The sequence below is a fragment of the Aulostomus chinensis genome, chromosome 17, assembly GCF_037954235.1.
Source record: "Aulostomus chinensis isolate RoL2024-O1b breed Wild chromosome 17, RoL_Achi_v1.0, whole genome shotgun sequence".
NCBI classification, from domain to species: domain Eukaryota; kingdom Metazoa; phylum Chordata; class Actinopteri; order Syngnathiformes; family Aulostomidae; genus Aulostomus; species Aulostomus chinensis.
The window spans coordinates 27,076,213-27,145,526 of NC_141336.1; the positions used below are offsets into that span (position 1 = coordinate 27,076,213).

At 46.0% G+C, this 69,314-nt stretch overlaps 5 protein-coding genes, 1 non-coding gene and 1 pseudogene across 13 annotated transcripts in view; 2 read left to right on the top strand and 5 right to left on the bottom strand.

Annotated features, from left to right (window-relative positions):
- tecpr2 (tectonin beta-propeller repeat containing 2) overlaps positions 1 to 18,747 on the bottom strand; it is a 21,628-nt gene extending 2,881 nt beyond the window's left edge. Inside the window, exons 1-24 of one of the 7 annotated variants that reach the window (XM_086182647.1) lie at positions 18,371 to 18,744; positions 13,851 to 14,007; positions 13,673 to 13,763; positions 13,279 to 13,419; positions 13,031 to 13,159; positions 12,715 to 12,846; positions 12,431 to 12,588; positions 12,188 to 12,341; positions 10,315 to 10,467; positions 9,853 to 9,985; positions 9,212 to 9,435; positions 8,796 to 9,018; positions 8,437 to 8,683; positions 8,120 to 8,363; positions 6,747 to 6,977; positions 6,607 to 6,674; positions 5,847 to 5,962; positions 5,605 to 5,778; positions 4,764 to 4,944; positions 4,422 to 4,563; positions 3,456 to 3,681; positions 3,279 to 3,368; positions 3,102 to 3,199; positions 2,880 to 3,015 (exon numbers count right to left, since the gene is read on the bottom strand). In XM_086182647.1, the coding sequence (XP_086038773.1) occupies positions 2,880 to 3,015; positions 3,102 to 3,199; positions 3,279 to 3,368; positions 3,456 to 3,681; positions 4,422 to 4,563; positions 4,764 to 4,944; positions 5,605 to 5,778; positions 5,847 to 5,962; positions 6,607 to 6,674; positions 6,747 to 6,977; positions 8,120 to 8,363; positions 8,437 to 8,683; positions 8,796 to 9,018; positions 9,212 to 9,435; positions 9,853 to 9,985; positions 10,315 to 10,467; positions 12,188 to 12,341; positions 12,431 to 12,588; positions 12,715 to 12,846; positions 13,031 to 13,159; positions 13,279 to 13,419; positions 13,673 to 13,753 (3,481 nt within the window). In that variant the 5' untranslated portion in view covers positions 13,754 to 13,763; positions 13,851 to 14,007; positions 18,371 to 18,744. The other 6 variants (XR_015109765.1, XR_015109766.1, XM_086182649.1 and 3 more) reach the window with 6 other exon arrangements.
- A 534-nt stretch (positions 18,748 to 19,281) lies between these two features.
- On the top strand, positions 19,282 to 31,062 carry znf839 (zinc finger protein 839). The gene is made up of 10 exons (XM_086182939.1): positions 19,282 to 20,260; positions 20,531 to 21,637; positions 22,956 to 23,084; positions 24,033 to 24,146; positions 24,224 to 24,316; positions 24,425 to 24,571; positions 25,466 to 25,570; positions 27,198 to 27,285; positions 28,285 to 28,456; positions 29,742 to 31,062. The coding sequence occupies exons 1-10, from the start codon at positions 19,529 to 19,531 to the stop codon at positions 30,256 to 30,258; spliced, it is 3,204 nt and encodes a 1,067-aa protein (XP_086039065.1). The 5' UTR covers positions 19,282 to 19,528; the 3' UTR covers positions 30,259 to 31,062.
- Positions 31,063 to 33,513: 2,451 nt separating this feature from the next.
- cinp (cyclin dependent kinase 2 interacting protein) lies at positions 33,514 to 42,933 on the bottom strand. The gene is made up of 5 exons (XM_086182351.1): positions 42,811 to 42,933; positions 41,922 to 42,088; positions 41,237 to 41,369; positions 36,830 to 36,959; positions 33,514 to 33,837 (listed from the first exon to the last, which is right to left on the bottom strand). The coding sequence occupies exons 1-5, from the start codon at positions 42,814 to 42,816 to the stop codon at positions 33,635 to 33,637; spliced, it is 639 nt and encodes a 212-aa protein (XP_086038477.1). The 5' UTR covers positions 42,817 to 42,933; the 3' UTR covers positions 33,514 to 33,634.
- Positions 42,934 to 44,184: 1,251 nt separating this feature from the next.
- LOC147247013 (protein FAM200A-like) lies at positions 44,185 to 45,322 on the bottom strand (annotated as a pseudogene).
- Positions 45,323 to 45,658: 336 nt separating this feature from the next.
- On the top strand, positions 45,659 to 50,613 carry LOC147247014 (uncharacterized). Of its 2 annotated transcripts, none has more exons than XM_086182877.1 (3): positions 45,659 to 47,883; positions 49,172 to 49,301; positions 49,371 to 50,613. In XM_086182877.1, exons 1-3 carry the CDS (start codon positions 47,028 to 47,030, stop codon positions 49,612 to 49,614), a joined length of 1,230 nt encoding a protein of 409 aa, XP_086039003.1. In that variant the 5' UTR covers positions 45,659 to 47,027; the 3' UTR covers positions 49,615 to 50,613. The 2 variants fall into 2 exon arrangements, with proteins under 2 accessions (XP_086039003.1, XP_086039002.1); XM_086182876.1 differs by having other exon boundaries at positions 45,663 to 47,883; positions 49,091 to 49,301.
- Positions 50,322 to 59,119, bottom strand: dkc1 (dyskeratosis congenita 1, dyskerin). Its single transcript, XM_086182875.1, has 15 exons — positions 59,011 to 59,119; positions 58,242 to 58,291; positions 58,079 to 58,165; positions 57,641 to 57,732; positions 56,732 to 56,916; positions 56,582 to 56,646; positions 56,243 to 56,369; positions 55,502 to 55,632; positions 55,010 to 55,153; positions 54,813 to 54,933; positions 54,508 to 54,626; positions 54,328 to 54,431; positions 53,735 to 53,774; positions 53,380 to 53,529; positions 50,322 to 50,564 (listed from the first exon to the last, which is right to left on the bottom strand). Exons 1-15 carry the CDS (start codon positions 59,024 to 59,026, stop codon positions 50,502 to 50,504), a joined length of 1,494 nt encoding a protein of 497 aa, XP_086039001.1. The 5' UTR covers positions 59,027 to 59,119; the 3' UTR covers positions 50,322 to 50,501.
- LOC147247016 (small nucleolar RNA SNORD83) lies at positions 54,693 to 54,769 on the bottom strand. The gene has a single exon (XR_015109924.1). It is a non-coding gene; the product is annotated as a small nucleolar RNA SNORD83 (small nucleolar RNA).
- Positions 59,120 to 69,314: the final 10,195 nt, after the last annotated feature.

Sequence of the window (69,314 nt, forward strand, 5' to 3'; positions counted from 1 at the left end):
CAACCGGCACATTCAGCCTGACACTCCTGAATAAGTTCTGAAAATGTTGCAGCGGATTTCCAAATAAATATTATTTTGATAAACATACTACATTTAAGTGGTTCCATTCTCACCTGGATATCTTTGCTGCAGTGCTTTGAATTATAGGAATATCAAGGAGGTGGACAGATGCAGACAGGGGTGGGAATCTTGGGATGAGGCTACGATTCAGAGGGCCCCAACTGATGATAAAACAAATGCTTTTTCTGTGTTTGACCCTCAGGAAGACAAGCTGGTGTCCTCAATCAATCAGTCTTGATATATATCTCACCAAATCACAACAGAAGCCTTATCTCAAGGCCCTTTACTCAAAGAGCAGGTCTAGAACCTCCCTCTTTGACTCAGATGGAAGAGACCCAACGTTCCCACTAGAACATCACTCGGTGAAGCTGGCGAGAAAAAACTCCCTTTAACAGGAAGAAACCTCAGGCAGAACCGGGCTCAGAGTGGGCGGCCATCTGCCTCAACTGGTTGGGATTGAGAGGGAGAGGTGAGAGATGGGGGTGGGAATGGAGAGGAGAGTGAGGGGTGGGGGGGTGCAGGGGGATAAGAGGCATGGCGTCAACGAATGGGAATCTCAATAAAAAATAAAGAATGACTCACAGTCCCTCCCTGTATATCAATCACATCTGAGGACCCACCCTTCTCGCCACTCTGCTGTAATGGTTGTCTGTTGTCCATCAGTCTGACTAATGCTGCCCGTTTTTGGTGTAGATCGTGAAGTATCTTTGGGTTAGTATAATTAATATTATCATTGTACAACACACACGCAGCCTTCAGAGAACGTTTTCATGACTGCAGCCTCCCCTGAGTGCATTTTAATGTCACTCACTGCGTTCAAGCACTCTGCTCTCATTTTTCTGGCTATTCCCAGTTGTTTACACAACTTTAAAACCTGCTAACTACTTTAGCTTAGTGCTGATATCTTGTTTGCCCCTCTGCCCTGTTCTCTCTCTCAGTGTCTCTTAGCGCTCTTAGCTATCCCAGCTCCCTAGGCTTTCCCTCGTCAAAGCCTGCTGGAATTTTGTAGCTCACACTTCAGAGAGCACAGAAGGAGACTAAGGTGGGCAAGAGGTGGTAGAGTAACGGGGTCAAAACACCAACACTAATCACATAAACCAGTCAAGACTGTTAGTTGCTGGGTGTGGGAGGAGGATCTGGTGACTTCTGGTGAACGCCACGTCCCTGTCTGTCTGTCAGTCTCTCCTCCTTTCTCTCCCTCTTTATCTCTGTCCCTCTCTTTCCTTCTGTCTCTCTGTCCTCCTCCATTCTCTGTCTTTGTCTCTGTCCTGCTCTCCTGCTCTCTCTCCGTCCCCACTGATCCTGGATCTGCTCCACCTTCCTGCTGGTAAAGGAAGGTTCTGGTGGCTGGTGTTGCAGGATGTGCTGCTGATGGAGAATTGTTGGGAAACACAGAAGTGTAGAATATGGTGTCACCACAGACACAGAGAATGCCATCACGTGCTGTCAGTAATCATCTTGCACCTCCATGAAGCAATGTCATTACACTAAAAAGTAAGGACAAGCATTTAAAGCATATATCCCCTGCAGACATTTAAACTATCGGTCCAAGTCCAACCCCAGGATTCTGGAGCAAACAAGAAGATGTGAGGTCATTTATGCGAGGCACATAATCCACTACAACTGACAATGTGATTGGTGGAACCAGCAGTGTGATTGTGTTTGTGTTTGTGTGTGCGCGCAATGCAGAGTCCTATGTCACATGACACACACACAGCTGTGTGACTTAATCACTTTGACAGGTGTACGTTGCGTAACAGGTTTGTAATTCAGGTCCAGGGTTTCAGAGGTCAACATGGAGACAGTGTGTGTGCGTCAAACTGTAACCCGATTGGACAGTCAGTTCTGTTTTTAGTTCCTCGGCACTTCTCGTTATCAGAGAGCACCTGACTATGCGTTTGTGTCCTGGTTTACAAGCTGATGATGATATTTACATCTACAAGAAGGAAATCTGAAACCATGCCCATCTAAAAGCTTAAACATTGGTTAAACTTCCAGGCTCAAGGAAAATACAAAACCATCCACCCGTCTTCTCCCTCTCCTCCTGTTGAGGGTGGTGGGGGTGGAGCCTATCCCAGCAGCCTTCCCCCTGGACAGGTCACCAGTCCGTGGCAGGGCCAACACATAGAGACAGACAACCATTGGCTCTCCCAGCCACGCCTACGGTCAATTTAGAGTCTGGATTAACCTGGTCCCTCTTGATGTCTTTGGACTGTGGAGGAAGCTGGAGTACCAGAGAGAACCCAGCAGGAACAGGGAGAACATGGAGACTCACCCAGAAAGACCCCGTGCTGCAGCCGGGGCTCCACCCACAACCTTCTTGATGGGGGGCCACAGGGAGGACCACTGCTCCACCGGGCCGCCCTGTATTAAACCAACCCTGGGAATAACTGAACATAAGCTCATGTAGGCTGATGCCATCAGTGAAACCATTTCTCGTCCTTGGACATGACATTGCCATAAATCCTGTTTGACGATGTCTGACGGTTTAGTCCTGGTTGTAACGATAATGACCGAGCTCACCTCTACAAATTCATCAGCAGACGGATCAAGATGCTTTATATTTTTCTTCCAGCTGTTTTCTTTTCTCTTTAGTTCTTCAAGTTAATATCAAGACATTTATTTTTTACAAAAACAGCAGAAGACGTGAAAAATTATCCATGGAAGTTATTTGTGACTTAACCAAACAGATTTCACAACAGGTAACAAATGCTGAGTCCATGACATTCCAGGTCTTCCAACACGGTTTAAGCAATGAATTTAGCATAACTTCTATCTGGTTGTTTTATGTGATGAACAGAACCCTGCTGGACACCTACCAAGCTGACTGAGGTCCAGTGGTGTCCAATGCATACCAGTGGGACAGGATGGAGACAGAGTACGAATACTAACTCGGCCATGTGCGTCCAAACCCCACAGAGCATCCTGACATGCCGACAAGTGAATCAGCTCCACCTGAGCAGGTAAAAAAAAATTTAACGTTATCAGAACACATGGAGAGACCAGTCCAGTCACAACAAGACAGGAGCCTGATGTGTTACCTCTGGAGGCAGAGACACTGAGGAGGGGCGGAGCTCGCCATCCTGATCCCAGATACAGAACAGATCCTTCCTGCTCTGGGCCAACCACAGGAATGTACCTGGGACACAGGTGAGACAAGGGCAACACTTATCACTTGAAGCTGCTGATGTCCAAGTGAGTGAGTCCAGGTGTGTTACCTTCTCTGTGAGGGACAGGTGAACAAGTGATGAAGGTCCACCTGGTGGCAGAGACTGTCCCTCTTGGAACAACATTCTGCCAGAAAGTCCCTGAAGACCAAATCACAAAAAAGCACTCAGAGCCTCAAACTTGATGCTGGAAGCTGGTCTGAACATGTTCTGGTCTGAACTACTGACCCACGAGGCTGCCGCGGGCCAGGTGCAACTGATTACGTCCCGAGGCCACCCAGACACCGCTGGCGTTGGCGCTGACCAGGCTTGGTTGGCACTGTGAGTACTGTGACAGAAAGGCAACCACCCGCTCCACTGGAGCCTTGGTCACCGTGGCAACGCTGTGTGTAGCCTGCAGCAGGGTCTGGAACAAGCTGCCCTGGTCAAAGACTACATAGTCCGAGATACTGATCTGAAAGAGAGAATTAAGAGTCACTCTCCATGCTCGGGCTCACGGCTTCCAGTCAAGTGGTCAGAACCCTACTGCACTTTCAACTAGTTGTTTTAACTTTCGCCAGCATAGAAAAACTCTGACGCTGTTGTGTGTTAGAGAGCATTATTGTGCACCTCGTGATGGAATTCTGCATGTTTAGGTCCACAAACCTTTTTAATATTACACAATCAAATTAAACACATGAGAGTGAGAAAAAACACAAAACGAATGAAATATCAACTCAGTTATATGCTTGAAAATCACTTATTTTATAACAAGGTGTTTTTCTCCATTTTCTTTTCTGGAAATGAGTTTTTGGTAAAAATCCAAAAGCGTCAATAAAATGAATAGAATCATAAGGGATTTATGAAAACGACAATAAAGACATTGCTCTCTTATGGTTACAGTGGTCTAATGTTCCGGTGCAAAACTCAGTTCTGATGCTTGCTGACCTGTGGTGCTGGTTCAACTAGAATTCTTGCCTGGCGGTCGTCTTCCTCAAAATGACCTGATGTCATGCAAGTTAACCTTTGACCCTCTGGATAAAATACGAGATGTTGGACAACCGTGTAGAATTGGTGTTAATTCTAAAGTTGCAGTGAACTTTGACCACAAAGATCTTCAGAGTCCATGTGAATGTTCGTGTATGGCTTTACACACACACACACACACACACACACACACACACACACACACACACACTCTGTCCCCCCCTGTACCTGCCACCAATGGTCATCATGTCCCTGCGGTCTGGAGGAACTGATGCCAGTTCTGAACCAGAGGCTGCCACTGGAATCCAGCGCCCAGGCAGTACCACCGTCACCCAGTGCAACACACATCAAGTCCAGACCCTGAGCCTCACTGTGACATGCGCATGCACGTACGCGCGCGTGCACACACACACACACACACACACACACACACACACACACACACACACACACACACACACACACACACACACACACAGAGTTAGCAGCCTCAGGGGGCATAATGTTCTGGACAAACACAACATTGTTGTTAGGCCAAGAGTGTCAGTGTGTGTGTTTGTGCGTGCGTACCTGACTGTGTCGTACTTCCAGCCGTCTCCCTCGCTGCAGTAGCTGCTCAACCCTTCTCGGTAGAATAAAGCCTTGTGTTCACTCAGAGCCCAGACCACGCCTCCTCTCACACACACCTGGCTGAACACACATGGCGTGTCCACCTTCACTGAGCGCGCACAGGGCCGCTCCACACTCAGACCTGGAGGACACATATACTTGTTACCATGGCAACCACAAATAGCAGAGCAGGTGAGGTCAGAGGTGAAATAAGCACTGATTGCTGCAGTAAAAACAGGGAGATGGCAAGTTTGGAATGTAGCCAAGTGAGAGGTGAACCCTAACATCAGATAGAGCTGCAGCACCAGGGTGCCCCCTGCTGGTCCAACCGGGACCCATCCATCCCTCCATGTTCTCCCTCTTCTTCGTTTAAGGGTGGTGGGGGTGGAGCCTATCCCAGCAGCCTTCCCCCTGGACAGGTCACCAGTCCATGGCAGGGCCAACACATAGAGACAGACAACCATTGGCTCTCCCAGCCACGCCTACGGTCAATTTAGAGTCTGGATTAACCTGGTCCCTCTTGATGTCTTTGGACTGTGGAGGAAGCTGGAGTACCAGAGAGAACCCAGCAGGAACAGGGAGAACATGGAGACTCACCCAGAAAGACCCCGTGCTGCAGCCGGGGCTCCACCCACAACCTTCTTGCTGGGGGGCCACAGTGCTAACCACTGCACCACCCTGCCAATTGGGACCCCGATGTCACAAAACAGGAAATTATGCACTGTCAAGCCTTCATTCTTTTGCTGAACCAACATTTTAATGTTTGAGAAAGATTGTGCTTCCTCCGTCAGACAGTCGTTACCTGTCTGCAGGCACAGGTCTCCATTTGTCCTGATGATCCAGGCCGAATCGTCACTCAGAGCTATGAAGGCCGTCTGGTCCAAGGCTTTGTACCAGTGGCGTTTTCCTTTCACCGTGACTTTGGCACAAGCAAAAGCTGTCATGGTCTTCTGTTCCACCTTCCACAGCAGATGACCTGAAGGAGTTATCAATAGTTGGCATCTAGCTAACACAGTCCCACAAGGAGTGATGTTGGCTGCTAACCTGAAGGTGATAACGCCATCTGGTGGACACTGTCTTCAAAGCGTTGCCACTGGAGGCCAGTTTCAGGCAGAATACTGCAGAATAATCCTCCTTTAAAGTCCAGACACCACACGTACCTGCAACACACGTCACCTGATGGGCTTCATTTATTGCAGAGTCAAATTAAATATTAAAGCAAATATGATTTCCATCGGATCTGTAAAGGATTAGCTCATGCTGCCACTGCATGTAGGGCTTTACCCACTGTACCCATTACAATTGTGTATCTGGATCATTGTAACATTATTCAGTGATAATGCTGCTAACAGCACTGCAACAGAAATAGGTACAACACAGACTCTTTAAAAGTGTTAGCCACCTTTTAGTGTTTACGCTGGTCCGTCAGTCAGCATGGGAAGGACACACTGTCCAATGTTTCTGCACAACTTTCCAAAGTCAAACCAAGGGGCGATTCCCAACGTGTGTGTGTGTGTGTGTGTGTGTGTGTGTGTGTGTGTGTGTGTGTGTGTATTATCTCGGTTTAAATTTCAATCTGTGGTTGTTCATGGATTCTCTTCATCAGGGAAACAAGATCAGCAGCATAAAGACCAGGATTACTAACAAACCTTCAAGTACAGATTGATGAAGACATCACATGAACCACACACCTGTCAGTCACATGACCACTCTCTCTCTCTCTCTCTCTCTTACACACACACACACACACACACACACACACACACACACACACACACACACACACACACACACACACACACACCTGTCAGTCACTTGCAGGCTTAGTATTCCACAGCCTGGTCCAGAGTAGCCCATCCAGCTTTCTGCCAACTGGAATGACAAAAGATAAACGTCAATTAAATCATGCTTTGTCTCACCTGGGAAGATCTGCATTTGTCTCACCTGGACAGGTTTGTTTCTGTCTCTGCCCTGAAGCTCTCGGTCTGTCTCTGTGTCCGTCATCTTCTCCGTCTGACTGCAGCTGTGCACCTCTGCTCTGCAACCAGCAGGGGGCACAGTGTGGCAGTAGATGTCTCCCTCTTCATCACTGGACAGGCTGGGTTTCCTGTCCAGATTGGACACGGTGGAGTAAAACATCTGGTCATCACGGCCAGCAGGGGGCAAATCACCTTCCTGCACACAAACGTTAAACATTTTAATTTATCTTTTCACAGAGCGCCGTTCAATAGTCTGGGTGCATCAGAATCGTAAATTTTGTTTCAGAAGGATCCAGCTGAGTCATGTGTTCTGGAAGTATTTCTGTGGCAGCCAATGAATTGAACTGTTAGCTCCTCTAGCATAGATGCACCGGAGCATCTTCCTGCCAGAAGAGGAGACGATATCGTCCCACAATGCCTTGCTGCATAGACTGGCCCAGAAATGAAGTCAGAACCAGAACCACCATGGTTTCCTCTCCAGCAGCTCCAAGTGGAGCAGAGTTTCCACCGGAGAGTTTACAACTCCAGTTTTAGTTCTGGTGCTCGTGTCCAACAACATCTACTGCTGCTCGCATGGACGTGTGAAGAAGGACTTCAGCAGCCTCTCTGGTCCTGACATAGCATCATCACATCAACAGCCACTGGTAAGCAATCAGTTGTTAGGAGGACGGCAACTGGGTGGCGGCATGTCAGAAGTTTTGATCATCCATAACACCTCCTGTGTAAACGTTCATGCAGACTGATCATCACAGCTGTGCCGTCTCTGTCATGACATCATCACATCTCCAAGGACTGCGTCTGGATGACAGCTGCCTCCAAGAAGATTTAGCTGATGGTTGGGAGCCAACAGCCATCTTCACGAAGCCCTGTAACATTGTAATCTACCAGCCTTTTTTCTTTGAGCAACTGTGTCCCATTGGAGTTGCTGGAGGTTTTGTTCTGCCTTTGATTTGAGGGAGCTGCAGCAGCTGGTTGTTGCCTGGACATTACGTCTCTGTGTCCTGATTACTATTCTCTCATTCACCCTGCTTGGTTAGGCGAACCCAAGATGTTCGGTTACATTGGCAGCTGTTTGTTTTGAACAAGTTGCCATTCGTGTGCATCTGTCAATCAAGTGGCTATTGCTATTAGTTTAGCTTCTTCTTTATAGCTGGTGAAAAACAGTGGGGACTGCCGTGGCAATGCCATCAACTGTAGGATGTTTGACAGCCCCTCTGCTGAAGACCTCACATATCTGACCGACACCACCTGTGAAAGATACGACCACCAAGCCAGACAGCACAGCACAGTGGGGTCAGCTGCAAGAACACACAGGTCCAGGATTACACATTTACGTACCTCCTCTTCCTCATCTGGTCCAATCAGAGGGCTCAGAAACTCATCCTCCTGCTCTTCCATTGGCTGCTGCTCCTGTTCATCATCCTGGTCTGTTTTGTGCATGTAGGAGAATGTGCATTCCAGCAGCAGATCCACATCCGGGGTCTGAGGGACCTCTGCCTCTGGCCCTAGAACAGATGTTTTTCCTGGGACAACATGTGTCTCCAGGCCCTGGAGACACATTGAGCCTGGGAGGAGGCTGAACCTTGGACATGAACACAAGTAAATAAGCGTGGGAAAGTGGTACTATTCCAGTCCACTGATCTTCACCTACTAACCCTGTCTGGATGGAAGACAACACCACCCCCTCGCCATCAATTCCATCTCTGTCTGAAGCTCTGCCACTGGCCTCCTGCTGGCCCCGGTCCTGTTCTAGAAAGTCCTGGTTTAGGAAATCAAGACCCAGTAGGGAGGCTCTGTCGCTCAGAGGAGTTCCACTTCCTCCGTCACTATAGCTGCCATCCTGGACTACAAACATGGAGTCTGAGCAGCTACTCTCAGAGAGACGGCTCCCACTGCTGTAGTCTGGCGAGAAACAGGAGAACAGAAAACATTAGTGACCATCCGCGTGTCCACCTGTATGTCTGTCGCACAGCCCCGCCCTCTCCCTGGAATGCCCTCCATCAGTCCTTCTTGCCTTGATGTCGTCTTTTCTTCTTCTTTACGCGGATAGCTTTCACCACCAGCTCCTGCTGCATCTCGTCTTGTCCCAGGGGCGAGCTGTAGCGCCTCGAGCTTGGCTCATGGGGTGCAGTCACTGGGGCGTTTCCATGGAGACTGTCCCAAGAAGTGACAGAGCTGCTGCGGCTGTGAGAGCAGCTGCTGGAGATGGCAGGTGGCTGAGAGAGTGGCTCTGTTGTCTGGACATTTAAACATGAAACCAGACTCGATTACAGACACATATTCATTCCACTGATGGAGCAGAAAACAGTTTAAACTTCTAAAAGGTGTCTACAAATTTTCAAGTCTGCGTGGTTCCAAACTTTCAACTTGATAGGTCTACAAGTGGTCCACTCAAAGCGTCAGAGAATAAACACGCCAGCTGTCAGTCACCTCTTCCTGCTCCTCGGCCTCCTCCACTTCCTCGATTCCTGCTTTCTGCTCTTCTTCATTTCCCTCCTCACCATGTTTCTCCCTTCCTCCTCCCCCCTCCTTCCCTACACCTTCAATAATGATGGCAATGGTTCTTATTGGCTGAGCCATCTCTACTGATCCAGTAGGTGGGAGGATAGTTGGTGTGGTCAGTGGTGAGGACAGACGGACAGAGAGTTCCGACGCTGAAGGACAGAAAGAAAAAGAACATTTGAAATGAAAGCACAAGTGGTAGTTGTGTAGTACTGTAGTTGCGCAGAAGTAAAAGCAGCTAGAGTTGTTTGCCAGTCCCTCTATCAGCAATTGTATTATGAGCAGGGGGTCATTGTTTGGGTAACAGGGAATGATAGTAGTACTTATATTATTCATTACTAACAGAAAAGGATTATTATTAGTGTCAGTGCCAACAGAAGTAGTATAAAAACTCATAGCAGTGCAAATATAGTTTTCATTTGGTCCAGAATCTGTCCAAAATACATATTTTGGATTCACACAACAGTAGCTGCTGTATTAGTAGTAGTACCAGCACCAGTTGTGGTAGTACTACTTGTAGCATTAGTCTTATTCTTAGTATTAGTAGTAGGAGTAGAAGTAGTACTTACAGTTGGAGGCCTGTCCTTCTGGACTATTGGAGAGACGGATGATGTCTCTATCTCCTTTCAGGACAAAGATCTCATTGTCACAACAGGACAAGGACACAATATCTCCGCTGCTCTCCAACGCTCCGATCAGAACCTGAACACAACCAACATCATACCCTCATCATGTCTAGGCTCATTTGCTGTAAGTGAGAAAACAAGAAACGAAGGGCAAGATGGAGGGCAAGTGGTGAAGACATGGTTGTGTCGTCATTTATGAATGGGTTTGGTTTATATCGTAAGCACATGAGATGAGTCTCACACTAATGGTCAAGAAACGGGAACCCCAGTGAAAGCATAGAAGAAGAGCACTCCTACCAAGTAATTATGGAGTAAAAGACTGATAATTTTTGTAATAAATCTACTCTGAAAATGTTGTCTGAGGAAGTAAATGTATGTAGCACATCAGATGAATGTGTTTTGTACCTCGTTAAGACAGTCCAGGACGTAGACGCTGTACTCGTTCCAGCTGACTATCCAGCCCTCTCTGAGGAAGCAGCTGAGCAGGCCCAGTTGTCTGTCTGGTGGACGGTATGCCCCGACTGGTCCGGGACGAGGAAATACCTCAAACTGAGGGATCTGACAGTGAGACAGGTAGATCAGGAAGACGATTCCTTCAGGCAGATCTGTACTAGGGGTGTGAATCTCAGCACTGAGGACGATTCGATACACATCTCGATGCACTGCCAGCGATACGATACTTTTAACGATTGTAATTTTCTGCCGATACGATTTACCCTCTTCACAATGCGATACGATGCGATAATCATTTAGTTCAAATCAATGCGATACGATATGATGCAATTTGTTGCGATTCAACATGATGCAAATAAGCAAAGAAAAAAAAAGAAATTAAATGAAGTACCCTCTGGCTCAGGCCCTAAAAAAAAATGGAATTCAGTTTGGTACGACAAAAAGGATTTGGCTTTATTCCTTATGGGCACTGGCAGTAAATTCAACAAAAGTGCTGTTTGTCTTTTTTACTATGCACCACTTCATGCAAATTCTTTTTGCCATCTTAAAACAGCAACAACTTTCCTCACACTTTCACATCGTCTATGCAATCACAATAGCAGTGGTTCTCTAACTTTTAAATTTCAAGGACCATCATAATTCTGAGTCTACAAATAGAACCAAATGAACCCATGAGTGTCCTTTGGGTTCCGTTTTGTAGTTACACGGATTAGACAGACCTGCAACTGTGAAGGAATCTGAATCAATAAAATCCTAAAGGATTCCAATCCCAAACCTACATCACACAAGTGCTCTGTCCTAGTCGGGTCATATTACAGTGCACATTATTGAACAACTAATGCACGGCCTAACATGGTGCAAATAAACCATTCAATGGCCATGACACCGTCTGCCAAACTGCTAGAGTTGACTTTCTAACTGGCTACTGAGAATCAGTGATTTGAGTGAGTTCTGCAACAATAAAAGAGAAAAACAATTAAACAATAATTACTGCTGTAAAAGTACAGTACACAGCAACAACAAAACACTCAATGAGCAACCTAAAGTGACTTTTTCAACAGTGCAATCAATGTTTCTCCGGTGTCCGGCGAGGAACTAGACGGGGAAGCGGGGAGGTGGCGGTAGACTTGTCGGTGATGTGGTGTACTCTTTTTAAGTGGGTCTGCATGTTTGTCGTGCTGCCGTTGTACGGCTTCCTAACGCGGCATTCTTTGCGAATGACGGACGTTTTGTCGAGCTTTCCGTCTTTCTTTGCGAATCCGTAGTGTTTCCAAACATACGATTTAAACGTTGCGGGTGCATTAAATATAGAAGCTTCCTCGCTGCTGTTCGCGCGAACGTCCATGCTGTTTTACTAGTAGTGTATTGTTTGTGCCTCACGGCTTCCGTCCATATTCAATACAATACGCGAAATAATGATGGTGCATTCATTGCGCCTGGGGAACAGCAGATGGGGTGAAGTTTAACATGAAGAAAACGGCGCTTGCATCGGTTTTTACCGATACCCGCCAACGCATCGAGATTAATCTAGATTTCACCCATCAATTGCATCATACCCAGTGAATGAGTCGATGCACTTGCATCGCGCACATGCACATCGATGCATCGATTAATATCGATTATTTTCCACACCTTTAATCTGTACCTGACTGATGTTTACATTCTATGGATAAATGAGGCCCAGTGTGACGTCTGTTCTTGAAAGGTGATATTAACATAGAACATACTCACTGATACTGCAAACTCCCAGCAGGAGCAGTACTGCCAGTAGAGGCAGCCATTTCAGTATTGGTATGGCTTGGCAGAGAACAGTTTTACAATGTACCTGAGTAGTGAAGAGTGCTTTCAGCAGTCTGGTGTCCTCCACCTGTCCTCTGATGTCGGACTTCCAGAGGCGAAGTCCAGGTCGAGCAGCGAACACCTGCAGGTCACTTTGTTTACAGAGAGCCGGCAGGAAGCATGCTCCGAATCTGCCACTGCTGCAACCAAACCAAAGTAGCATCATGACAGACGCTGGGGACATTCGGATCGCAGATATACGTGTATGCAGTGAGTTCTGTGTGGTCACCTCTTCCTGGGCTTGGTGCCCAGCTGCTGGACCTCCTGTTTCTGGGTGCAGTAAAGTACAGATCTCTGCAGCGTTGAGACCAGCAGTACCTGATGACTGTACTCCAACTGAACCACACCTGTAGGCTCCTCCAACAGCAGCACAGGTTTACACACACCCTAAACACACACACACACACACACACACACACACACACACACACACACACACACACACACACACACACACACACAGTCAGAAGGACAGTGCTTGCATTTTGTGTGTGCTTCCTGCTGTGCTGTCACCTGATCCAGGTCCAGAGCTGAGAACACCACTCGTCCCTTATCGTCTCCTGAAAACAACTTCATGCCGTTGGTGCTCCAAGCCAGCGAAGTTACCGTCCCTTTATGGAGGCCGACCACATCAAAACGCCTCAACTATCAAAGACAGACAAACAAGCAGAGCTCAGGGCTGACAAACAGCCACAAACCCACATTTGCACACATGTAGAAATACCCTTGGGAGTTCCCCAAAACCACTTTGAGAACCCCAGGGTTAAAAAATTATATTGAATTTAAAACCCCTCTGCCACTTAAGCAACACACCTGTAGATCTTCTCACCTGTTTGTTGCGACCAGGAAGTGGAGACACCAGCTGGAAGATGGCCACACGACCTGATGCTGTTCCCACAGCAACCAAGTCATCAAAACAGCTCAGCAGCTTTACAGCCGTGATCGCATCACACTTTCCCTGAACATACATAGATTCACTTGAACACACCACTGACCACATCACAAAGATTTGATAGAAACTGAGGACAATGGGACAGATACATGCTGATAAAGCACCACAGAAGAAGACCTTCTGACCTCCAGGCTGTACTTATTCATGTGTGCCAGGCGGCGGCAGTACAGGTACAACATGCCAATGCTGCTGCCCACTGCCAGGAAGTCACTGCTGCTGTCCAAAGCCGTCAGGTAGACCACTACAGAGCGGAAACCTCGCTGTACCTACCGGAGACACCACAGCCTTCATCATCATAATCAGCATTCATGTGGGGCTCAGGTACGACAGCAACAGATTAAAAGCAGCCAACTGTAATAACAGAGCTGGCAGCGTCTCTACTTTCTGCCCCTCCCTTTTTTTTTTTCTTATCCTCTCAGCTGGCGTTCCACCTTCAACTGAACCTTTAGCAGACCGAGTTGGAGGGTTCTGTTGTATCAGGTATGTTTTTGACTTGGAAGGAAGTCAATAGCTTTGTACCTTGGCTGGGATGGCATTCAACAGATAGTAGAGCGGGCAGAACTCCCTCAGTACAGACAGCGGGGCTGCCTGGGCTGCCATGTTTCAGAGCCTTCATTGGAAAAATAACCAGAGAAAATAGAGTGTGAGAAATTAAAACGTCACAGTGCTGAGCAGCAGCCAAATAAGAGCGTCTTACAGGACATCAAGAGGGGACCAGGTTAATCCAGACTCTAAATTGACCGTAGGCGTGGCTGGGAGAGCCAATGGTTGTCTGTCTCTATGTGTTGGCCCTGCCATGGACTGGTGACCTGTCCAGGGGGAACGCTGCTGGGATAGGCTCCACCCTCACCACCCTCAAACGAAGAAGAGGGAGAAGATGGAGGGATGGATGTACAAAGACAATAATTTTGTAGCTAAAGGTGATGTTATTTTTTTGGCCACCAGCATGGCCATCTTTGTCTTGACATGTTCAACAGCACCATTTCTTCCTTTGCTGAGCAGGTCCACAAAGCCTGACTGGCCCCAGTGTCCTGCTGGGGCTCTGTCATCACCTAGGTATGTTTATCAGCCCCTGGTGGGCAGAGACACCAAACTGATCCCTGAATACAACAGCATGATGCTTCTGTATAATTGTTGAGAGAAATGTGAGAGAATTCTGAACCCAGGAGAACACTTGGAGCTGGAAATGAACATCTGGACTCCCCTGAAAAGGAGGGTTGGAGGTTTAGGTTCAGGAGGTTTGTCAAGTAAAATATATCTATTTATTCAGAAACAGCCACATCACATTCACACCTGGAAGCTGCTCTGTATAACTCATGTCTGAACCCTCCTCTAACTTTCAGGCCAGTGGGATCAAGGGTGATCAGGCCACTGTGGCAGAGTAATTAATTACCAATACAACCCTACAATCAGGAGGATGTTACTCTCTGAATGCACTCATCACCACAAGCTCCTCAACAACGTGGGACACCAGTGTGTTTGCGTTGCATCGCAGTGGCATAATCCATCTATCCATCCATCTATCCATCCACCCACCCATCCATCCATCCACCCATCCATCTATCCATCCATCTATCTATCCATCCACCCACCCATCCATCCATCCACCCATCCATCTATCCATGCATCTATCCATCCACCCACCCATCCATCTATCCATCCATCCACCCACCCATCCATCCACCCATCCATCCATCCATCCACCCACCCATCTATCCATCCACCCATCCATCTATCCATCCACCCACCCACCCATCCATCCATCCATCCATCCATCCACCCATCCATCTATCCATCCATCCATCCACCCACCCATCCATCCATCCATCCATCCATCCACCCACCCATCTATCCATCCACCCACCCATCCATCCACCAACCCATCCATCCATCTATCCAGGCACCCACCCATCCATCCATCCACCCATCCATCCATCTATCCATCCACCCACCCATCTATCCATCCATCCATCCATCCACCCATCCATCCATCTATCCACCCATCCATCTATCCATCCACCCACCCATCCATTCATCCATCCATCCACCCATCCATCTATCCATGCACCCACCCATCCATTCATCCATCCATCCATCTATCCATCCATCCATCCACCCACCCATCCATCTATCCATGCACCCACCCATCCATCCATCCATCCATCCACCCACCCATCTATCCATCCACCCACCCACCCATCCATCCATCCACCCACCATCTATCCATCCATCCACCCATCTATCCATCCACCCACCCATCCATCCACCAACCCATCCATCCATCTATCCAGGCACCCACCCATCCATCCATCCATCCACCCATCCATCCATCCATCTATCCATCCACCCACCCATCTATCCATCCACCCACCCACCCATCCATCCATCCACCCACCATCTATCCATCCACCCACCCATCCATCCATCCACCAACCCATCCATCCATCTATCCATGCACCCATCCATCCATCCACCCACCATCTATCCATCCACCCACCCATCCATCCATCCACCAACCCATCCATCCATCTATCCATGCACCCACCCATCCATCCATCCACCCACCCATCCATCCATCTATCCACCCATCCATCTATCCATCCACCCACCCATCCATTCATCCATCCATCCACCCATCCATCTATCCATGCACCCACCCATCCATTCATCCATCCATCCATCTATCCATCCATCCATCCACCCACCCATCCATCTATCCATGCACCCACCCATCCATCCATCCATCCATCCACCCACCCATCTATCCATCCACCCACCCACCCATCCATCCATCCACCCACCATCTATCCATCCATCCACCCATCTATCCATCCACCCACCCATCCATCCACCAACCCATCCATCCATCTATCCAGGCACCCACCCATCCATCCATCCATCCACCCATCCATCCATCCATCTATCCATCCACCCACCCATCCATCCATCCACCCATCCATCCATCTATCCATCCACCCACCCATCTATCCATCCATCCATCCATCCACCCATCCATCCATCTATCCATCCATCTATCCACCCATCCATCTATCCATCCACCCACCCATCCATTCATCCATCCATCCATCCACCCATCCATCTATCCATGCACCCACCCATCCATTCATCCATCCATCCATCTATCCACCCATCCATCCATCTATCCATGCACCCACCCATCCATCTATCCATCCACCCACCCATCTATCCATCCACCCACCAATCTATCCATCCACCCACCCACCCATCCATCCATCCACCCACCATCTATCCATCCACCCACCCATCCATCCATCCACCAACCCATCCATCCATCTATCCATGCACCCACCCATCCATCCATCCACCCACCCATCCATCCATCTATCCATCCACCCAACCATCTATCCATCCATCTATCCATCCACCCATCTATCCATCCACCCATCCATCCATCTATCCACCCATCCATCTATCCATCCACCCACCCATCCATTCATCCATCCATCCACCCATCCATCCACCCATCCATCCACCCACCCATCCATCTATCCATGCACCCACCCATCCATCCATCCATCCACCCACCCATCTATCCATCCACCCACCCATCCATCCATCTATCCATGCACCCACCCATCCATCCACCCACCCATCCATCCATCTATCCATCCACCCACCCATCTATCCATCCACCCACCCATCCATCCATCTATCCATCATCCATCCACCCATCCATCTATCCATCCACCCACCCATCCATCAATCATCCATCCACCCATCATCCACCCATCCCTCCATCCATCCCTCCATATTCCCCCTCTCCTCCTGTTCAGGGTGGTGTGGGTGGAGCCTATCCCAGCAGCCTTCCCCCTGGACGGGTCACCAGTCCATGGCAGGGCCAGCACATAGAGACAGCTGGACAACAAAGCATGCTACATGCAGCTAATCCTTCAGCTCCTGCTGAATCCTGCTGCATCAGAGCTGCTTCTAATGAAATACAATGGAACTGGATGGAAAAGACTGACAGCATTTGCTTCCCATTGTCTTTATAATATTGCCTCTGGAACATTCATCGACAGTTTTCATGAGCCTGTTAATCCCAAAATCACGTCACTTCATTATGGAACTATAACCATCAAACGCTTCTTTACATTCAAAGTCAAATTATTCATGTGAGCTAAACCTACGTTAATATCTCTATTTTACAAGACAAACACAACATCAACCCACAATCATAATTTTTAAGTAGATAATATTCAAAGATTGAAAACTGTGGGTTTAACATTACAGGTTTCAAAAGTTCCATCCAAGTGCGAAAGTTTTCCAGCTTCTGCTGCTGATGAATGTCAGCAGACAAAGCAGCTTCCCATCTCCAACGATTCAGAAGGTGACAGACACGTCCCCCTGCTTAACGAGTACCAGGAAGCGAGTGAGCAATGATGTGTTTTTATGTCATTCATCCTGAAAGTTTACAACAATGAGACTTGATGTGCGGTTCGTTAAATGACCATGTTAGTCAGCATAAATTCTGACCCCCTAAACTGATGCATGAAACCGGGGTGGGGGGCAGGTTATAGCAACAGCCCCTCTGAGTGCCTGAGGGTTTACCTCCTGAGATAGGAGCAGCAAGCTTGTGACTGGAGGTTGACCAGTTCAATCCAGGATTGGTGAATATATCTGAGAGCAAAACCTGATTACCACCCAGGTGCCCTTGAGCAAGACTCATAACCATGACAGCTCCAGTGGACCTGCTCTGCAGCCCGGATCCACCGAAAAGAAGCACATTTTTCACCATGAATTTACCAAGTTTGCTGACAAATAAAACAATTTATAACTTATTTTCTGTTTTTAAATTATGTTATAATGCAATGTGAGCAAATTTTGATTAAACTGTAGCGTGAAAAATAAAATATGTACAGTGCCCACCACGTCAGACCTTATCATTCTGCTTTGACTTGTAATATGTTTGATATTTCGGCCTCCACGAGCAGTGGTACCGTAATACCAGGAAGAAATGCGCCTCAGAGATTGAGGCGTGAGCTCACCTGAATGATGACGAACCTCCTAAAACAACACGATGTTGTCATGCAAAACAGCAACACTCAAAAACCACAGGAAAACGTTCTCTTGACGACTTTGCGTTACTGCGTCGTGCTAAGGCTAACAGCTAGCTAGCAAACTCTGACAGGGCAGGCTAACGCCAGACGCAGCACCGGGACAACAGCTGTCACCTACTGCGGCTCGTGCGAAGAGGGCGGATCAGGTCTCGGTCCAGATGTTGGCCCAGGTCTCGGTCCAATGGGTTGTTATGGAAGGGAGAGGAGACATCGCCCTGTCTGGCTGCCTCCTCCGTGACGCTGACCTGCGGTCAACAAACTGCGCCGCCTGCCGGCGGCAGCTCGACATTCACTCCTTCCTTTATTTTTCTTTGTCAGGAATTCCCGTTGCTTCAAATCCAGAGTTAAAACTTACACATGAAGTGCACCACCAATCAATCAATCGGTCTTTCAATCAATGAATCAATCAATACCGCCACTATAAATTGAACTGATTCATGACAGCCAAGACGGCTTCTATTCGTCTGTGGGAAAACCCGGAAGATGGATTCCGGTGTTGACAGTAGATCTGACGTCACGAACTTGTTTTATCCTTCCCAAATTTTGAAAAAAAAAAAAACTCGTTAAGGAAAAAACCTTATTCCTTAACTATGATAATGATCTGTTTGATAGATAATGCTGCCTCCTTTTTATTTATTTTTTATTATTTTCTTATTTATTTTACTTTCTCACCTTCTATCTTCCTGTGAATTGAAATGTGTCATATTTTGTCTTTGCATGACCTCTTGACCTCCTGTCTGCTCACTTGTATACCTTTCATAATATTCTATAATAAAAAAATGACACCGGTATTGAGTGATTATTAAAAATTATAATGTGTCAGTGAGCCCTGTGTATCTTAAGACACACAGATGTTAAACCTCATTACCTTTGCCTTGTAAAACTAAAAATTTTAAATGGCCGAACTGAGAGTATTTATCACAAATGGTTGAGGCTGACATTTTGGCACTTGAGGGCTCGCAACTTCTTCTGTTGCCATATCGGTCCGGTCCGATCCGCTAGGTGATCCGGTCCACTAATCCACACATCCACTCGTGCTACGTGAGGGCTAAGCTAGGCTAGTTCAAAACAGCCCCGCTGAACGTCACCTGGTCCTCTGTCACCGCCTCTGTTCATGTTGTCCTTCCCCTTAGCGGTGCGTTTTATTCACCAACACACAGATTTTATAAAGAAATTATTTATTCAGGGATATCGATCGACGATTAGGTTGACTGGACCCATCGAGTGGCCCCTTATTAGCAGCTAAGCTAATAGTTCCTGCCGCCTCCTAGCCAAAATGGCGGACAACGAGGAGGACAGCGGTTCGATCAGAACAATAACAGCACAGGAGCCGCCCGGCGTCGTTGGCTGCCCCCAGCCCAGAGACAGTTTGCCGTCGGTGTCCCCAGCTCTGTGCACGCAGCCTGTGGAGAATGTACCAGGAGCGACCGCCGAGCAGATTTGCCAGCCTGGGGAGAGTCCACAGGCAGTGTCCAGTGTTCAAAGCGGCCAGTCTGCTGAGACTTCTACCGCAGGGCCCGGAGCTCAGCTGGCGGATCTCCTACAGAACTGCCCAGAGGAACAGAGCATCCTAGTGAGCCCTGAGCTCACAGGACTGGGCCCAGACTTGGTCAATACCACCATCATCTACGTGCAGCCGGACGGCAGCCTGGTGGAGGGCTCCGGGCTGACGGCCGAGGAGCAGCAGGCTCTCCTGGAGCAGCTCACCAAGCAACAGATCGTCCAAGTGTCAGACACGGAGGCCGCCCAGCTGCTTCAGCACAATCAGGTGGTCAAATCTATCCCGGTCCACAATACAACGCTGGACCCAAGCCAGCTGCAGCAAGTCATTAACCAGGTGACCAAGTCCCAGGCCCAAGTCCCTCAACAGGTCCACATCCAGATCCCTCAACAGAACCCAAAGCAGCAGGTCCAGGTTCCTCAGAAAAACGCCTCCCAGCAGTTGAAGACTGTTGCCCAGCAGGTTGCCCTGCAGACCAGCAGCTCAGTCCAAGTGTTCCAAAAAAAGGTGAGACAGAAATTTATTCAGGTTTAAGATCAGTTGCAGCCTCTGCTGGTCCACATTTAGTGCCCCCTGACTCAGGGCGGGGGGAAGTGGTTGAGTTCTCTCTGGCAAAGGACCTACTCCCCACCTACAACATGCTAACATTATTGTGTAGCGATGTGGTAAATTTACTCATTAGTAGTGTTTTAAGAAGTATATAAAGTCACATTGTTGTGTGATTTATTGAGGTTCAGTCTTTGACCTCCCATGTGGTGTCTGGTTTTCTGTCCACAGTCAGAACCAGTCAGGATCCAGCTGCAAGTTCCTCCTAAACAGGAAGTGAAGTCTGGTGCCCCCACTCAGCAGAAGAGCCTAGGTGTCAATCAGCCACAGGTGAAGGTATCGGCCAACGGCAGCATGAGCAGCCCTCAGATCATCCACATTCAGCCTGTGGTCGGTCAGCAGGGTCAGCAGTTCTTACTGCAGCAGAGTCCTGGGGACCCGCCCATCCAGCTGCTCCTTCAGAGCCCTACCCCCATGCTCGGATCGCTGCTCCCACTGGTTCATAAACTAACAGGCCAGACATCATTAGGCACCACCTCTAGTGTGGGTCAAAAACCAGTGTCCTCCCCCATCAGAGTCCAGGCTCTTCCTACAGTCAAGACTCCGCCCACTTTGACTGTTAAGACCCCGCCCACCTCAGCTGTTAAGACTCCATCCTCCCTCACCACTAAAACTAATAGTATGCCGGCAATTAAAACACCTACAAATGGCACGCTTGTGGCCTCCAATAAATGTCCAGTTAAACCAGCTGCTGCCATCTCAGTGGTTCCAACCCAGACCAGCACAACTGGTGCTGCGCGGCCCCACATAGTGGTCCCGGCTCCGCTGGCACTTCCCTCTGCCATTAAGGACAGAGAGAAAGAAAAAGAGAGGGGAAAGAAACTGAAGAAGAGAGAGAAGAAAGGGGTGAAAGTCCAGACCAGATCTGGTCGGGTCTCGAGACCACCCAAGCACAAAGCCAAAGACTACAAGTTCATCAAGACGGAGGACCTGGCTGACAGCCATCAGTCAGACTCTGATGACTACTCTGACATGAGCGTGGAAGAGGAGGAGAGCGAGGCCAGGAAGAAGGATGACACCACCCCTGGAACCTCTCCCTCTCTCACCTACAGCCATAAGTCTCGATCCCACCATTGCCAGACCTGCGACAAGGCCTACATTGGCCCAGGAGGTCTGAACCGGCACTATAAACTGAACCCTACCCATGGAGAGCCAGACCCATCCGGTAACACTCCACACACCCCCGTAGATGACAACCGATCACAGGAGCCAATATCTGCAACTTTTAAAGAGGAGAAGGAGAAGGACGAGGAAAAACTTCCTACCATTACAGACAGAGTAAGAGGCCAAGCAGATTCGAGATCAGCAATGTGGTATTTATTGTTTCTGCCTTTGGTAGGCGGAGGTTATGAAAACCTCCAGCTAACTGGAATATCAGTGACATCGGAGCAGTTGTCTGTAAGCATACAGATGATTCTGATATGTTCGGCATATGTGCAAACACGCCACGGAACCTCATATGTGTCCTGGCGAGGTTGCCAGCAAATACCATATGACTTTCTCAACATTAAAATTTCATCTGTAGTTTCAATCAAGGTGCTGTCCCAGTAACATTTGTTGTCAGGTGTTATTTAGGACTCGGTTGAATGTTTACCTTCAATGCCATTTTTACAAAGTGGTGGCTTGAAGGTTTGATAAGCAGTCTTGTGACCGGAGAGACATGGTTTAGTCCTCAGGGCCAGCAGGATAACCCTGGATGGAGAAATTAGAGAAGCATCACCTTCCCCATCTTCATGACAACCACTGAGGCACCTTTAAACCCTGCTGCTCCAGCTGGACTGAGCAGGTTCTTAATTAAAAGAAAAAGAGAAAACTACTTTTGTGTGAAACAGCTTGTCTTGCCAGTGGTTTGCCAGATTTTTCCTCAAGGTGTTGTCGAGATATGGAGTCAGTTAAGCTGCATTCTCACTCGGCAAAAAACCTGGCACCTGTGTTCTCCCAGGTTTTTGCGCAAGGGGAACAGCTTTAACCGGCATTCAGTTCTGGGTCACGTGACCGTGCAGGAGATGGGTGTGTATCAGTTCTGATTTGCATTGATGGGAAAACGAGACCCAATCAAATATGGTCATTTTTAGTGGTCTCCCAGCACTTCTGGTCTGGCATACATGACAATTGGGCAGAGCTCCACTCGCAACAATACACATGGAGGATTGACAGCTCGTCCCCTCTGTTTTGTAACTTCCACTATTTTTATCATCTCAGACAGGAACAGTCTGTCATGGTTCAGTCAGTACTGAGTGAGAAAACTGACTGAAGGTAGATTCCAACAGACACTTCATCTCTGTCCTCCATGTTGCTGCTGCAACAGCCACCAAAGATTGTCTACCAGCCCAAGATGCTGCACTCGGATGGTGCTTTCACATCTTTCACTTCTGTTCCATGCCATTATGGCATTTGTGATATCAAATATGATGCATGAAAAAAACAACAAAGGCAAGTATTGCTCAGCTTTTATTAGATTTGCCTGGGTCTGAAACCCATGTGTACAGGGTATGAAATTGTGTTATAAGGGCAGACAAACAACAAAATCAACAGAATGATGATCCTGAAAGGATCTGCTGGCTGTCTGACTGATTAGTTTCTCTCTTACCATCAGGAGGGGGGCCCAGCAGCAGCTGTAGGACTCAGGGGCGTCCAACACCGAGGCCCCGGCCGGCCCAGAGGAAGAGGACGAGGCAGGGGACGGGGTCGAGGACGGGGTCGAGCACTCGGACCTCCTCCTAAGGTTAGTTCCTTGTAAACTGAAACCAAAGAATAAAGTTCATGTTAGGTTTCATTGCGACCATCTTTGCTGCCAAGATTCCTGATGAGTGTACACTTATCGACCAAAACATGACCAGCATTATTGTCACATTCATTTTTAACGGTCTTAAAATGAATGTAAAGATTCCCAAATCAAAACCTTTTCTGCAGTTATTCCCCTCGCTTGATAAAAATCCGTCACGTAAGTAAATTAATCCAAAGTGTTTCAAGTGTCCTGAGGCTTCAACAAGCCACATTGTATTGTGGCTTTCTTAGCTAGCGAAGTTTCGCCTTAAACATGACGTGACGAGGGTTTTCTAAACAACTTGTGGAGTCTTCAGGACACTTGAATTACTTCAGACAAGCACTATGGTTGCATTTTATAGTTTAATTATGTATTTTATTTTTTTACATTAGAAACATGGTCACCAATTCAGTTATTTTATTTTTTGAGAGATCACTGCAGCACATCTTCCTGAAACTCCTGCAGTGATTTTTGGACTGGAAAAAAAAAGGATTGGTATAAGAGAGAATAAACAATGACTGAATTGTCATTTATGAATGAACTTCTCCTTTTAATGATGAATTCAAACGGAACTGAAACTTGAAAATGTTTAATTACATCTCTGGTGGGCGATGTGGTCCATGTGGGAGCCACTCTGGTCTAAATGTAGCTTTAGCTTATGTTCTGACAGAGAGGGAGAAATGCAAAGGTAGCTATCAAGTCGCAGCCAGCTGGTGACGTGTAGTCAGTAAGCAAGAGTGTAAGATGGCGGCTTCCGTTTTCTTCCTCAGCACTCGGGGCACTTCCTATTCCTTCATCCCAGAGGCACCCTGGCACAGTTCTTCATCTGTCCTCAGCACATTTTCTAACGCCACTAGAAACTAGTGTTCTGTCATGACCACATCTCTTATTGTTATTCTCACTCAGGTGTCCGTTGGCCTCATCAGTAGGAGAGGACGCCGAGGCAGACCACCAAAGCTTGGTGTTTCCATGGTAACAGCAGAGCAGCCAGCGGAAAGGAGAAGAGAGCGACTGCAGGAGGTTAGACCCTAAAAGCAACTTAATAACATCTAAAAACTCAGATATGGGAATGTTACTTTGGCAACTGTGTTCTACAGCTGGTAGATCAGTGTGACGATGAGGAGCTGATGGATGCCGTTCTTCCTCGGCTAACCAAAATCTTGAGTCTCTGGGAGTTGCTGCTTGCCAAGGTGCATGCACACACACACACACACACACACACACACACACACACACACACTCACACTCACACACACTCAAACCAAAACAACACTTATTGAATCCAAAATATGCTTTAGGTGGATCGTGGTGGTCCAGCCCGCAGTCGCTTTCCAGACATTTACTGTGAGTTCGAGTCCCTGCAGAGTCAGGTGAGACAGGCGGCTCAGGATTACATCATCAGTCCACAGGGTGGGGCCCCGCCCCTGGAGGTCAGGAACATTGAGGTGAGAGCTCACTCTCTTTCTTCTACCCTGCTGGCTTTAACTGTCATTTACTGTGATGGTTGACATGATAACAGTTTGCCCTCTACTCAGCTAACAGGACCAGGTGAACCTGGTACCTGGCTGGACGCTGGTCAGAGAGACACAGATGAGTGTGTAGTTGTGTTGGAGTGTTCATGGATGTTCTATGTTCTCCGTAGTGGTTCAGTAGTATTAGTCTCTGAAGAGATCTGAGGCACTACTAATACTACCTACAGGAGACAACAGGTGTCTCCACCTCAAACAGGAAACAGCTCCCCCACCTTCCTGTCTTCACCGCCGGCATCAGTAAAAGTCTGGAATGGCACCGACCCCCAAGATGACACACCTCAGGGCCCTGGAATGGTCTTCCAGAGTCTGATTCATTAGCTCAGTCCAGCAGATGTTAACAAGTCCCCTTGCACTTTGGTGTGAGAGAATGGATGCCAGTTAGAGTTATGAAAAATTATTTATCCCAATTGCAATTGAATTATTAAATTCTTAAATCAACAAAATAACCCTCCACCCCCCACAGCTAAACATGTTTTGCCCATTTTAAGTACACAACTGCTGAGGAAATGAAAAAAACTTAATTTTAATTTAACTCAAATTCAGGCGCTCTCTCTGTTGTCCTGTTCTTTAGTGGTGGTGTCTTGTTTGTAAGACAACGGTGAAACCAAAGACAATTTTCCACATTGCTGACACAGAGCCCTCCTACTTTACTGGCACTTCTACTCTGCTGTTGGGTTACCCAACTGGCAGCCACTCACTGTACTGAGAGCAACTCTACTGTTGGCTACTCTGCTCTCAGTTGCTCTACCAAACCAGGTCATATACTAACTTCTGCCACTCTTTTCTGTAATTTGATTGGTGTTCCAGGTCGCCAGGTCTCTTGGGATCCTAGACGAGGTAAACAGGATGAAGGTGGTGCCTGGAATGTCCCCCAGTTCCCATCTAACCAATAAGAACATCCGATATATGGAGGTACACTTTCATCCACTTTTAAACTCAGGTTCTGCAGGCAGGAACAAGGTTTTTGTTGTAGGATGACGAGGAAGTCAGAAAATGGTAAATTGCTCTTCCCATCATCAAGCCCTTAAAGTAACAATAATACACAAATAGCTCTGGAATAACGCTTTTAGTAATTAATTGAGCTGATCAGCAGAAAATCCAATGATTTATCCTGATTGATCAAAAGATTAAAATTGTGTGTGTCTGTGCTCAGTTGGCATTGCCTTTTGTTGTGTTTGATCATCTTTGCTGTGGGGAGGTGAACTCTCGCACCACCTGGAGCAGTGAGAGGCAAAACTTTCAGCTTTGCTATGTTTGAAATATCTGACTACTTATTTTCGTGCCACCACTCAGTGCCCTGTAAAGACACTGTGTTGTCGCTGTGGGAACACAATGCTTTCCTTGTTTTTGGATCCCAAGAACAAAGAGGAGGAAGCGAGCGTGTGTGTCATGTGTATATATATTTGTGTGTTTTTTCCCTAGGCTGCTGGCTAGCCTGCTGCTAGCCGGGTTTATTCACATGAACCCAGACATTTAGAATCTATTAAGATATTCTTCTGTCATATCCGATCAGACCTAAAGGAATACTTGTCTTTTTTTTATTGTTGGCATCACTCTGGAGAGGGTTGGTGCTGCCCAATAGAATACTCTCCTCCTGTTAATTTAGTTGCTTCAGGTTCACATGTGGTTGTGTCTGCGGAGTAAATGAAGAGTCGGTGGACACGTTACACGCACAGTTAATGTGTTGCCATAGTAACAGCTCTTAATCTATATTGTTTAGCTGTAGGTCATTTAGGTCAATCATTAATTGTTTGGAGTATATTTGCTCCTGGAACACTATGTTGATAAGCCTCCTGTAAGCTGGGGCCACCCAGACTTTCCTCCAGTTCACATTTTTCATCACATATCAGAACAAGTCATCCAGGAGCCTCCCTGTCCAATGCTGGACTTCAATTCAAAACAAATAAAAACAACCCCTGAAACTGTTGTTTCCCTGCAACACCGCCGCCACGATTTTTCCTCCTGAACAGTTGACCTTTTGACTTCTGGGTTACACGCCGCTGTGGATCCGACTGAGCATGCGCATATTGCCAGGCCGGTTTGGAGGTGATTGAAGCATCTACATGTTGGAGGAAATGGGTCACCAGTCCAATCTTTGAAAAGTATGATTGCCGTCAGACCAGTGTGTTTACAGGTATTTTAACATCTATGTTTTTTCACACTATCTGAAATCTGGCAAAGTGATTGATTCATATGGCAACATGTCCGCCATGTCTGGCTGTGGGGACAAGTGCAGAATGATTGAGCTGAATACAACAAAACCTTGTGCACACACAGATTTATCTTTCTGTCTCTGAGTAAGTTTAATACATCTGGCATTTCTGGTGGTACCCTCTCCGCCAACAGGGCACCTTGAGACGAATATTAGATTGGTTCTGAACCTGATACCTTGGTTACCAGCCGGACCCAAATAAAGTTGTCTGAGTCCCTGGCAGGCTGCTGAATAGAACAGCTCAGGAACCTAGTTCCTGTTGGTTAACGGGTTAACAGAACAGAACTCCCTGTAGTGTGATCCAGTCAACACTACTTTTTTTTTCAGAATTCCAAGATGCTGCCACCTTCTAAAAGATTCAAGATGGAGAACAGTATTCCTGTTCACCAGAACGGCATCGAGCTGCCAAGAACAGGTAACAGCTGAACCTCCTGTCTAACAGATCAGATCTCAGAGAGAGACGGTGCGGAGTTCTGTCCAATTGAAGAGTCATCACGATGCAGGTGTAAAACGGTGTACTTAACCATCCAGCTAAGAGAGGGAAGAGAATCACATGGTTCATGGCAGGTGATCCGATAAGTCCAGTATTGTTCCTAACATAAATCCAACCCTGCTTTTCATATTATTCGAAAAAGCCTTTTCAAAGACCAAATCTTCTTTTTACAAAGAAATTGCTTTTATTTAAGTATAAAATAATATCACCTTAAATTACAAAAGGCAGGCAGTTGTTTTTAACAAGACTTGTTCTGCACCAGTGGAGGCTGCTGGCTGTGTTCAGGTCTCTGGTGATCTCCAGGGCCTTCAGCTGGGTGACGGGTCTGGTTCTGGCAGACCCTCATTTCTTTTTTCAACCATGTACTGACACACTTGCTTGTTAGCCCTCTGGGAGCAGACACTTTCAGGACAGGGATAAGTTTCCTCTGACTGTTAGCATTTGGAGGACGCTCTTACACTCTGTCACATCCATGTGATGTAACAAGTTGATTCAGTAGCAGTTCTCTGACCGATGACTGAGGCTCTTCAGTTCAAACTGACAGAACAAGTTGAAGCAGTTTCTAAGTAAAAATAATTAGGGTTTAAGGGTTTGAATTGAGGATGTGACACAATCAGTAAAGATTCACACCCCTACTCCGCTGTACAAACAACCACCACATTTCATTCCACAAATCATTGTTTGGGCAAGGACAATGACAAAAGCATTGACCTGTAACAACAACTTGGTGGTCCATCGCCGTCCTCAAGAAACCTGCTCTCTGTGTTGGTGGCAGTAAAGAGCTGTTGGACCGTCGGCTCTCTTGGTCAGATCACTAACAAAGACGTGATGGAAGTCATCTGTACTACATCTGTACTATTTAGTTCTGAGGGAAATGTAACCCAACATTCATACTTTCTGTCCTCACACATCTTTTTCAAGTTGGGGTCACCGTGACCACTGCGACCTCCATGAACTCTGTTACCCCCTCAGCCTCCTTGACCCCTACGACCTCTGTGAACTCCACTCTGAAGTCCTGTTCCGTCTCAGTGTCCCCTTTGGTGATTCCAGCTGGATCCAAACTGTTGTCCACCACTGTTGACTCTGCCTCCAGGTAAGCAGACTCTTTCCGCAAACAGGGCGCCTCTGAATAGTTCATTTTAGGAAAAATCCATCTAAGTCATGTGACCTGTAGGCGTCTGTGCGGTGGCCATGATGAGAGCTGCTGGAATGCTCCAGAACTCTTCAGCATATTCCAGCAGCTCCAAGTGCAGCAGAGTTTCCTCTGGAGAGTTTACAACTACAGTTTTAGTTCTGCTGCTCGCATGGATGCATGTGGAAGGACTTCTCTGCTCCTGACATGACATCACATCACATCAACAGCAACCAGGAGTCAATCAGCTGTCAGGAGGACGGCTGCTGGGCGGCAGCGTGTTGGAGGTGTCAATCATCATGAAGTCGAGGCTGCCTGGGGGCGCTGGAGCCTCCTGCGGCTGTACATGTTTACTCCATACATGAAGATTATAGACGTGTTGATGTCACTTCATCATGCTGTCAGATTCTCTTAGCTCATCGCCATCTTCCCCTGTCAATTTGTCGTCGCCCCCGTGACCTTTTCCGTCAGGGTCAAGGATGAATTGACAGGAGGAGGAAAGACCCTGGTTGTCTTGTTTTGGCCTTAACAGACACAATATTGTGGCTTGACACTTGTTAAACTTCTAAATGACAAGGCGAAACATTTCTATGAACCAGACACTTCAGAGGGGAAAAAGGTGCTCATGTGGTTCATAACCATGACAGAAAATCTTGGCTGCTCACAAAACCTAACGTTCAGTTTCTATGAAAACAGGAAACCTCCCTAGTCTTCTGTTTGGAGAGATGAATGTCCACAAAGGCCAAGAGCATGTAGGCCCTGAATTGTTCTCTACATTTAGAAGTCATCATCTAATATCCAGTCTTCTTTTAACTCAGTTTTTCATCTGTTAACTCTTTTAAAAAAAAAAATACTAACTCACATGTTGCCATGAATTTTTAAGTCATAAATTATTCTTCTCTCCTCTCATAATACTCCAGACCCTAAATATAAGATGAGCCCTCTCTCTCCAGATGTATTTCCTAGAATTGACACTGTCTAACATCTGGATCAATATCGTAAGTGTGCTCAAGGGATCAAAATGACTCTGGTGGGAGAAGATGGTGAGACATCTTTCAGACAACTCAAAATGAAAAAAAGGACAAACTACTGGTTAAGGCCACACCCACTTCCAGTTCAACAGACAAACGGATTTATCTCTTCACCTGTCAGATGTAGTTTAACAATGTGACACCTGGACCAGGTGCTCATTGCTGATTGGTCAGCAGTTTTTTTTTTTTTAAGTCTGTCCCTCTGGTCCCCACAGATCTTCTCAGCCCTCTTCTGTTAAGATGCAACCCACCAGGGCTCTTTCACCTGTCACGCCCATGGTGGTGACCACAGGCGAGGACCAGGAGGAACCGCCTCTTCAGGATGAGCCTCGGGCAGCACGGCAGGACCAAGTCCTGAGTACCAGTGATATTGCAGCCCAAATGAAGGAACTGGAGAAGGCTCTGGGTCCATGTCCAGAGTCCACCCAGACTCCTGAGTCTGGGGGCCAGATATTGTCATCTGCACACAACCAGCAAAGGGGCCCTGCCCCACCAGGCCCTGGCACCACACACCCCTGCGAGACCAAGGAACTACAGGAGGGCCAGGAGATCTACATCCAGACGGAGGGGCTGACGGTACAGCTGGCTGAACCTGGATCAGAAGGGATTGTCATTGTTAATGGGCCAGATGGGACCACGATGCACATCCAGGCCCCAGAGGGGGTTCCCCTGGAGGCTGTCCAGGCCTTGCTGGGCATTGAGGCATCAGATGGAGCCAAAGCGCCTCAGTGAATCCTGAAGAGAACTCCAGAGCAAGACTAAAACCCAGCCTTACTCACATGACAATGGCAGCGAGAGTGTGACATTAATTTATGAGGTGAAGTGGTCAGTCTGCCTCTTGGACCTGGTCTGTCAAAGAGAGCTGGTCCCTGGTGTCCTGATCCACAGAGGACTGACTCGAGACGAACTCTATTTATGGTCAATTTCATGAAGACAGTAGCCTTTAAGGCCTGGTATGAGACCTTAAAAGTCCTGGTTTGTGGTTCAACATGTTCCTCTCGTCAGACTGAACATCCTGGTTCACGACACATTGAAGAACCTTCCACAAACAGCTGCCATTGATATTTGACTTTATTATCCAGTTTTCTTGATTGACTCTTATTTCAGTCTCATTTTATTTTACGTAGCTCATATTTATTTCTTAGATGGTTACCTTGAGATCATCATGGTGACGTGTCACCTGCAGGTCACACGTCCAGATGCTGGTTGTCCATGAACCTGATCTCATACACTCGAGCTGCGGTAGCAAGCACAGCACTCACCTGTGATGTCATCCTGATTGCAAGTTTTGATTGTAAATGTATAAAACTTTTTCCATATTTGGTTATGTTGTTCATCTAAAACTAGAAACTGAGCAGTTGGCTGTTTATATGTAGATAAAAACAAAGTATAAGAAAGTTGCACTATTTTATTACTTTTTATAAAACTTCATAGTGAAACTGCAACATTTGTCATGTTGATGGTTTGAGTGTTCAGACATTTCATGATCATGACATCACAATAAATGTTGGCTATCAAACAGCTTGATGAGTCCAGCTGAGTAACTGAAGCATCCGTGAAGAAGAGCACTGCTGTTACTGGACTGCGGAAGTGAATCATGGGAAGGAGGCATGGCTGTCCACCGTAGTCGATCCATAACTGATGCAAAGCTGAGTGAAGCTGCTGCAGCAGGAAGCTCCACTGTACAACATCTCATTTTACAAAGTGAAACTGTAGAATTTTATTTGAAGGATTTTAAATAATGTACTTTAAAATGTGTAAGAAGCCTGTTAAACACTCAACTGCGGTGATTGATTTTGAACTGAGGGAAGCCCTTCTTTAACCAGTGGGTCTGAACCAGTACTTGTCTACTTCCAGGTACATGAAGGAGCACAGACTCAATAGAATAAGTGTCCGGAACCGATCTGCAACCGTCATAGTGCTCATTTAACAACATATTCCTAGTTTCACATAAATTGATTGCATTTTTTGTTCAAGTTGCAGCTGTATGTGTGTTCCGTGTCACATTCCATGTCACATTCATACCCCTAGGAAAAGCTAATAAATGAGCCTCTTAAAACATAATAAATCCCACTTGTAGGGAAGGGACAGGTGCTGCTGAACCTGTCAAATAGCATAATCAACACCTTCAAGCAACCATAGAGGGTCAGCTGTCCATTAGTTGTAAATTGGCTCAATAGCAAAGGAAATGAGGACACCATTTTATATACACTGATGTTGAGGCCCAGCTGTGAGAAAGATTGCTGGAAATACATTTTTTTAGTGGAAGTAGTGAAATCAAGGTGTCAACAAAGCCATAACGTAAGGAAAAAGAATTGTGGTGTGTTCATGTTCTCAGCTATGAATGCACAAGATGCACAGTGAGCTCCAGCTTTGTCTGTCTGTGGTCACACAGGTGACCATGATGCTGATGAATCTGGTCAGTATGTGGTGTCGTCAGGTAGGGCGCCAACCCATAACCTCAGTAATATCCCCACAATTATGATTCCCAAAGTGCAATTTATGTGTTTAAACTCAATGTCTCCAAAGTCACAAATGGTACACAGTCCATTAGCATTGAAGTTTCAAGGTTTCAGAGAACAACGGGTTGATTATGAGAACTGCTATGACATGCCTGCACGGCTTGTAGATATTGTTTGCATTTTACAGAAAATCCCAAGTACAGACATATTGGTGAATCTGGAACATTTCTGTAAATCACTCATAGGCATGATTTCACCTTTTTACCATGAGTCCTAACTGAAAACACCCCAACAATGTGTTATTTAGATCCCACCGCAAACTCTCCCAACAACAAACCCTGGATTCGCAGTAACATGATGGGACTCTGAAACTGAAGTTGTGGGTATTTAGAGACAAAGACCAGTAAAGGTTCAAGACAATGCCGAAGGGTTAGAAAAGAAGGCTGAGAGCAAGCTGAAACATCATACCAGAGAGGTGTGGACATGAATGAGGACCATGACCACCCAAGAAATGTTGCTTTGGAAAAGGTAGATGAGTTCAGCCGAGTCTCCACTGCTTTTGCACCATCAGCAATTCAGCGACCACAGGGCAAGATACTTAAGTGATGCACACCTATTTTTTTCCCTTTTAATAAGCACCTAGATGATAGGCTGGACTGGCCAGTAAATACAGACACCCTTTACCAGAAGGTGCATGGCCAGCAGGCTGAGATCATCATATGTATGTAGTGATATGCCACGTATGTTTTACCAGTGGATAGTGGCAGGTGCCCTCATGTGTGCTGCTGCCTCAGAATCAGAAAAACCTTTCTTGCAAAGTACGATTTTACACACACGAGGAATTTGTTGTGGTGTTGTTAATGCATGCAATCTAATAAACTAAACTAAATTCTTAAAGTGCAGAAAAAAATATAAATATAAATATATACAATCTTTTATGGGATAAAGGAGCAGTGCAGTAGGCAGTAATAAATACCACAGTCAAATGTGCAAAGGAAAAGGTGCCAATGAACAGTGGTCAAAGTTGAGCGTTAATGTAACGCATAGAGTTTCGGTACTGTCGATGTGACAGGCAGACAGAGACGGAAGCAGAAGTGGAGTGTAAGAGTGTCAGGGGGGTTTCTGGGCCTTGTTGGTAAGGCTGACAGCAGATGGGGAAAAAAAGCCTGTTGGGGAGGTAGTATGACAGACATTAAAAAAGTGGATAAGCTGATAAAAAAAAGGCCAGTTCAGTACTTGGCAGGAGCCTCGGATTCAGTGGTAACTTTGGTGAAGAGGGGCGCTCTTCTCCAAGGAAACCCCAGCCGCCCTCTCCACAACATCCTGCAGATAAGAGGACCAGCCACAGCAAACAACTCATTTGCTGCAGTGCAGGACAGGACAGAGCCAAGAGCGCCTAACTCAGTGCCAAGACAATGGCAGTGGCTCTTTGCTGCCATCCTATACACACACACACACACACACACATACTCAACCGGACCCAGCCCAGTAGCCCCCACCCTTTAAAGATCACAAGGACGTCTTATTTCATTTATTTCAGTGGCACTTTTTTATTGTATTAGTGGCCTTTAAATTGAGTTTTCATGGTTTTTGATCTATGTGAATTTCTTAACCTCAGAGGAAGCGAGCCCAGGGTCTTTTGTACATTAGATTGGGCGATGCCCAGTCTCCAGCAGCAGGGCTTCCAGAATCAGTCTCGTCTGAGGGGGGATGAAGGGCTCATGTAGCCAACAGGACAAGTAGACCATGCACAGGTCAGAGGTCGCGGTGTGGGCAAGTTCCTGCAGGATGGAGTGCTTCAACTGCAGTTCTTTACTGAAGGCATCAAACAAGATTTGCGATGCCTCATCTGAAATGAGATGGGGGTCAATATAACTTTGATTTAGTCTCTGTTGCTCATGTTAAGAACCAAGAGTTTAATATCAACAGGTAGAATATTAAAAAAAATCCTTAAGATGACAATTTCAAGTTAGTGCTCATTCTCACATTCCATTTATAGAAGACAACAAATTAGAGTCAGTAGATCCTGCAGGTTTGATGTCAAATCCTACTGCACATTTTCTTAGGTCTTTGCAAGTTGTACAAGCAGAATCATTTTTGGTTTATGGATGAGAGAAAGGTATTTCTCCTGAATTTTTTACATTTCTAATGGGCACCCTCAAGGCATTTTTGCATACTTATTCACAAAATCCATAAAATATTGCAGTTTTCACCAGGTTGAGTTGAACTAAACTGCCAAAAAGGCATCTGAAGAAGAGGAGGAAAAAGAAAATTCCTTGCATTTCAATAGGGCCTCACGCCAGTTGTCCTTGGGCCCCAATTATGCTATTAACTCCTGTTTTTTATTGCAACAATTCAAGCTACCCACTTCAAATTTCAATATAACTCAACTCAACTTTATTTAGAGCACTTTAAATAAAACCACAGCTGACACAGTGCTGTACATAAGAGCAATAAGAAATAGTAAAAAACAAAACAAAAAAACAAATGCAGTCTAATGCTGGGTCAAAAGCGTAGGAATAAAAGTGGTCTTTAAGACAGGTTTTAAGAAATATATATAAAATATATATCGTCGTTGTCGTCGTCCTCCACTTTTTCCGGTGGGTCCGGGTCGCGGGGGCAGCAGCCTCAGCAAGGAAGCCCAGACTGTCCTCTCCCAGCCACTTCCACCAGCTCTTCCGGGGGAATCCCGAGGCGTTCCCAGGCCAGCCCAGAGATATCATCCCTCCAGCGTGTGCTGGGTCGGCCCCGAGGCCTCCTCCTGGTCGGACAAGTCTGGAACACCTCCTGAGGGAGGCGTCCTCACCAGATACCTGAACCACCTCCACTGACTCCTCTACATGGAGGAGCAGCAGCTCTACTCTGAGTCCCTCCTGAAGGACTGAGCTTCTCACCCTGTCTCTAAGGGAGAGCCCAGCCTCCCTGAGGAGGAAACTCATTTCGGCCGCTTGTATTCAGGATCTCGTTCTTTCGGTCATTACCCAGAGCTCATGACCACAGGTGAGGGTTGGAACGTAGATTGACCGGCAAATCAAGAGCCTTGCCTTCTGGCTAAGCTCCCTCTTCACCACAACGGACTGCTTTAGCAACCACATCACTGCGGACGCCGCCCCAATCTGCCTGTCAATCTCCCGCTCCATCCTACCCTCACTCGTGAACAAGATCCTGAGATACTTAAACTCCTCCACCTGAGGTAAGACCTCCCCCCCGACCTGGAGTGGGCAAACCACCCTTTTCCGGCTGAGGACTATGGCCTCAGAATTGGAGGTGCTGATTCTCATCTCAGCCGCTTCGCATTCGGCTGCAAACTGTCCCAGCAAGAGCTGGAGGTCATGGCCCGATGGCGCTAAGAAGACTAACAGCAACTGCAAACAGCAGAGACGACACCCTCCCGCAACCGAACTCGACCCCCTCCACCACCCGGCTGCGCCTAGAAATTCTGTCCATAAAAGTTATGAACAGAACCGGTGACAAAGCGCAGCCTTGGCGGAGTCCAACCCTCACCGGGAACAAGTCTGACTTACTGCCGGCAACACGGACCAGACTCTCGCTCCTCCGGTAGAATGACCGAATGGCCCTTTGTAAAGGGCCATCCAACCCCATACTCCCAGAGTACCCCCCACAGGGTGCTCCTGGGAACATGGTCATAAGCCTTCTCCAGATCCACAAAACACATGTGGTCTGGTTGGGCAAACTCCCATGCCCCCTCCAGCACACTAGCGAGGGTGAAGAGCTGATCCACGGTTCCACGGCCGGAACGAAAACCACACTGCTCCTCCTCAATCTGAGGTTTGACTATCCCCCTGACCCTCCTCTCCAGTACCCTGGCGCAGACCTTTCCAGGGAGGCTGAGGAGTGTGATCCCCCGATAGTTGGAACACACCCTCTGGTCCTCTTTCTTAAAGATGGGGTCCATCACCCCGGTCTGCCACTCCAAAGGCACTGCCCCCGATGTCCACGCAATGTTGCAGAGACGTGTCCACCAGGACAGCCCCACAACATCCAGAAACTTGAGATACCCAGGACGGATCTCATCCACCCCTGGAACTCTGCCACCGTGGAGTTGCTTAACTGCCTCGGCGACTTCTGCCCCGGAGATTGGACGACCCCCCCAAGCACTCCCCAAACTCTGTCTCGTCCATGGAGTACGTGTTGGTGGGATTGAGGAGTTCCTCAAAATACTTCTTCCACTGCCCAATTATCTCCCCAGTTGACGTCAGCAGCCTCCCGTCCTCACTGTTAACAGTGGGCAAGTTGCCGCCTCCCCTCCCTGACCGCCATGGCTGCACACCGCTTGGCCTGCTGGCCATATAATAATACACAAAATACATAAATCATTCACATTCATGTTATAGTGACACAATTTGCTATCCATATCTAGATATCATCATGGATTGAGAGCTCACTTTTACAAGTCATATTAGCGGTATAACAAGGACATTTTAGCTTCCAAAACCCATCTCCAAAATTAGATCCATCCTCTCTCCGTCAGACGCCGAAAATTTGCTTCATGCACTCATCTCCTCTAGACAAGATTACTGTAATGCCCTTTTCTGCAAACTACCCACATACAGGACAGCTTCATTATCAAAATATACTACAGCCAGAGTACTTAAGAGTAATGCATCTCTGACCTGATCACTTTCTTCAAACCCCCCCAGAACCCTCAGATCATTAGGTGCTGGTCTCTTAACTGGGCCCAGAAAATTTAACCAATCAGATGAATTGTATTCAGTCACAATTCAGATTCAGAAAGCTTTATTTGTCCCTGTGGGGGCAATTTAGGTTTTTTTTTTTTTGGGGGGGGTTAGGGTTAGGGGTAATCCTAAAGGTCAACTCACCCAACTGTTTGGTGTTCCAACTGTGGAAAAGAGGAACCTTCCTGCCTCCGCGTCCAAACTGAAACTCTTCCAGATCCAAGATGCCTCGCTGTGAGGCCATCACACGCTGCATCTTCACCATGATGATGGCCTGAGAGGAAGAAAACAAACATCCACATAAACCACACTGACCGCAGGCAGTGGGAACTCACCAGTACTACCACCTGGTCAGAGGCTTTAATCTCTCTTCTGATATGTTCAGTTTTTTTCACAATCTTGAGTCATGTTTGAACATTGTTAAGGTCAGGAGGTAACCATGTCAATTCACAAGATGTAATCCGTCGAGCCAAATAAAACCAGGTTGCAATCAATTGAAACAGAATTCACCGAAATAATGAAGTCTTTTACAATTAACCATTTCATTTTGAGAAGAATTTAAAAAAAAAAATTGGAATCCATGTTATGATGCGATTTGGGAAGGCACAAAATAACAGAGCGATAAATTTGGTCCAGTTTATTCACACTAAACTCATGTTCAAAAGTACTAAATATACTCAGATGAGGTACAGATACCTGAAAAATCTCCTTCAGTACTGTACTTTTCAAAAATGGTTTCATTTTAAGTTCATCCATCCCTTTTTTATCAACACCTGAACGAGGGCCATTTTCAAAGAAGTGACTTTCAAGCTTAGACTTGATTTCCTCCCATGGACCCACCACCCGTGGGAGGAACCAGAAGGGTCTGGTGCTTTGTGGCTTGGGCGGCAGTTCAAGGTGGGGGCCTTGGCTGTTGGATCCCCAGTCATGGAAGCTGGCTTTTGGGACATGGACTGTCACCTCCCTGGCGGGGAAGGAGCCGAAGCTGGTGGAAAAGGTTGAGCGTTACCGACTACATATAGTCAGCCTCACCTCGACACATAGCTCCGGGTCCAGAACCCAAGTCCTTGAGAGGGGTTGGACTCTCTTTCACTGGAGTTGTTCCGGGTGAGAAGCGGAGGGCCAGGGTGGGATTTTTGATCGCCCCCAGGCTATCTGCCTGTATGTTGGGGTTTACCCCGGTGGACGAAAGGGTTGCTTCCCTGCGCCTTCGGGTCGGGGAACGGGTCCTGACTGTGGTCTGCGCTTATGCGCCAAACACCAGTTCAGAGTACCCACCCTTTTTAGAGTCCTTGGGAAGGGTGCTGGATGGTGTCCCGACTGGGGAATCCATTGTCCTACTGGGAGACTTCAACGCTCACATGGGTAATGACAGCGTGACCTGGAAGGGCATGATTGGGAGGAATGGCAGGCCCGACCTGAACCTGAGTGGTGTTCTATTATTGGACTTCTGTGCAAGTTGCAGTTTGTCCATAACTAACACCACGTTCGAACATAAGGAGGCCCACTGGAGCACGTGGCACTAAGACATCCTAGGCCGCAGGTCTATGATTGATTTTATAGTCGTATCATCTGACCCCTGACCGCATATTCTGGACACTCGGGTGAAGAGAGGAGCTGAGCTGTCAACTGATTACCATCTGGTGGTGAGTTGGATCAGGTGGCAGGGGAAGACATACTCCATGTAGGAGACAGTGTTTGGGGAGTGCTTGGGGGGGTCGTCCAATCTCCTGGGCAGAAGTCACCGAGGCAGTTAAGCAACTCCACGGTGGCAGAGCTCCGGGGGTGGATGAGATCCGCCCTGGGTATGTCAAGGCTCTGGATGTTGTGGGGCTGTCTTGGTTGACACGTCTCTGCAACATTGCGTGGACATCGGGGGCGGGGCCTTTGAGGTGGCAGACTGGGGTGGTGGTCCCCATCTTTAAGAAAGGGGACCAGAGGGTGTGTTCCAACTATCGGGGGATCACACTCCTCAGCCTCCCTGGAAAAGTCTGCGCCAGGGTACTGGAGAGGAGGGTCAGGGGGATAGTCAAACCTAAGATTGAGCAGGAGCAGTGTGGTTTTCGTCCCGGCCGTGGAACCGTGGATCAGCTCTTCACCCTCGCTAGTGTGCTGGAGGGGGCATGGGAGTTTGCCCAACCAGACCAGATGTGTTTTGTGGATCTGGAGAAGGCTTATGACCGTGTTCCCAGGAGCACCCTGTGGGGGGTACTCCAGGAGTATGGGGTTGGATGGCCCCTTACAAAGGGCAATTCAGTCTTTCTACCAGAGTCTGGTCTGTGTTGCCGGCAGTAACCGGACTTGTTTCCAGTGAGGGTTGGACTCCGCCAAGGCTGCCCTTTGTCACCGGTTCTGTTCATAACTTTTATGGACAGAATTTCTAGGTGCAGCCGGGTGGTGGAGGGGGTCGAGTTCGGTTGCGGGAGGGTGTCGTCTCTTCTTTTTGCGGATGACGTGGTCCTCTTAGCTACATCAGGCCACGATCTTCAACTCTTGCTGGGACAGTTCACAGCCGAATGTGAAGCGGCTGGGATGAGAATCAGCACCTCCAAGTCTGAGGCCATGGTCCTCAGCCGGAAAAGGGTGGTTTGCCCACTCCAGGTCGGGGGGGAGGTCCTACCCCAGGTGGAGGAGTTTAAGTATCTCAGGATCTTGTTCACGAGTGAGGGTAGGATGGGGCAGGAGATTGACAGGCGGATTGGGGCAGCATCCGCAGTTTTGCGGGCGCCAAAGCAGTCCGTTGTGGTGAAGAGGGAGCTTAGCCAAAAGGCAAGGCTCTCGATTTACTGGTCAATCTACATTCCAACCCTCACCTGTGGTCATGAGCTCTGGGTAATGACCGAAAGAACGAGATCCTGAATACAAGCGGCTGAAATGAGTTTCCTCCGCAGGGAGGCTGGGCTCTCCCTTAGAGACAGGGTGAGAAGCTCAGTCCTTCAGGAGGGACTCAGAGTAGAGCTGCTGCTCCTCCAGGTAGAGGAGTCAGTGGAGGTGGTTCAGGCATCTGGTGAGGACGCCTCCCTCAGGAGGTGTTCCAGGCATGTAGGACCGGGAGGAGGCCTCAGGGCCGACCCAGGACACGCTGGAGGGATTATATCTCTGGGCTGGCCTGGGAACATCTCGGGATTCCCCCGGAAGGGCTGGTGGAAGTGGGGAGAGGACAGTCTGAGCTTCCTTGCTGAGGCTGCTGCCCCCGCGACCCGGACCCACCGGATAAGAGGAGGACGACGACTACGACGATGACTTGATTTGATAGTTGTATTTATTCACTGGGAGTTTTTTTCTCTCCTGTATAATTGCTTTAATTGTATACTGTAATAACTCATCATCAGTACTGGTCCTGGACCACCAGAGTATCCCTTCTCCTCCTCTACCTGCATGACAGGTTTACTGGAGAACCACAATATCCATTCATCTGCTGCTCCTGGGTTCTGGAGTTTTTTTTCCACTTGTTGACCTGTTAAAAAGGGTTTCCTATGGAGTTTTTCCTCAGTCGATGTGAGGGTCTGAGGGCAGAGGATGTTGTTATGATGCCATGTGAAGCCCTTTGAGACAAACTGTTTGTGAAAACGGGCTCTACAAATAAAATTGCCTTGCCTTGTTTTTGGACCTAGAAGTGCAGTGTTTATGTCATACTGGAGTTCCATATTAAAAGTCCAGTAAACACAACTCAATGAGAAAAGTCTTGATTTGGCAGTTGACGCACAGGTGACTGTCATTCCATCTCTGCCGCTCATCAAATACATAAAGAATCTACAACAAATGATTGTTCATGGTGGGACTCTGTTCCGTGGTCATGTGAGACAGGTGATCAGTGGTCATCTGCTGTAAGCAGGTTAATGAAGAAGGACACACAGGAAGAGGGTGGGGGCTACAGCTCCACTGAAGTCACATTTTCTTTTTGAATCAGTAAAAAAGAAAAGAAAAATGGCTGCCATGGCAAGAACACAAGAATAGGGCAAGACCGTAAGAAGAGCATGAGGAAAAATTGAGAATGTTGTGAGAAGACATGAGGAGGCCTTCAGAATATGAGAATGTGACGAGACCATAGTGCAAACATGAGGTGACAAGAATTCAAAATGAAAACGTGATGAGAACATGAGAGGAATTTTAGAACATGAGAACAAGGTAAGAACCTGCTGAGAACATTACAGTGTGACAACATCATGATAAAAACATCAGAATAATATAATGCAAATACAATACTTAATCATTTCTCAACCAACTTCATATTCATTATGTTGAAAATCGCTTATTTTACTAAAAATGCTGTCTCAGCTTTTTTTCTGAAAATGAGGTTTTGAAGAGACCAACCCCCATTCAAGTATTTAAAAGAGTGAGTGAACTTATAAGGATATGCATTTTTTAGAAATGAAAAAAGAAGCTCTGATCTTTCTTCTGGTGCGTTCATTTTTTCATAATCATCGCAAGAATACTCTTGGGTCTTGAAAGAGAGTTAGAAAGGGTTAATGGCATGGAGTCAGTGCATCATGGGAACTATCAGACTTGTGTGGACCCCTCAGAAAATGAGAACCATTTTCAGTTTCTCACCATTTTTTCCAAAATGTGGTGCAGCTTGGAGCATTCGTTCAGCAGATCTGCAGTGCCGGCCGCCTGCTGCCATGGAGCCGATTGAGGAGCTGGAGCTTCATCCACCCACTGCTGATGCAGTTCACTCTGAGACCTGAAGGCCAGGAAGGACGACAGCTAACATGCTAGATTATGTAGAATGGATTATGTAGAATACCAACCTCTCCCAAAGAACTAAGCGATCTTCTCTGCAGCATTACATGCCTCTTCTTCAGCTCAAGCTCTTCTCCTCCAAAGCGTGTCATTAAGGTCACCCAATTATTTAAATTAACCCAAAACAGGTGTAACCACAGCTGATGCTCTGGAGGCTGAACATCAGTAATTCAGACCTGAGTGACAGTTCAGGTCCATCAGTCAGGAAAAGTTGATCTTGTCACCTGACCCCTGCTAGTGATGTGTTTCTACTGGTGATGACCACAAATTTAAGTGTCAGCATAGCTCATTGCTAACAAAGTAGTTAAAACAGATAACCTACAGCTGGTCAACAACACATAACTGTGGAGCAGCCTGCTGCTCCAACACTCAGGCACACCATCTGATGATGTCATCTTTAAGATCACCAGCACCAGTTTTGAAAAATGTTCATGATTGTTCTGTTTCTGGTGCTGTGCGGATTTTTTTTTTTTAACATATTGGCTTTTTTCACCTGTTCAGCTTCAGGTTGATGATGTTTCCTGCTATTTGGAATCCTTCATCGTTGAGTTTGTCCCAGCGAACCTTAAGGTTGTGCCAGTCTGCAGCATTATCTTTGATCTTACGGGCACTTCCTGTGACTGCACACAACTTCCTGTTTGCTGATCTCATTTGAGGATCCTGAGGAGGAGGAACAGTCAGTATTATTTGAGTCTGCACCTTTAATTCTCCTATCTTGCCAGGTATATAAAAAAAGAACCTGATATCACCTAAATGTACCTGAACATCAATTGAGGATGAGATCAGTTTGTATGGGTGTTGAGATTTATAATTGAATGACTGAATCAATGTGTGTCGGGCTAAAAAGTAGTGAACTGGAAATAGTCGAAAAGTGGAAGAATGCTGAAAGTTATGGGAGTGACGTACTGAGCTCTGGGGTTGATAGATGATGTTAAAATACTCATTTCTTTCTTTTGTATTTTGATTGGTTTTGCAGGTAAAAACCACTTATCATGAATCAGCTCCATACTGCTTTGCCATGGTCAAAAGGGAAACATTGCTATAATAATTTAATAATAATATTCATAGCGTTTTTCATTGACAAAATTTGATAACGGAGTCGTGACTTAAATCTCGTGGCAGCCATGTTTTGAACCCACCCCCGAGACACGGTAGAAACGTGACAAGCTTATTGCGCGCGCGCACACACACACACACACACACACACACACACACACCTCTGTCTTTATCACGCCCACTTGATAAAGTGACAGATACTGCGTTCTAAATGCCACTATTTCACTTTTTGTGCTGCATTGGTGTCCATTATCTAACCTGAACCGCTACACCGCCAGTACAACCCTTCCGTCGGACCACAGGCGGACCGTGCAGAAGTTTCTCACCTCCATGTCATCGATGCATCCTCCATGCTCTCCATCTGTTGTCCACTTCCTGACTTCTTCTTCTGAGGTTGATCAGCTGCTCGGTGACGCCTCCTGGTGGCCGATTATCATGATTTAAAAACTAATACGTAAAACTGATCCAAATGGAAACCAAGAAAGACACCGGTCGACCAAGTCTTGAGTTCTCCCTTATTTTACCCTGCTTTTTTATTTTTTTGGTCTTCACTAGAAATAATGAGCCTAAAAAATGAAACAGAGTCCCGTTTTCGAAGACTGGTTCGACGTGGTCAGTATCACTGTTGAGCACATTTTCATTTATAATACCAGCATAAATAATTATAAATTACAGTCAGTCAGCGTTGACGGAACAATTGACGTCAGTTGAACATGGAACATGTGATGAACACCATTTCTGAAATGATTGAAGCTGCTTGTTGCTCCCCAAAAACCGTCTTTTGTCAAAATTAGGACGGCAATGGCACGTCAGAGCTCGTAAAGCCGGGTACGGGAGTTCAGAGTTCATCTCAGTCTGGACTCCTCAGAGAACGGTCAGTCCACATTTACGTTAGATTCGCTTTGGACTTGTTAGTCTATGATGATTATTTAATTCTGTTTTTAGACTTCTGCAAAGCATCTGCTACAGTTGAACACTGTTTATGATGGATACTTTTAAATATTTTGGTTTCGGTGAATGCTTCCAGGAAGTAATAAAGATGTTCTATAACGATATAAATATTGCTGATAGTCCCAGTGGGAACATATAAAAGATTTACACTGAAGAGCGGAATACGTCAAGGCTGTCGGCCTCACCTTTAGTCTTTATTTTAGTTGCAGAAGTTTTGGAAATTATAATTAAACATGCAGATAACATAAAGCAGTGAAATGTGATGGAACGATCTCTGATCATAACCCAACTGCCGGATGATACGATTCTTTCCCTCAAAAATGCAACACACATATCACAGGCTCTAATGGTTACATCCATCTTCTGTAAAGCTTCAGAGCTTCGTCTAAATTTGAATAAATGTGAATTGATGGCGATTCATGATTACCCCCCTAGTGTCTAGTCAAGGTATTGCAAGTAAAATTCAGCTTCAATATCTGGGTATTTTTATCTGCAAGGATTTACAATATAGAGAGAACTAATACTGAAAGTTTTATGGTGAAGAGCAACACAATTCTGAATTTCTGGCTCTGAAGGGATTTGACTTTGATCGTTTTAGTCATAAATACAATATTGAATGCTCCAGAAGTGACTGCTGGGCTGTGATTGAAGCGTTTCCACAGGCTTTGTTCTGTGTGATGGAGGGAACTCTACTGTACACCCTGACAACACCTAACCCTGCTGACCCTGTCTATGGATGACCCATCATTTTAGAGAAAAAATGTAACAACATAATTTTGAGATCTGCTGTCACCAAAGCTGTCACCAAATCTCATGCAGATATGTAGGTATTCATTGGTGAGTCTATAGAACGGTACTTGTTTTCAATAATGTTCATCATGGAAAAAGCTGACTCACAGCTGTGAGTCCATCCAAATACAGTCAGTGTGTGCAGTGCTGCTTTGGGTAGACCAGGGAACACATCCTCAGACACAGTCTGGAGCTAGAAAGCAGCAGGGTCAGTTCCCTAAAAAATGCTCTCTTAATGCAGCATCTCTTTGCAGACCAATGAACTCGAGCTGTAGAGATCCTGCATGTGCCCACTTGAATGTCTCTGTGACCTCCTTCGAAAATCCTCTAACTTCTCTGATGAGGAAAGGATTCTGGATTAGCAGGAGGAGCTGCTGCCCAAGGCAGAAGCTGTTGAACCTTTTACTGAAATTTTCAAAGTTTTGGGAAGTGGTTAGGGTTAGGGTGGGGTCTTCTTTGAGATCTTCTTCAAAAATGTCCAGCTTGGTCTTGAAAGAGCGAACAGCTGTCATCAAATCAGCAACTGGACTGTTCTGGCCCTCCAGCTTTAAGTTGAGCTCATTAAGATGTGATGTAATGTCAACCAAAAAGGCAACCATATCCATATTGTGTTTATCTTGCAGAAAAGGTGAAAACTGTGTTGCTGTCTGAGTCTTGACCTGCTTTAGGAAAGCTGATATTTCTTCTCTTATAGACCAGAAACGTCCCAGTGCATTGCCTTTATTCAGCCACCTCACATTGTTGTGCAGTGGCAGGTCCTTGCCATTTGCTTCAACATCCTCCAGGAGTTCTGTCAGGAGATGATGCTGAGGGCATGAGGATGCCCTGAGGAAGTCGATGAGTTTCATCATTGTGTTCATTACTTCTGCAAAATGATCTGACAGAGTGGCACACAGACGAGTCTGATGGATGAGACGGTGGTAAGCAATGAGATATGGGTTGTTGGCACAGCCCCCTTCTCTTTTCCCACCATGGCAGGGGCGTCATCTGTAGTGACAGGGACAACCTGCTTCAGATCTATGCCCCTCCTTCTCAACATCTCTTTTATTGCTGCATATTTGTCCCCTCCTCTTGCGTGTGTTTCAAGTGGTTTAACACCCAGCAGGTCCTCACAGAGCTCCTTCTTATCTTTGTGAAAAAATCTCACATACACCAAAAGCTGGGCTTCATCAGTAACATGTGGGACTCATCAGTAGCCAGACAGGCACAGTGCAGTCAGAACAGCTGCATCAAGCGGTGCCAGTCCGTCACCTGCTATTATTTCTGGTTTCCTGGTCGCTTACACCTGGATTTGTTTGATTTTTTTTTCACACATCTCATCTTTTTGTTTTATATTCAAATAAAGACTCAGCAACAGCGTTTAAGCACTCCTTCACAACTGTCCCATCAATAAAAGTCTTTTTTTGGGGGGGGTGGGGGGGTGGGGGGGGTGCCCCAAAACCCACGAGAGCTACAGTGAACATTCGTTAGCACGTTGCCAGGCTGTAAATCAATGCGTTGTGGGTCTCGTGTCATACTGGGCTTGCAGTTCGGTTGTTCTGCGTGCCCTCATCCTTCCTCAAAAGAGCAGTGCTCTGTTTCGTAGTGGCGCCTTACGTTGCCTCCTTTAATTAACGCCACGCTTTCGGGGCATATGAGTCACACTGGTTTTGAAATGCTTGCCGGGAGAATGAACATGTATTTCTCCGTCCATTCATCTGAACAGCAACGGTTTTCCCCATCAGCCTTGCTTCTTTCGGAGCCACGCTCTCACCCCGTCCCTTCCTCTGCTCTGGTGCGCTGGACACGCAGGGTAAAGTAATTATTTTATTGGCGTAACTGAGTGAAGCGAATTTCTTATCAACTGGAGAGGCAGCGCCCGCTGTCCGTCCCCGCGACTGTCGGGAAATTCTCCATCAAAATGATCCGTTCTCGATTGGTCACGGGACGGAGCCGTCACTCGGTCCGGATCTGGGCCGAGGTCCGCCATTTGGTGATGCCTTCTATATATCCTAATATGGATGCGCCATCGCTGACCTGCAACAGTGTTAGATTTGGTGTCGTAATGGAGGATAGAAAACTAGAAGTTCGTATGAATAACTTTATTATACTCGCCAAATATTTTCAGCATAAATGCCATTTCTCAAAAACGACACCACATTTGACCATCTTTTTTGAAGGAGCTGCTTCCTTATTTTGATTCATTAAAACTTATGAAAACGAAGAAAACCCTCTTGCTAGGTGAATGTTTATCAGCCTTTAATTTCGATTGATCCCCTGAAAGAATATGTAACAATTTTTTTATTTTATTTTCCTGATTGTAGTCCTGTTTATATTTACTTTTTTTGAATGTACATTATACATGGAACACTATGCTCAGTCCTGAAGGAATAACGTTTGTAATTGTGATTAAATATGTTTTTGTACCTGTAATTTGCATTTTACAAGAAAAGAGGAAGAAGAAAAAAAGCTTGTGAAGTCAGACATTTACGACTTTCCGTGGAGTACCCGAACGCAACACCTACGCGTCACGCTGAGTCCTCTTGCTCTCGCGCTTTGACGGCCAACGCAGTCAATCCTATCAGAAGACGAAGAAAGAAGAGAAGAAGAAGAACGAAGAGGAGAAATAGAAAGAAGAGAAGAAGAAAGAAGTACAGCAGAACAACAAGAGCAAGAAAGAAGAGAAGAAGAAAGAAGAAGAGCAGAGGACAAGAGCAAAAAAGAAGAGAAGAAAGGAGACAGAAGAGAGGCGCCGACTCCGTCTTCTCGTCGCCCACCAACAATCAATTGTCAACAAAGTCGCAGTCCGGCGTGTCGTGACGTCATGAGCACGTCACCGTTACAGCTCCCTGCCGAGTTGTGGTTGCAGGTGTTCAACTTCCTGTCCTGGCGAGACAAACTGAGCGTGCGTTGCACCTGTGCCTACTTCCGTAAGGTGCTGGACGCGTCCCGCCCCCACTGGTACGGCTTCTGTGTGGTGCTGCGGAAACTGTCGCGCTACAATCGGCCATTCTGGCGCAGCTTGGCTCAGAGGCATATCGGCACTGTATCGCTGCGTTCAGGTAAGAGGAAATACCTGAGGCAGGTCTCCGCCTGGCTCCCTGCCCTCCACACGCTGCATTTGGAAGATTGGACGGACAGCAGCATTGACGAGTTGAAACTCTTTCATCAACTGCAGCACCTGTGCATCACTTCCTGTTCTGCACCCCTCAAGAGCTTTGACTTCCTTTTTCCTTTGAGCCAACATCTCTCACAGCTCAGCATCTGTAACGTCCAGTACACCTGTCCATCGTCTCACCTGCTGGCCACCATCAGTCAGCTGACACGTCTCACCTCGCTGTGTCTGCACCACGATGGCAGTCAGAGGTTTCCTGCACCATGTGGGGTCCTGAAACACCTGAAGGAGCTGAGACACCTGTCCTGGACCATGATCACCTACAGGACACTGTCTCCTGACTTCTTCAGCTCCACTCACCTCATAGATGAACATCCCACTGGTCTTCAGTTGTCTGACCTCCAGCTGTTGGATTATGATGCCACAGTGACACTGGAAGTCCTGCAGCCTTTGTCCCACCTGAGCAGCCTGTCAATCTTTCACCTGTACTCTGTCCCTGGACCCACCTGTCACCTGCAAACATGGCTGATGGCGCTGCCACACCTCCGCCACCTCAGTGTGCATGGTGAGCCTGAAAATCAATGACTGTCAATCATTCAGACTACTTCTTGCAGTAACAGTAATACCAATAATAATAGTAACAGTGCTAATAATCATCATGTATCTATTAAGAGTTTTGATTGTAACTGCTGCTTGGATCAGAAGCAGGAAATGACAGGAAGGTGAGGAGCAGTGCATGATGGGAGATGTCCACAGAGCAGGGAACAAAATAGTTGGCCACTGGATAACCTTCATTTTTGATGGTGTGATGTCAGATGTTCGATGAGTCAGAGGGTAGTAAGTTTACCTAATAAATGCCATGTTAAAGGTACAAGAGACAACTATTTGTAGAAGTCCAATTCAAAGAAAGTGTAGCCATTGAACATCTAGAAAGGTGCAGAATGAAAGTCTAAATTTACCCAAAAATAACTAGTGGTGAAACTATTATTTCACTGGGTCAAAAATGTTGCCGTCTAGTCTCCAACCAGTTGAGCATCTCTGACCCAGTGTGAGAAAGCTGCTATCCGGTGTATTAGCAACAGGGAGCTCAGGAGTTTCGGGTGCTGATTAACCAGAGGAATGTCAGAGAAACGTGAGGCTCCGTTCCGTTAGCGTCTCAAATACTGTCAGACCAACAAAGCAGCAAGACGAGGGTCAATACTGGTTCAGCAGGTCCAAGCTGCAGGACCGAAAGGACTGAACAGCCATGCTGAGGGCGCTGCTTTCTGATGGACAGCTAAGCTAATGTTGCGAACAGACAGTAACAATAGCTCAAATTAGCAACTTTAGCCCTGAGAGGTTCTTGTTATTGTTAGTGACATCATCACTATGGTGATTAGGTCAGCCACATGACTTGTCTGTTTTATTCCCTGCTATTCCACCTCTGACCACGAGGCTAGATGAGTCAATATGGTGACCTGACAAGATTAGTGCAGCAGGAGGGAGGGAGACACCTGCTGGCTGGGAGGGTGGCAGTGTTGACTACTGTACCTTTAAACTTTATCATGAATGTTGAAATCAGCTGCTAGAGGGACATCACCTGACTTGGCAACTGATCAGATGTCCACTTAGGCAACGTCTCAGTGGCACTCACATGTGACGTCCTTTTTTCACATGTTGCTGAAGGTTCCCAGTCAGTTCCTCTTTACCTACCTTGATCAGTTCTGTCTCACACTTGCTGGCAGGGCACAGTTAGAGATGATGTCACTGTGACTTGACTATCTGTGCTGTAGGCGGTCATCCTCTGGCTACATACGTGGAATTCCTGCCAACATCTCTCCTTAGTTTGACCTTGTGTGTTGACCTGCAACCAGCCGACCTGCAGACAGTGTCACTCAGAGCACCGCAGCTAGAGACCCTGCACCTGGAGCCCTGGGGCCCCTCCTCCAGCCTCGTCCGACTCCTGCCACAGCTCTTCCCCTACCTGAAAACACTCCGGATTAGGTAAATTGCCTTTAACCAGCTCATGTCCTTAGCAACCTGCTAAACTGAGCTTAACCTTTGTTTTTCCAGACATCATCATGTGCCAGATGAAGACTTTCTGCAGCTGCAGCAACTACAGTACCTGGACACACTCGAGATTCTTGATTCATACCACAGACCTGACCCCAGCGATCCGGCTAAGGTCACGTATGAGCCAAGTCCTCGCCTGCTACAGCTGACCTCTGACCTGCAGAAACACTCCAGTTGCCGACTCCGAGTGCTCATCAGTTCACAAAGAGACCCGCGTAGCTGTTACTGCGTCTCGGATTATTAAGTCTGGACCAAAAACCAGAGAAATTGCATCACTGTGGAATTCTTGAAGTATATGTGCCTCCGTTTCGTCAGGTTTTTGTTATTCCAAATTTTTAACGACTAAATATCTCCCCAACTGGACTTTGACAAACACCTCGACAAAGCCTGCGGTTGAGTGACTATCTGGTGGAGCAGCCATCTTCATTGCAAGGAAAACTTCTTAGGGTTTTTGATGGTACATTGTGAGCTGAGCTGAGAACATTTCATGAGAAGTCACACTAAACCAAATCTGACAGAGCAAACTAGGCACATTCGTCCTCGGTAGAAATGCTACCGACCTGGGATAAGTGATTGTGATGTGCCACCATGGTTCTCTCATTGCCCTCTGCACAATTAAAGCTCACATCTGATCATAATGGGGCTTGGCCATTGCACCAATTACTGCTATACTTCCAGATAATTTAATGCTACAGTAGGGTAGCCATATTACCAAAAACAAGGACACTTGGCCCGGCAATGAGATACTCAAATGATAACCGAAGATGCCTTATAATTTCTGTACATTTAAAGTACACCTCTGTATGGATAGAAAATTGTTATATTTCAAAATAAAAAGGATGTGAAAACAGGACATGTCCTAGGAACACAGATTTGTTTACCATAGCTACAGACAAGAAGCTAACCCCATTTTTACCTTATCAGAACATAACTGCTGTTGAAGACACCGAATACATAAACAAAGACTTTAATTCTCAACTTACAAACAGGATTCTTCGTATTTACAGTTAGAAAAAAATAAAAACAAAATGTCCATCTCTTTTGTGCAGTCCATTCATCTCCCCGAATGTCTTACACCAAATGGGATCTCACAGGTGTGATGGTGGCCAGAGCTTCTGGCCACTTAGCCTGTCACTCAGAAATGTCCTCTTCTTTCTTTTTCTTCTTTTTCTTCTTTTTGGCACTTTGAACAACCTGCACGACACGAGACAATGTACAGTTGTAGCATTTGACTTCATTCAGACTGAACAAGGCCGTCACTCTCGTCTAAATCGAGCAGACAAACCAGATGGACCTTCTATCCTGATCATCAGACAAAGGCCCGACTGATTAATTGGTCAACTGTAGCCAGTCGACCTGGATTTTCAGTACTAAAATGCCTTTAATATGGTATGAAGGCTCAGTTTTAGTACACACGTACTAAAACTGAACAGTTTGCTAAAATGGTAAGTTGATGAGTGTGGAATTAAAATTTAATGTAATAAGTTTCCCATGACGTGCCTTGTTTCGTCAGTCACGCTTCACTGATATTATCAGTGAAGCGTGAAATGTGTTAGCAAGCTAAAGAAAGCTAGGATAGCCCAGCTTAAATATTAGCGACCTTGCTAAAGTAGTTAGCCGAGTCAGTCACGACACCATGAATGATGCAACGCTAATGTTACAGTACCTCAAAATAATGTTACTCACTAAGCAGCTGCATGCTACCAGACTAGATCAGAACCGAGCAAATCAGGATGATGCTTCATTTCCATGCAAAAAATGTAATGGGCTGAATTTATTTTCAGACTTTTTTTTTAACTTATGGCGTTGACGAGGAGAAAGCATTAGTGGTCAAAGTTATAACTTCATGGAGAAAAGAAAATTTGAGTGCATGTTGAGAGGACATCCAAGAGGCGCATTTCAAACCCGGCTTTACCAGAGATGTTTCTGACGCTGTGTGTCCTGCCCCTCACCTCCAAACTCTCACTGACCTCCTAATGACACAGCGGGTGATGTAATGAACACCAGTAACAGACGACCATGAATTTACTGCAATTGTTAATGTTGACAGTGTCAGAGACTTCCTAGTGTTTACTGAGAGGACAGTGTGTGTGTTGCCCTTCAATTTAAATCTTTGTAAGAAGTGTTTGGAACTATTTAAGCCATCAAAAGCATTTTTTTTTTAATATGAAAAAGGGGGGGGGGGTGAATATATCGGTTCTTGGAATTTGTATTCCCCAATATCAAAATAGGCCCCCAAAAAAAACGTATCCAAGGGGCCCTAAATCAGACCCTTCAAACTCCATCAGACCAGTTGGACGAAGCTAAAAAAGGGAAGCGGCTAATGCTAGTAGGAGGAGCCCTGAACCAGCGTTCAGCCTCTCCTGTCCTCCACTGCTCCTGTTCAGCTACAGATACTCACACAAAGCTAATATACAGAGACTCATTAGCAGATGTCTGTTCCTCCTCCAGTGAGAGCACTTTGTTTAGAGTTAAGTATGAAAAAAATGTAGTAATTAGTGCAATTTGGGAGAAAATGTAAGAGCAATATTGTCCATTTATAGAATATATTTTTAATTTTAACTTTACTTTTATTGTAGGAGAATGAGTTGGGACACTATGACCATAAGTGGGTGTCAGGTCATTTGGACCTGTACTGATATTAAACATGTCAACCCATCCCACAAAAAAAAGACAACTGGGAACACTGGGAATGGAGCTGAGTACACCACATACACATCACCCCCCATTTGGTCGTATCCCAATCATAACTGAAATGGAGGGATGTATTATTCCTCTTTGGTATTTAAGCTTGCCAAGAAGTTTGGTAAACAGGATGAAGCCATCACGAACACATACACACACTCAGCCTGACTACAGTATAAAAAGTAGTATCATGATTCTGTAACTTTGGAAGACATTTCAGACTGCTGTTGCTCGTAGAGCCGTAGCCAAGAATAAAGGGATTCCCCACCTGACACTCAGTCCTCAAATTCCTCTCATCCACCTTTTCCGCCACGACATTATGTTTATATTCTGTCAATTTCAGTTCTTCGGAAAATAGAAATTAGCAAAAAATCAGCAAGGAGAGGTAACACTAAAAAAATGAAAAAAATCTACCAAGATAAATGCAATCAACACATCTCTAGTTTTATAACTAACTAATCCAATACTACTTGTCCTGTACAGGGTCTGGATCCTGTTCCAGTTGGCGTTCTTCTTCCATAATTAACAAAGGCAACTAAGCAGTTTATGGTCCTTTGGGACATGAAAGAAAGTGACATTGTCAAGTTCACTTTTGGATGCAGATAACATGTTAACACTGATGCTAACATCATGAGTTTATATATGCAGCCTCAAGCCTGGTTTATGCTTCTACGTCCTAACCCGAACCTGACGCAGACCCCTACATGGATCCTACGCCGTAGCCTGAAATGAACCTCCAAAAAATCCTGACCACGCGTCCTGACGTCAATGTCAAGGACTGCAATTAGTCCGCTAAGAATGGTTCAGCACAACAACACTGGCATTTTTTAAGTTTCTCTGGTGAGAGCTACACAGACAGACCACCTCCGCAAATGTCTTCCGCGTTGCCTGTGCTTCAACATTGGGAGTAACATTTGTTGTTCAATATCAATGAGCTCCATCTCCAAAAACACCCGCTCCATCTCAATTGCCATTGTTGTCTCTGACCTGAAGAAAACCAAGGAATCCAACAAGAGCCCCCTGAAACCATGCAAAGACACAGCCACAACCCCCTAACAGCTTGGCGGTGAATTGCAGAGCAACGTGTTCCCTCCACGCAGAACTTTGAATGCTCAATGACAGCGTAGGGTCTACGCCGTCGTCGCGACACAGAAGCATAAAGCAAGCTTCACCGTTATGAGTTGAGCAGCACATTAGCCAAACATAATCATCACCTCAGATTCAGAACATGATCTTTGATCTCTCCCCTAACCCTGAAATTAAACCTGCAGTTACCTCACCATTTTTTTTTTTTAAACAACATTGTCCCCCAGAATGAACTGACCTCTGTTTCAGGCTCAGGCCCTGCACTTTCCAGCTCCCCTTCCTCCAATTTCGATCTCTTTTCTTTCTTCTTCTTGTCTTTCTTTACTTCAACTGCAGATGGTGTGGGTGGCCCTGTCACAGCTTCAGAATCACTGTCCGTCCTCTTCCTCTGCACAAAGATGGCACATGGGTCAGTGAATCTGGATGGATGTGAGGGCAGACTGGAATATGCAAATGCTCACGTGCTATTCTAATGACAAACAAAGGAACTGATTCACATCGTGATAAGAAATGCCGAACCATTCTGAGAAAAAAAATAACATTCTTGTCAGTTGACCGCTAAAGCTAATGATAAGATGATTAAGGAGACCCACCTTTGCTGTAGGGTCACATGACTCCATCACCTTGGATGCGCTGTCAAAAACAAATTCAGAGAACATAAATGTGACCATCACTCGAATGTCAGCCCCAACGACATCACTGGTATCACTACAATTCTACAATTTCATTTAGCAGACGCTTTTGTCCAAAGCGACGTACAACACAAGCAAGAATTTAGACCTTAATTTAGAAAGTCCATAGGAAGCGCAAAAGTGCTTCAGTTGTGATTTAGTCACAGGTACTGCCATCTAGTGGCAGAAGTGTCGTTCCCCCCCCCCCTCTTTTTTTTTTTTTTTGACAGACATACAACATCACACAACACAGTTAGTGCTACATAAAATCACTAAGTGCTGGGTCTTGGACCCTCTGACTGATTCTACCCCACAGGACAAAGAGGAGAAGAGTCAGGTTAACTGTCACTGTCCTCAGATGAGCTGCACTTCAGTAACCAACCAAGTGAAGAAGCTCAGAGCTGAAAGTTCTTGTAGCAGAGCGACTCCCTCCAAGAGCACAGCAGCTCAGCAAGGGATAACTGTCTGCAGCTGACTGACACATCACTAACCCAACCCCCCCAAGATAAGCATACCTGTAATCAACATATTGGTTCTTCCAATCATCTGGTGTGCTGCCGTTTGGTTTCCCGCGTTTGTCAAGGAGTCCCTTCTGAATCATCATCTTCTTCTGACTCGCCTGGTGGTGAAATGACTACATTGAATAACTCTGCCAATGGATAAGTTCAGTAAAGCTCAATTGAGCATGACAGCACCTTTGGCCCCAGACCCCATTTCCGAGGATACGTGTCTCGCTCCATGATCACCCTCTTAATCTTTGCAACAACTCCGTGGTCACATGTTGAGATAACAGCTGTGGTCATCAGAGCGACGGCTGGACAACAGAACAGGCATTTAATAGTTGGTAGGAGAGAAAGAAATTTCTGTAAACATATGGAGAAGCCATCAGAAAAGGGTGATAGATAGCAGGTCATCATAGCCCAAGAGCTACTGCAGCTACTGATGTCATCATGTGGCTTTTCCAGATGCTCACCAGCACACACCCTGAGCTGCCACTCACCTGTGCAGATAGCCTCTCCCTTGGTTGTAATAACTACAATGTCCTGGTTAACCTCAATGCCGTCTTCATATCTTAGGACACCTGGCAGCATGATTTTAGCCCCATAACAGATAGCATTAACCTGGAGACACAATGGGTCACTAAGACATGTGATAAACATGGATGTAAGGTTGGCTAGCAGGTGGAGGAGGACTCACAGCGCTGTCTTTCATCACTAGACGCTTATGTGACACAAGCAGCTTCTCCAGAGGGAAGATAACTCTCCTCAGGTACGTCTCATCTTTGTTGTGGTCAAACTGCCACTGAGCATCCAGGACATCATGCATTGTCACCATATTGTCCTGAACAGACGAGACCAAGACATTAAAAATGTCACCCTGGAAAAACAACAAAAAAACTCTCCTGCAAAGAGACTTTGACCATTGAAAGAATATGTGAAACGTGAAAATGATTCTGGCAGATTCTAGCTCCAACTATATTCAGGCTAAATCATTTCACTTTCAAACATGAGTGGGGTCTGAATGCCAATCCACATGTCAGCAGCCGTGAGTGATGTCACCTGCATCAGCAATGGTGCCAGACAAACTTTCCTCTGCAATTTCTGTTCCAAAGTTGAATTAACAGACCTACACTTCGCAGCAGGACTGCACTCAACACTTTGGCTTTCAGGTTAGTCAAATGGTACCAACCTTCTCTCCCAAGACTCCTGAGCGGACCCTCCTCAACTCCTGCATCTGACCTCCGACCCCAAGTAGCAGACCCAGGTGGACACAAAGTGTCCGGATGTATGTTCCTGCCTCACAGCTCACCCAGAAAATACCTGCAATACAGAAATATACGGGACCGTTATGACTACATGCAAACTTGCTTTTACCATAGAGCTCATCAACAATTTGATGGCACACCAGAACCAATCAGGTTCAGCCTCTTTGTTGTTGCTCAGTCTAAGTGGGAAGAGCAGTTTAGATGGGTGACTGTCATAAGCAGGCTCACTTCCCCAAGCTAAGCATGAAGAAGTCCTTCATCCGAAAAGCTGTAATTTTTAATTCCAAGTTATTAGGGTGCAGCTTTAAAATTGTATTTTTTTTTTTTACACTTAATATTGTCTGCTTTTTGTATCATGCTCATGAAGACAAACTTCTACTTTAGCACAGCAACAACTGAAGCTGGTCAACATACAGAAGCACATTAGCTGGCTATGTATAGAACCTGTAGGCACCTGGAGGCTAGGTTGGCAGCTACTACATATCCCATCTCTTCTTAGGTACAATCATATTTGGAGGTGTGGGGTGGTTGGGGGACCAATGAAGACTCCAATTATGAAATGTTGGAAAAGTATCAAATTTGATAAATCATTATATTGCTCAATGGAGTGATGTTTGTCAGTTACAGACTCCATGATCAGAAAAGGCATTGACAAGTGATATTACCCAGCCTCCTCTCAGGGTCGTACTCGATGAGTTTGCTCTCGTAGATTGTTCGGACTCTCAGCTGACGCTTGACAGCGGCTATCAGCGGTGGTCGCTGGAACAGAGCGCCTGTCAGAGTCTCCAAGGCCTACAGACACAAACCAACTTAGTAAGGTCACATAACTGAGAAACAAAGCTGAGTGACCCGATGATTTCAGGAGAAGAAGGTGATGGCCATGCCATCAGCCCGAAGGACGCTCTGAAGTAATTCAATACAATGTAAACGCTTTTAATCTGCGATGTTGTGCCAAACTTTGTTCTGATATATTTGTATTGTACATCTATGCCAAGACAGCTTACCCTAGCCAGCGTGTGCTCACTCTCAATGGCGTTGTGCAGCCGAACAATTCCCACATACTCCTTCCCTGCAACACACAGTAGTGAGGAGGTTGCTTGGTTTAATATAGCAGCACACCTGGCAGCCAGGTGGAGACATAACTCAGAACATACCGGCGCTCTGCTGCGACTTAACCAGACGTGTGGCTCTGTCCACACAGACAATCAGACAGCCAGTAACCTTTGGGTCAAGAGTCCCACTGTGCCCCGTCTTCTCCACCCGCAGGATCCTCCTGATCCATGCCACGACCTCATGAGACGATGGGTTGGCTGGTTTGTCAAGGTTGATGAAGCCCGACCTTAAGAGGAGATAAGCAGACAACATTAACGTATCTGGTATTGACTGATTTAGAGCTGCAATTACTATCGGTACATTGCTAACTTTCATTTCTCATAAATCTGAGGCAGCGAACAAATCAATATTCAGACTGGTCTGACAAGGGTTTCCCATGCAATATGGTTTTCACTACAAAACTCTCCTCACATAACTTCAGGCCAGCAAATAATGTCTTCTGTATTTGGGGAAATCAATCCCTCTAGGAGTTGCTGGTTGTGACCTCTGTGTCCTGATTATTATTCTCTCATAAACCTGCTTGGCTGGGTGAACCCAAGATGTTCAGTTGCGTTGGCAGAAAGGGGAACAAAAGTAAATGAAATTGCAAATCAACAGGAAGGCATAGTAAAATAAGAAGCCTCAACTGTACTGTATACATAAAACTACAAATGTCCATCAGTGGTATTAAAAAAATACTACACACACAAGGCATCAAAAAGACATTCGCAGGCCTACCATAACACCATACGCATTTTTTAAATGGACCGTCATGCAAATTCAGTGGACATTACCCTGCAGTATGCTCAGATCAACCTTAAACATGTGGCACATGAGGTGTTTGACATCCTGCTGTAATTGGCTAATTTTGGACACTCATTGGTAATGACACATCTGGCTGAAGAGTAACGGATTAGAGTGAGATTAACAGTGGGCAGGAGTTGCTCATCCACCACACGCCCAACTCTTACCTGACATAATCCTGAATGTTTCTCTTCAGGGGGTTGCTGCCGTTTGGCAGTGGTGTGTAATGAGCAGTTCTGATGTTCAGTTTGTCAAAATTCTGCAAGAGGAAAAAGTAACAACAAAGGTTGTTTACTCATTCTGAAGACACAACCAACAAGAAATCATTTAACAATCAAGATAAAGCCACAGTGGCATGTGATCAGAACAAAACTCTTCTTGGCGGCAACTTCGGTTAGCACTTGTCTCCACGCAACTCCGGTCCCTGCTCAGCAGAACACTGAGAGATGGCCATTGCCGCAGTGAAGGTGCCCCACACCCAGAACAGGAGGGGACGCAAACTGACACAAAGACGCCGCTCAGCGAATGGATAAACTTATTCATCAAGTCACAAGCTGATGACTTCAATGTTAATTAATTAATGTTAACCCCAACACAAGTGATACCTTGAGGAGGAGTGGCCACTGAGACGTGTCCAGAGTGGCAACTTTGGACTCTGGCTGGATGAAGAAGTCCCCACTCTGCTGGATCTCCTGTGGATGCAATAATGTTTATTATGGGGACAACAAACCGAAACACTACAAAAATCATCTCAGACATAGAACTCACCCCAACATCTTCACTAACTCGCTTTGTCTTCTTCTTCTTCTTGACAGAAGCTGTAGCAACACAACCACAAGGCAAACATTTTCAAAAGGTCATATTTGTAACATATGCTGTTAGTTTCCACCACCGTTGAACCATTCAGGCCTTGACCACATGTTTCTAACCCCACGTGGTTTCCATACAGTGCAGAGGACCATCGAGCCCACGTGGCCTCTACGGCGACACGTGCTTGTTAGCATAAGGAGACGCAGCTCGTGCTAACACTGAGCAAAAAGGCCCAGTAACATCTACACTGACCTGCGTCTAGATCGTGTAAGGAATATAGGAAAATGTAATGCCGCTTTCTTTATATCACGTGAACTTCAGACAACTTTGACACCAATGAGTAATGAAACGCATCAAGTTTAAAATCAGTGTTAGAGTGTTAAAAGGTCTGTTAGAGTAAAAGTCAAGTAGACATTAGCGAACACGAGTTAATTAGCAGGGTGAGGCAGTTAGCTAGCTAACAAGCATGGCGATCAGAGAAGCAACCCACGCCGGCCTCTGCTACATGACGGACACCTTTTCCGTCATAGACACGCCGAACTCGAGCCGACGAGAACTCAAGCAGGGGACTAAACACACCAATGAAACCCGACAGAATTGCGAGAATCAGTTTTCTGAATTGACTTTCCTCCACGCAGTCGAGGCGTCAACCACCAACACGCTTTTTAATCATGCAATACCACACGAGTTTTCTGATTGTTCCAGGCGAAACGAGCTGAACACTCACCGTCTGTATCCGCCATCTTCACGGCAAGGACCGTCCGTGCAACTCCGGCAATGCTGCCTCTTCTTCTCCTTCTTCTTCTTCTTCTTCTTCTTCTTCTTCTTTTAAAAAAAATGTTTTGTGGCGGCTGGCGTCAACTTATAGGTGCATTTGCCGCCACCTAACGGATTGGAGTGTGGAGCAGTAGATAAGCAGTTACAGACGATATATACAAGGGTAACAAAAGACCGAAACCAACATCAGAACAAAAAAATAAAAAATAAAGAAAAGGAAAAACCCATAAATAGTTAAATAAAACACCAACCAAATCCTCTCCATTAACCTTATATTTCTTAGATATTTCCTTACATGTTTATTTACATTTTCTGTCCTTTTTAACGTTTAATGTGAATCCTATTTTTTCCCTTTCTAGTCCTGTCTTTAACCTTCTCCTCTCCCTCTCATATTCCTTACACTCCATCATCACATGCTCTACTGTTTCCTTTTTTTTATTACACTTTCTACAGTTACCTGTAGGATGTTTCCCTATCAAGTGTAATGTGCTGTTTAACCCTGGGTGTCCCAGTCTGAGCCTAGTGATGACCACCTCCTCCTTCCTGTTCCCGCTCAAAACCTGTTGATGTCCCACTTGTTTCTGTATACTGTAGAAGTGCCGTCCTGTTTCATTTGTGTCCCTGTATTCTTGCCATACCTTTTGGATATGTCTTTTGATGATCGCCTTCCCTTCATTTTTACCTCTCAGAATATTGATGTTAATTGCTTGTAATCTGGTTGCCTGTTTTGCTAAAATGTCAACTTCTTCATTTCCCTCCACCCCTACATGAGCTGGACCCACACAAAACTGACTGTCTTTTCCCTGCTATGTAGTTCACGTACCAGCTGGTGTATTTCCAACACCAGGTCTTGTCTGCAGGATTTCATGGTTTTTATGCTTTCTAATGCTGTCCAACTGTCCGAAGCCACCAAAGAATGCATTTCGCTATTTCCTTTAAACCCTCTTAGTGCAAGAATGATTGCTATTAACTCCACTGAGTAAACTGATGCATGATCTGTTATTCTTTTCTTAATTTCTACTCTTTGCTATGGAATGTACACCGCTGCCCCGGTCCTTCCAGTTTCTGGGTTTTTTGACCCATCTGTAAAAATCAATAACTTATCTGTATACCTTCGCTCTAGATATTTTTGCACCATTACACCAATGTGTCTTGTTCTTGTTTTCCTGTTTTTGATCCTGTTCTGGATTACTAAATCAACTGATGGCTCCTGGAATACCCATGGTGGAGTGTCTGTGAGTGATACATTCATTATGTATTTCATATTGTGTAACCCAATATGTTCCGCTCTTATATTCCCAATCCAACCCAAGTTCCAAAAGATGGTTTTATGATGTTCTGCACACTCCTTTATGACAGCTTTTGCTGGGTGCGATTGATTATGTCCCTGCAGGTAAATCCAGTACTCCAGCATGATCTTCAGTCTTCTTAATCTGAAGGGTTGTTGCCCCATTTCAACCTGAAATGCTGCTACAGGAGATGTTTTGAAAGCTCCACTACTTATTCGCAGTGCCTTCGCCTGCTCTGCATCCAGCTTTTCCAGATGACTCTCTGCTGCCGACATGCACGCCACACTGGCATAGTGTATTCTTGATCTGAGCATAGCTTGATACTTATCATAGCTTTCCTGCTCTTCCCACTCTCGCCCTGCCAACACCTCATCAGATTGTTCACTCTTTTACACCTGCCCACCACTCTTTCTATGTGCTCTTTCCATGTAAGTTTTTCATCGAATAAAACCCCCCAAAACCGAATAACTTTCACCTGCTCTAATTGCTGACCGTATATTTTTATCGACACCTCCTTATGCCGTTTTGTAAAACATGTTTCTTAGGTTTTTGCCACCGATATTACAAATCCCCACCTGTTCGCCCACTCTTCTACTTTCCTTACTGCTGCCTGTAGTTTTCCTTGCAAAAATGTTTGATTCTTCCACTTTCCCACAGTGCCCCATCATCCGCAAACAATGACTTACTTATCCCTTCTTCCACCCCTTCAAATATATCATTTATCATACAATTAAAAAGACCGGACTACAAACACTCCCTTGTTGCGTTCCATTTTCTACCTCGTACACCCGTGAATACTCCTTCCCTACGCTCACCTCTATTGTTCTCCCAAATAAAAAACCCAACACCCAGTTGTAGAGCTTTCCCCTTACTCCCATCTTTTCTATCTTGACTAACAGCCCTTCTTTCCATAACATATCATACGCCTTTTATATATCGAAGCACACTGTCATCACCATCTCTTTGTTTGTTTGTGCTTTTCTGATTTCTGATTCTAGCCTTATAACTGCATCCATGGTATTCCTTCCCTTATGGAACCCAATCTGATACGGAGACAACAGCTCTTTAATCTCCAAAAACACCATCATTGTTCCGTTACCATTTTTTCCATTGTTTTCCCTAACTGTGACGTTAATGCTATAGGTGTTAGGGATCCTCCCTCCCGTGCTCTCCATGGCCCTCCTCAGGCTGATTCCAGCACAGGAGCTGCCTATCAGCAATCAGCCATGCCTGCAGGCAATTGCTGGGCCAGCTATAAAAGGAATCCAGGGCCTTCAACCCGGGCTTGATCGTACTGACCCCATGTGGTAAACTTTGCCGACAAGCTCCTTTGTTTTTGTCGCAGTTTACTATTTAATTGTTCACTTCCTTCGCTTGCTTCTAGCCGTTCGTTTGTCACTCATCCCATTTGACTTTGTTTTTTTTCCCCAAGATTCCCCCTGGTCCCAGCTGCCTCCGAGAACCCCTCTGTGATTTCCTCCGTGTCCGTCGTCTGCCTCCTCGACTCCTCGACCCTCCACGAGTCCACGCCATATTCCTGGACCATTCCCTATCCTCGACCCTCGCCTTCACCTCAGTCTCTGTCTCCTGGACGAATCCCAACTCCCTGCCTTTGCCTTCCCTCCTCTGGACCCTTGTGCCCTCTGTCCCTAGCGGTAGGGTTCCCTTCCCCACGGACTGGTTAGTACACGCACACGCAACATTTCACAATGCACACCCACGCATACACATAGTCAAATTACACATCTCATTCTTACACAGCTACACACAACATTCCCCCCATTTTTAGGTCCCTAAGTTAGTGTAGATTTTGTTCCTTCCCCTTTTCCTCCATCCAATAAACAGCCTTCGGGTGGTTGAATCTGGCTCCCTGTGTTCTGTCTGTCTGTGGTTGTGCTACCTGGGTCCAGACCCATTTTGGGTCGCCTTATTCTGAGCATAACAATAGGCCTGTAATTTGATGGATCTGTTGCTTTTTTACCTTGTTTCAAAATAGGAATGATTACTGAGTGCTTCCATGCTTGTGGTGCCTCCCCTGACTCCCATACTCTTTTGAATAATTTCAAGATTTCATTCAATGAACTATCGTCAATATGATCCAACATGCAATAACAGATGTCATCTTTTCCTGGTGCTGATTGCCTGGTTCTGGAGATGGCTCTCCTTAGCCCGTACATGCTGAATTCTAGACCCAACTGATCCCCTCTTACATCCTTTTTCTTGTTAACTGACGGATTTTGCTCCAAAATGTTCTGCCATTGTAGTTCTGCCTCTGATGAGATATAATTTGAGCTATGCACTGTATGAGTGATTCTGCCAACAATTCTGACTGTCTTCCTCATCACTGCCTGTGACTTTTTGTATCGTATCAATGAATCCATTGTATGGTTGTTTATTTAATGTCGTAAATGCCCTATTCTGCATTCTTATAGCCTATTTACATTCTTCATTCCACCACAGCATTCTCTTTTCCCTTTTACCCCTGACACTTTTGGGATAGTTCCCTTAGGTGATTGTATTATTGCTGTTACGATTGCTCTATTCCATTCTTCATTGTTTGCCCTTTCCCCTTCTTTGGTCTTCTCCATCTTGTTTGTAATTATCTCTTGAAATGTGTTCCATTGAGCTTTATCTACCCTCCATCGTGGTATCTCACTATGCTCTTCTAGCTGAGTTTCTAATCCTGTTTTACTGATGATTGGGAAGTGGTCACTTCCCATTAATGAATCATTTAGTACTTCCCAACCTGCAATCTCATTTGTCATAAATGTTAAATCTATCACACTTTCCTTATTTCTTACACAATCATATCTCATACCCCTTCCATCATTCATACAGACTAAATCTTTATCTTGTAGAAACTCTTCCACTATTTGCCCATTTGTATCTGTCCTCTCACTTCCCCATACCATGTTATGTGCATTAAAATCCCCACACCACACTACTTTTCCCTGCACTTCCCCAAGGTTAGGGGTATAAGGGAAGAGTACCACCCCAGGCAAAGTGGTGCACTTTGGAACCGTAAGGTGTAGGAGGCTGAAACTTGGCCCATACTGTTCTGATGGTCGGCGGAGTGATTGGTGAAAGTTTCAAGTGGATTGGAGCAAAGGGGGCGGAGTTATGGGCAAAAAAGCCTCTATTACTATTACTCCTAAAGAGTCTCCAGCTGGTCCAGAACGCTACAGTGAGGGTTTTGACGGGAGTTAAGAAGAGAGAACACATCTCTCCCACTTTAGCTTCTCTCCACTGGCTTCCTGTAGGATCTAGAATCGACTTCAAAGTCCTTCTGCTGACTTATAAGGCTCTCAATGATAAAGCTCCATCCTATTTGAAAGAGCTCATTAGTCCCTACTGTCTGACCAGAGCACTCCGCTCCCAGAATGCAGGTCTGTTAGTGACTCCCAGTATCAATAAAAACAGACTGGGAGGTAGAGCCTTTAGTTACCGGGCTCCTCTACTGTGGAACCAGCTCTCTCCATGGGTCAGAGAGGCAGACACTTTAACTACGTTTAAGTCCAGGCTTAAGACCTTCCTCTATGACAGAGCCTTCAGTTAGGACTGGTTCAGGTAGCTCTGAACCATTGATAGCTATGCTGCTACAGGCTTAGACTGCTGGGGGACACATCAGGTTACATGGAGCCCTTCCCTCCTCTCCTCTCCTCTCCCCCTCTCTCCTCCTCTCCTCCCTGCACATTTTTGGAACTGTCACTACCACTACTTGTTGCACTTTGTAGTTTGGCCTTGGTGTCTCGCAGTCTCTCTGTGTTTCCACAGATCCACCAGAGCCCCAACCGCCGCCTGCATCGCCCCCCCCCCTCTTATTCCCTACTGTTACACTGGCCTGCACTCCCCTTCCATGAACCAGTCTGCCATCCAGTCCCCCATCAAGCTGGCTTGCTCTCCCTGCCTCCCCTACCAGAAGCTTCCTTCTTCAGCTGTTATTAACATCTCCGTGTTTCTCACATTCTGCATTGTAAACTGTTTTCTTGTCTGTAACAACATCTACTGCACGTCTGTCCGTCCTGGGTGAGGGATCCTCCTCTGTTGCTCACCCTGTTAAAAGGGTTTTCTATGGAGTTTTTCCTCAGTCGATGTGAGGGTCTGAGGGCAGAGGATGTTGTTATGATGCCATGTGAAGCCCTTTGAGACAAACTGTTGGTGAAAACGGGCAATACAAATAAAATTGCCTTGCCTTGCCTTGCCTATTTTGACCTTCATTGGCGGTGCACTTTTGAGCTGTAGGGGGCAGAGTGCTGAGACTCTGGCTACCCCCCCCCCAAATGTAGGTATGGGCTTTCCAACGAGCCTAGGCTCGAATCTCTAGGATGTTAGGGTTAGGGTTTAGGTATAAGGTAAGAGTACCACCCCACTGAAAGTGGTGCACTTTGGAACCGTAAGGTATAGGAGGCTGAAAGTTGGTGCTGAAGTGTGTTGGTGAGTGTGGGTGTGTGTTTGTGTGCCTGTGTGTGGTTAGCGTTAGGGTTAGGGTGGTTTAGGGTAGGGTTAGGGTTAGGTATAAGGTTAGGGTTAGGGTTAGGGTTAGGGTAGGGTTAGGGTTAGGGTTAGGGTTAGGGTTGGGTTAGGGTTAGGGTTAGGGTTAGGGTTTAGGGTTTAGGGTTAGGGTTAGGGTTAGGGGGTTCGGGTTCGGGTTAGGGTTAGGGGGTTCGGGTTCGGGTTAGGGTTCGGGTTAGGGTTCGGGTTTGGGGTTCGGGTTCGAGTTAGGGGGGTTTGGGTTTGGGTTAGGGGGGTAGGGTTCGGGTCCGGGTTCGGGTTTGGGTTAGGGTTTGGGTTCGGGTTTAGAGTTCGGGATCGGGGTTCGGGTTCGGGTTCGGGGTTCGGGCTAGCGTTCGGTCTAGGGTTAGGGTTAGGGGGTTAGGGTTAGGGTTAGGGAATCCATATCATAATTATTTCACTTAAATAGGCATTATGAATATTACATATACACCTGTAATATTATCCTTTATAATATTTTAAATATTGATTATTCATCATCTTTTTATTATTTATCATTTAGACCCAATGGCTGAAGAGTATCCAGGAGGTTGATCCACTTTCTCTCTGCTCTCCTACGTTGTGTTGTGGACCAGTGTGGGTTCCCTTCCAGAATGGTGGTTTTATAAATGTTATGTTTGTGTTGATAAAATCTGGTCCGAATCGTGTTACCTGTCTCTCCCACATATTGTGTGTCACACACAGTGCAAAAAAATAAATACACACAATTTCTAGAATCAATACTGGTTCCTGATTGTGTCTAAAAAACATTATTATTGTGTCTATTGCGCACCCAAAGATGGTGCTGAAAAAATTCTCCGCGCTCTAAGGACTTAGGATTCCTCATAGGTTTGAGTTTGGCCTTTACTAAATAATCCTGTAAGTTTTTGTTTTTCTTATAGGCAGCAATAAGTCTATGATTCTGGAGCAGTGTGGAGTCCTCAATCCCCTGTTGGAAGTGTTTCCTAATCGCTCTGACTAAGTTAACAGCGGACGTAGAATAATTGATAACTATAGGGAGAAGAGAAGAGATCACAATAGGTCTGGTCTCTTTACATGTCTTGAGGGATTTTCTCAAAAAGGAGCGAGAGTACCCTCTAGTGGCCAATGTGGAGAATAGTATTTTGGTGGCCACTTTAAAATCCTCTTCTCTCGTGCAGACTCTGTGGAATCTAAGAAGCTGAGATTTAACAATTCCTGCGTAGGTATGTTTGGGATGGTAACTAAATTTATACAATAAGGAATGAGTATCTGTTTTTTTTTTTAATATTTTAGTGTCCAATTTATGTGTGAGTAAAAAATTAGGTCCTTTATATGTAGTTGTGTCTAGAAAATCAACAGAGGTCGAATCAATTACAGCTTTCAATTTAATAGATGCGTTATGATTATTGAGGGTGTTTAGGAAGATCTCAAAATCCTCCCTCGTGTGCTGCCAGATTCCCCAAATGTCATCCAAGTATCGGAAGTAATGAAGAGGTTTTTCAGGCAAGTTAGAATAGCTGTTTGTTCCCATTGAGCCATAAATATGTTTGCGTAGGCGGGGGCGAATTTCTTTCCCATCGCGTACCTTTAATTTGTAAGAAATATTTGTTATTAAATTCAAAATCATTCCGAGTTCAGTTAATTTGGAGTAGTTCTAATAATTCTTTTTCTGGTCTTTTAGAATCAGGATATTTGGCAAAGATACTTTTTACGGCCTGAATACCCTCCGAGATCACAATATTAGTATAGAGGCTGTCGATATCGGCAGTGAAGAGGAAGGAATCTGGAGGGATAGAGAGCTGCTTGATCTTGTGGACAAAATCATAAGTATCCTTCATGTAGCTCTGGTGTCTTACAGAGAGAGGGTTGAGGTAAAAATCGAGATACTCAGCTGTATAGTAGGTTTCGCTGTTGCAGTCAGACACGATAGGTCTACCAGGGGGGATTTGATGAGGTCTGCTCCATTTCTCAGGCTCCTTATGAATTTTAGGTAACATGTAGAAGCGTCTCGGTCTAGGTTCCTCCTGTCCAATTAAGTACTTCTTCTGTTTAGCGTTAATACATTTTTTCTCATATAATTTCTGTGTAATTTTTTTGTATCATCGGGATAGTTTTTAAATATATAGGTTCTTCTAGTGGGGTATAATAATTTGTATCTAATAATTGTCTATTTCCTTCCCAAATATATTGGTCCCTATCCATAATTACGACCGCACTCCCTTTATCCGCTGGTTTAATCACTATGGATTGGTTACTTTGTAAAGTTTTTAATGCGTCTGCTTCTGCTGGGGATAAATTAGGTTTTGTTCTACTGATTTTAAATTTAGTATCAAAATATTGAATATCTCTATGAATTATATTTTTAATATTTTCATGTATTTGGGTTAATGGAGGGGTCCAATTGGATTTTGGGGTAAAAGGTGGGGGTTTCAAATAATTTTTGTCTTCAAAATAAGCTGCAATTTTTAGTTTCCTGTGATATTGTTGGAGCTCAAACCTTGCGCTATATAACATATTCCTATTGCTGCCTTTAGAAGGGATGAATGAAAGCCCCTTGCTCAATAGAGAGCGCTGTGCCGGGGAAAGAGTGAAATTTTTACTCAAATGAATCACACTTTAATCCCCCTCCTGAGCAATCAGGTTCATGGGGGCACTTAGTTTAGGAACTGGTTCCAATGATCAAGGATACGTGATGCTGTGGTATGAGTCCAGTGAATGCCATCCCGTTCAGTAGAGAACTGGCTCCTACAGAGCTCAGGGATGTGTTGATAGTGGGAGCGTATGTGTTTGTTAAGTACGTGAAGGTGGACCTGCTCACTGTGGGGGAGAACTCTGGAAAAGTTGATGATGGGGATCCCAACCGCGGCCTGTGGAAATTTAATTTTGGACATCCTGAAAAGTCTCTGCAGTTCTTTTATAGATGTCTGGGTCATTTGAGCTCTGTTGTTGAGGCCCAGTGATAAGATTACCGTTTCCACAAACGAGGCTGGTTCCATTTTAGCCAAAACCCCTTGAATGTGTCTGAACGTAGCACCTGGGAAGCTGTCCACCTGTAGGTCCGGAAGTTTAAAAGGTGGAATTCTGGCAATATTGGAATCTCCCAGAATTAAAAGTTTTTCCCTCACCGCTAGGCTCCAGTTTTTCATCTTAAAAGAGGTGTTGATATGTCTAGTAGGCCTGCGTGTGGGTGTGTGTGGTGGTGTTGAGTTATTGATTGTGGTGTTTATGATGTCACCACTGGATTTGTTGAAATCAATACAGGGTTGAACCGTGTTTTTACTCAGGGGGGACATTGTAGTATTCCCCCTGGAAGTGGTCACTTGTGAGTTACCTTGGAGATCCTCAAGCTCGTCGGAGCTTAAGTCCAGGAGCACCATCTGGTCCGGGACAGGAGCTGTAGGTGGCGCTGTTAACGGAGTCGATGTTCCCAGTACCTCGGACTGCGGATGTCGGTGTTGCGGTGTATTCGACAAGGGATCCTCTTCCAGCGAAGGTGAGTGGGGTTGAGAGGTAAGGATGGGCACATCTTCATGTATGTTGGTGTGAGAGGCACGTCTAGGTCTCTGCTGCCTGGGTTCGGTGTCCATTGTTTCAATCTCCGATGGTGGGGGACGTGTTGTGGAGGGCACCATATCTTGATCATCAGATTGTGAGGAGAATGACCAGTCTCCCCTTATGTCCGTTCTTACCAGTGTGGTTTGTGTTTCCACTGATGTGAGGACTTTGGGAGTGAGATGGGGAGGGCGAGGGGAGGAGGGCGAGGGAGAGAGGGAGGAGGTAAAGTTGGCTGTGTAGCTAGTCTCCCATGTACTTGTGCGGTGACGATAATTTGCTGTCGTTTACGAGGGGGAGGAGGAGGAGGAGGAGCAGGAGGAGGTGTCGACGTCAGCTGATTCACCTGTAATGGTGGCGTCTCCTCCATATCATCAGATGCGGCCTCGACAGGATCTGGGTTCCCCCTGTCCGCTTGCCTGGTGATGAGGAGCGCCTCTGTGCGCTCCACCGTTTCTGGGAGAAGACGTCTCCCGAGGTTGCGTCTAGCCCAGTTAGCCACTATATCAAAGGGCTGCTTCCAGTTTGGATCGGGTAGAAGTAGCAGATTTTCAGTTTCTTGTTCAATTATGTCTGAGTGATGATCCTTTAAGATCAACATCGTAGTCACTGAAGAAACACACTCCTCGATGTCAATTTGATTATTTAAGCTAGGGGAGGCGGGTTTTGATGGGCAAGTCCGTGATTTGTCAGCAGAGCAATGGCGAGGGCCTCAGACACATCTTCAGTTCTGAAATCGCAGCCAGGAACAGAGCATCCAACGACAACCATGGCTTCTTCATGAAGAAACACACTCCTCGATGTCAATTTAATTATTTAATGACAAAGATGAAGAAGCCCTGCAGTGACACAAAACAGCAACATAAGCTTGAGCTAAAAAGTCTAACATGTATATATAACACTTATTTTAAAAGGTAACAGTAACAATTATCAACAATAA

Coding starts and splice junctions, on each gene's coding strand:
- znf839 (XM_086182939.1), top strand. CDS start 19,529: ATGGCGGACAACGAGGAGGACAGCGGTTCGATCAGAACAATAACAGCA. Junction 24,147..24,223: donor GAAGAGAGCGACTGCAGGAG/GTTAGACCCTAA, acceptor TGTGTTCTACAG/CTGGTAGATCAGTGTGACGA. Junction 28,457..29,741: donor ACTGTTGACTCTGCCTCCAG/GTAAGCAGACTC, acceptor TGGTCCCCACAG/ATCTTCTCAGCCCTCTTCTG.
- cinp (XM_086182351.1), bottom strand. Junction 36,960..41,236: donor ACCACATTTTGGAAAAAATG/GTGAGAAACTGA, acceptor TCTTCCTCTCAG/GCCATCATCATGGTGAAGAT. Junction 33,838..36,829: donor TTGGAACACCAAACAGTTGG/GTGAGTTGACCT, acceptor ATCTCATTTCAG/ATGAGGCATCGCAAATCTTG.
- LOC147247014 (XM_086182876.1), top strand. CDS start 47,028: ATGAGCACGTCACCGTTACAGCTCCCTGCCGAGTTGTGGTTGCAGGTG. Junction 47,884..49,090: donor CCGCCACCTCAGTGTGCATG/GTGAGCCTGAAA, acceptor TCTGTGCTGTAG/GCGGTCATCCTCTGGCTACA. Junction 49,302..49,370: donor CTGAAAACACTCCGGATTAG/GTAAATTGCCTT, acceptor TTGTTTTTCCAG/ACATCATCATGTGCCAGATG.
- dkc1 (XM_086182875.1), bottom strand. Junction 58,166..58,241: donor GAGTTAGTGAAGATGTTGGG/GTGAGTTCTATG, acceptor TTGCATCCACAG/GAGATCCAGCAGAGTGGGGA. Junction 53,775..54,327: donor AACCAATATGTTGATTACAG/GTATGCTTATCT, acceptor TGTTTTTGACAG/CGCATCCAAGGTGATGGAGT.